Consider the following 60,040-nt stretch of genomic DNA (forward strand, 5'->3'; position numbering starts at 1 on the left):
GCATGTGTTGACACCATTTTTGGGCACGTGTCCAGGATGGCAGGATAGGGTGGCAGTACGATGCGGGTTGCTGATGAGGATGGTTGCCGATGAGGGAGAGGTTGAATGTGACTAAGTCCACAGGCAGTAATATGGTGCCGATGACTGGGTAAAAAGGTCTGCCGATGACTATGGCAAGGGGATTGCCGATGACGCGAAGGAGGAGTCCGGAGGCTGCCAGGTAAAAAGGTCTGCCGATGACTATGGCAAGGGGATTGCCGATGACGCGAAGGAGGAGTCCGGAGGCTGCCAGTTGTCATGTGGAGGAGTTTTGGTTTGTCACGAAGGATAGTTTTATTATTTCCTTAGTTATTTGCATCGTTTTGTATACGGATTCCGTGTAATTTGGAATTCGAATTCTAATCGTGTCTGGTCGTAGCTCTTTGAGCAGGGTATAAATATAAACCCTAGGACCTTGTAATCAAAGAATCAAGAAATCAATCAAACACACGTTTTTACTCATATTCCAGCATCTACTTTTCGACGACTTCGTCATACTTTTTTTCCTTTTATTACGAGTTCTTAGGAATTCGTCGACTTAAGCTCGGCGTGTTCTCGAGTTCCGCGTGAGTACCTCTTAGCCGTGACATCCGGGCGCATCGCTGTTGTCAGGACTAAAGTATTCGAGTTATCACCTTTGCCGATAGCAAGGTCAAATCGGCTGGCACGCCTTAACGTTTGAATCGGGTATTAGCCCTTTGTGTTTGCAGATCAGCTTTGCATCAACACACTAAGTCATAACAACAAAATGCAACTAAAGCTAACTACACTCCTATCTAAGAAGACTAAGCTACACAAGCTAAACAACAAGTAAGATGTACAAGTAAATAAAGGAGTGGAGAGTGATTGTTATACCAATGTTGTAGAGTGATATATCCAACCAATCACTCACGATCACAATAACAAAGAGAATCCTCAGCAAATGATGACACAGGATTTTTTTACTGAGGTTCACTTGCTTCCTGGCAAGCTAGTCCTCGTTGTGGCGATACAACCACTTGATGATAATGAGCTAATTGGCAATTCAAAGCCAAACCCTCAGCGGGTGCCGCACATCCACTCACAAGATGGGAATCCTCCAAGCCACGAGCAATCCACTAGAGTAGCCAATTGTGAACTCCCGCGGGGAAGGCTCAAGAACCCCTCACAAATCACTTGGTGAGGCTCGAAACAATCTCAATCACGAGCTCAACACCATCGCTGCTCCAAGTCATCTAGGGCATCGGGAAACACCCAAGAGTAATAATAAATCTACAGCAAACTCAAGAAACAAGTGCCACTAGATGCAATTTACTAAGCAATAAACTTGAATCTCACTCAATCTCACTAGGATTGGCAATCAAGCAAGGGGATGAGTGGAGGGAGTGTTCTCTAGCTCAAAGTATGTCTCAAGTATGCCAAAGTGCAAGAGAGAACCCTCCAAGGCCGGCCACCTTCTATTTATAAGCCCCCTCAACAAATAGAGTCGTTGGCTCTTTTACTGGGCAAGACTCGGGGTCACCAGACCCTCAACTGGGAGCCACCAGACGCTCGGACCCTGCATCCAGTGCCCTGATGATGGCCATATGTCGTCCTTTTGACTTTCACGTGTCGATCTCTAACGGTCACCTACAAACCACTAGACGCAGTCAATTGAGCACCGGACGCATCTGGTACTCACCAGACCGTACGTAGAGAGGGTTGCAAAATGCTCGATCATCGGACGCTCTCTGGTGTGTCCGATGCTCTCGTAGACTTGCTCGCTGACACCAACAACCACTAGACGCACGAACAGGAAACACCCTGTGCCCGGTGCAGTGTGTACGGTGCACTCGGATTACACGCGCCTGAGACTGACACCTCACCGGACGCGCAGGTGCAGCGTCCGTGCTACCAACACCTGTGTCCGGTGTGAGAAACACTCCCACAACTTCCCCAAGATTTCTACCAGCGCAATAGAAAATATGCATTTCATTTTCTCAAAAGCGCCGAATGTGGTCAGGGAGAGAGGAACCCAAACCCCTCTCTACCCTAGGAACTCCACCTCCTTTGCAAATGTGCTAACACCACCAAGTGTCCACCATCAATGTGCATGTGTGTTAGCATTTCACAAGCATTTTCCCAAAGGAGTTAGGTTAGCACTTTACTAGATCCTAATGCATATGCTCAAGATATAGACCTAGTAGCAATTGATTCGAGAGATGACCGTGATTTCCCCTCTTGATAGTCGGCTATCTATCCTAAATCCGGTCAATCATTTCTCTACTCAACTTAGATCGGCAAAAGTAAAACCCTATGTTTATACCTTTGCCTTGATCACTTTACTCCTTGTCTATCACCATGATCTCTACTCCATGCTTCATCTCTTTGTGATCACGTGGCCACCTTTCCATGCCACCTTGCACCTTCATCACATGTGTTGCTATGCCTAACTCAAATCACTTAAACACAAGACATTAGCAACTTGGTGTCATTAATTACCAAAACCAAACTTGGACTTTCACAAGGGCGAAGCTTGGTTAGAGAGGGCACATATGAGCCGATTCACCAAATGGATCAAACATCGACTTGCCAGTAAAACCTCTTGCCTAGATGAAAGGCTAAGCTAGCAAAGGGCCCTTTCTTCACATATCAAGGCTTTGACATAAATGACTACACATTTTTACACCATTGATCAAGACAAGAATGTACTAGAACTATGCTATTCGTGTAGATTCATTTGACAACAACATGTAGAAGGCATCATACTATGTTCAGATTGAAGAGATATGGGAACTCTTGTATCTAGGCTTCAAGGTGGCTGTTTTCTGGTGTCGATGGGTAGGTGGAAGTTAGGGTGTCATGAAAGACAAGTATGGCTATACTACGATTGACCTCAACTAAGTTGGGTACATGGAGGAGCCATTTGTGGTCGCAAGTCAGGTTTCTCAAGTCTTCTATGTGTGCGACACTAGAAACAGGAAATGATAAGTGGTACTCCCTAGCAAAAACAGGTTGTCGGTCTTGAAAATCTAGTGGATGAGGAAGAGTTCAATGCATCTAATGAAGTGCCTCCTTTGGATGCTTCAATCCTCCCTCGGCTTTTGGCAAGTGAGCTAACTCCATACCTAAGAGATGGTCGTAAAGAGGTTAGGCCTATGGCCAAAATACGCAAGAAATGGCAATCTTGTAAAAATATATAGATGCTCATGTGAGTTTGGAAACAATGTGCAACTCCTTGTAATGTGTATGCTACCTTGCATTATGGATGTATTGTTATCAAAACCATTTTAGATCATTCTCTCATGGTAGCTATATTGTCATGGCAACAACATCCAGTAGCTACTATATGGTCATCACACACACACACACACACACACTATATATATATATATATGCAACATCAATATTATTACTTAGTTCATTTCTAACTTATCCACGACATACAGCCTAAAAGTAAGTTAAGAAACTTAATTGTTCACATCACACCACAAGAAGCAAAGTTAAGTTCCATTACACACACATAACCCATGATAAAGACTTATATGTTCATCTTAAAGACATCTTTTATAGCATCCACCTCATCTTTTATAACATCCACCTTCAGAGTCACGGCTGCTAGCTGGCCTCTCATGGTGTTCACCATCTTCTTCTTAGGTCCCTCAGCATGCATCTTCTTCAATTGTTCTATGTCCAAACCTTGATTGTGCAGCAACTTCTTGACCTCTTGAAGCGTCCTGTCACCAGCCTCGACCTTCCCAAAGAGTGGTTTGAGTACCTCAGTCAGGGCCTCATGCACGGTGCCTAGAGGGACCCTAAAATGTAGAGCCTACTATATGCACAGATACATTGAGTACAATAAAATTAAAGTGAAGGTCTGCAATGAAAGTGAAAGTCTAAAACTGATAATGCTATTTTCTAAAGCGTGAACTAATATTTAATTGACTAAAACATACATTCATTGGATTAAAAACAACAACCCAAACATCTGCTCAACAATGTGTTAAAAAAACAGAGCAACTGTCACTTCCGAAGAAGTGAATCAATTTCAACTTTGATTCAAATTAAAAAAATTATCAAATTTAAAATTGATTGACTTCTTAGAAAATGAGAATTGCAGTACAGTAGGGGAGTAAATAGATAATTTAAAGTGGTAACAATGAACGACAACTTCACGAACCACTAATAGAACCATTGATACAACAACTTCATTTTGGCTAAAGATACTTATAGATTTCGAAGACTTTATTTTCCATGACCTATCTAAGGCCGATACTAGCTCATTGTTGCCCTCGAATAAAATGTGGATCATGACTATACACTGCCTTATAACAATTTTTGGCCGATATATGATGGAATATCGCTCTAAATAAAAGGAAAAACAATACAGCCGATGTGTTCATCACGGCTAAGTTTTTGGTGTTTATAATCAGGTTGTTAATTTAGTATCAAGAACTGTAGGTGAATGGTGTCCTTTAGCCGGTTCATAGTAGATAAGAGTATGGAAGTGCTTGTACTGGCTCACATTCTTTATTGTTGGACAAAACTTGAATACTCGGTCATTGATGTATTAACAATGATATATTGATTGAATTATTATGACCGAATATATGAAGAAATTTGATACTTATATATATATAGTGTTTTTGATAAATATGCAATTGTACCAAAAACAGGGGACGTGTGTTGACATCATAATTTGGCCATAGGATCTGGGTTTCTGGATTTCTGGCCACAGGGGACCTAATAAAAAGGGCTGTTCAGATCTGGGTTTCTGGATTCTAATCCGAACTGTTCCAAACTTGTAGAAAACTTGAAAAAGAATACTTGGAGAGGTTTCCTACTGGGATAAGACCACCCTCTCTAGATATATATGAGAGGATTATGGCTGATTGAGTTCTCATCTATCCAATCGACATACAAATCAATCTACAACTCTTTTTACCCCTTTTCTCTCTTCTCCAACCTCCATGTTGTTCATCCCTTGATCCGACGACCAAGGATAATGCCCAAGGCTTGCCGGCCGACCTAGGGCAATGCGTCGACGTCCTTGCCCTGACGGGATCCCTCCCGGGTGAGAGCTTCGATGGTTTCTTTGCTAGATTGCCTAAAAACTAGCCAGTTCTTCGTCACACAAGTACGTTGGTTATCCTTTGGTGGTTTGCTTGTAAACCTCTCTGTTCTTCACCATGAAAGAGTAAGATCCTCGCTACGTTCTTCGGTCCGCAGCGGCCCGGACGTCCAATGCCCTTTCTAGTGTGTGATTCGGACCACATCTAATGTCAAGACACTTTTTGGCGACTTTGCTGGGGAAGAATTTACTTCGGCTCTACTTTGTAGCCGATTCTTCTTGCCCTAGCCCTATTTCTCACTGATCTATCTTCTTATGTTTGTCATTAACGTTTCATCTGGCCCTAAAGGGCGATCGCATCTGGTTTTAACCCCTTATGATCTTGTTTGTTATTTTGCAACAAGTTGTGCTGCTTATAAGGCGGTCAAGCTCTAAATTATGGAGTACCAAGGGGATATATCACAGATGTGGTAGAACCACCCTATTTATATGGCCCACATGTACCTGTCATTGTCTTTAAGACCTCTGACTACTGCACTTATGTGAAATGTGCACAATCCATGATATGATTTCAATGAATACATTCTTTATTGCTTTTCCCATAGCTGCATCTTGATCGTATAACTAGTTTTAGGTTGCTTGCCATTGTGAGCTGCTAGAGGGTCAGTATTCTTTATTTGTTTCAAAAGTAGTGTCAAATGTCACGACATCATTAAATATGCGTAGTCAAGAGTCATTTTGGCATCAGTCCAAAATATGTTGGTTATATGCTCATCACAATCCACTTGCAAAGAATAATGGAATGGTGGATTTTCAAAGATCTTGTCATGAAAATATTTCAACATACAAAGCCTGTCCAAATGCAAACTCACTCTACCTCTTGCTCTGTAAATAATTTTTGCGGTCACGACAAGTGTAAGTAAGGTTAAATGGCCCTCTAACTTGACGGATAACTAACTCTTGGGCAGCTTTTGGCCTAATTCCAGAATCATCGGTGGTCTCGATTTCAAAAGCCTGTAGTTTTGAAATTTTTCTTTGTGTTGCCATCAAGTGTCGAGTTTCAAGCAAGTGAAGGAAGTGATTGTGTTGAAGGACAACATCAGTGACTTCGTAATTTTCTTCCCCTCGGTCCAATGTAATAGACTAATAGTCATTCATGCTTTGCAATCAGTTCTTGTTTCAGGTCTGAAACACTTCGCTACGGAAACTTTCCACTTTTCTTCGATGGCTCTCATTGGCACAAACTTATCTACATGATGTTGCCTTACGATCAAATTTGCTGTAATTTGTACTGTATATCTTTTCCTAACATCAAAGCCACTACGATCCCCATAGGCCACCCAAAACTGCCAAGCTTCATCTGAATTTTTAAATCTGAAACCAACTTGAGGTATTCCCTTGTCAAGTTCAGCCATTGCATTTCACATAAACCAGATTTGCCTTTCATAAAGCTCAATTTTTTCTTCTCAAATTCTGTCAAAAGGAAGAACTTTACTACACAATGGATAGCACATGATTGCAGATTTGCGTTTTCTGATCAAGCAAAGGATCAGCTGTAAACAATAAATGACACATAGATCAAACATATGAATTCTAAAGCAATAAATAAGTCAGCCTATCTGAACTCCATGTGCTGAACTACGGAACTATATGAACTATTGAACTATCTGAAACAATTGAACTACTAAACTACTCAGCCTATCGACGCATTTCTAGTACTAGTTGGATTTTAGGTTGAGATGAAAAATTGCTGTACGTGAAGTGAGCACTAAATATAAGAATGTGACAGACAGGAGGTCTGATACTTTTTTAAGTCCTCACGGAGCTCGTTGACGGTGTCCTGGGCCGGCCGCGATGCTGCTGAACGGCGTTCCTTCGGCGCATCACGGCCTAACGTACGGCCCTATATCCAAGAAGCGGCGTCAAAGGCACGTAAGCGGTAAGCAAAGCAGTCAAAGGCACGTCAGCGGTAAGCGCAAAGGGACTCAGATTGTCAATGGCGGAGGCTGTTGCCGCGGCTGCCGGGTGGCCGGCAGATGAAGAGGCGCGGCCGCTCAAGGTGGTCTTCGGCTCCCCGGCGAAGTACTTCACCGACGCGGCGCCGATCGGGAACGGCCGCCTCGGCGCCATGGTCTGGGGCGGCGTCGAATCTGAGAGGCTCCAGCTTAACCGTAAGCCACCGCTTCCCCTCCATCCATGTTCTTGGATCGTGCTTGGATGCTTTGCTCCACTATATATATCAGTTCAAGAAGGGGAAAAAGGGGGCAGCTGCCTCAGAAATTCCATTTTGTTGACCTTCTTGCTGGTTCCTGGTAGACTCATCCTGAACCAGTAGGGCATCTGCTTCACGAGCAGCTAGCATGATATGAGAAGCCTGGTAAAGCGTAAGTCATAAAGCGACAGAAATGTGGCATTAGTTAATCAATACTTCTTTTTGAAGGTCAACGGGGGGAGTCGTTCCCCACCTGAAATTTATTTATTTATGTTGGCCCCAAAATGGCCCATCAGATAATGATGAAAGTTTACAAGGGACTTACAACATCACCTAGGGGGTGATGTGTGTTACAGAAAAAACATAATTTCTTAGTACTAGGCTTGTCTTGCCAAATCAAGGATCTGACACCATTGATCAACAATGTGCTTCTTCCTGTTTGGAAACCTGTATCGCCATTGTTCTGCTGCCGCCTTGCAGGCTCCAAATACTTGCGAGATTGTGTGTGTTTCATTCCTGAAAATCCTTGTATTTCTTGCCTTCCACAGCTGCCAACATGACAGGGCAATGAACGCTGAAAACTCTTCAACGGTACACCATCTGGAGGGGTTAGTGTGTGCAAATCTGTAGTCTGACTGACATGGCTCATATTGATCTTTTCCCAAAACAGTTTGCCCAGCACGCAGCCACTGATTGCGTGTTCAGGAGACTCATCTTCGGCCTGGCAAATTTCACAGATAGCATCTTGTAGCACCTTTTTCCTCAGCAAGACCGTGTGGCATTGTATGCGGCGCTGTACCAGCAACCACATGAACAGCTGGACTCGTGGAGGCGCCAAGTCCCGCCAGATAAAGTTTGATCTCTCGTCACAGGGCTGGCCCCTTGCTTTGAGGAGGCGGTAGATGGCTCCACTGTCAAGACTGCCATCTCCTTTACTAGATGCTGAAAGTCGTCGGTCCGGAACATCTGATAGTTGTGTTGTGGCAATGATTTCGTCGACGTGCTGAAGTTGCTGTGCTGCACCTAAGGATAGTCTTGGCACTAAAACCCGCCTTAGGCCTGATTGGAGTATCTCTGAGACTGAAGCATCCTTCGCGGTGCAGTGACTGTAAAGTACTGGGAAGAGATCGGCTAGAGACTCATCACCGTGCCAAATGTCTAGCCAGAAGGAGCAAGACCTGCCATTGCCAAGCTGAACCGAAGTGAGTGCCTGGTAAAGAGGTAGTAGAGAGCGCAGTACCTCCTAGTGTTCTCCATGAACATCACCCTTCAATGTGCAGGTGGAGATCCTGCTTTGCACCCACTGAGCCCAAGCAGATGACTGAGGGAAGTGAAGTCTTTGGATGAGTTTAAGTAATAAACATATGTTTTGTGTCCCCATGTCCTTTATGCCCAAACAACCGAGCTCCTTGGGCATGCACACCCGGATCCAAGCAACAAGGCAGCTAGCCGGTGAAGATCTGCCTGTCTGATCACCTGACCGGAGGAAGGCACGAAGCCGCTTGTCAAGTTGGTGTATTACCAGGGGTTGTAGCTGAAGGGAACTCATGAAGTAGACTAGCTGAGAATCAAGCACCGAGTTCACTAGGACAGCCTTGCCCATCGGATTCAGAAGACCAGCCTGCCAGGAAGACAGATATCTGTCCGTTTTCTGAACGTAAGGGTTGAAAGCGGATAGCGACAGCTTGTTAACCGACAGTGGTAGTCCCAAGTATGGCTGTGGGAACCCCCCTTGCACAACTCATGATCTGTACGCAGCTTGCCACCACTTGCTCCTCCATGTGTATAGCACCAAGGTGCTCTTGTTGTAGTTGATGTGGAGCCCCGAAGTCGCTGCAAATTGGTCGAGAACGTCCTTGAGCATGGTGACTCTAGTGACCTCACCTCTAAGCACGATGAGAGTTTCGTCCAACAAGTGGGGATTGACTACAACAACGCGTTCGCTCTAGTGGCGCGCATAGTATTGATCCGTGTCCTCACGTTGGTGGCTCAGGAAGGGTGGCACGTCCACCACATGGACATCAAGTCCGCTTTCCTTAATAGCAACCTCAAGGAGGAAGTCTACGCGCATCAACCACCTAGCTACGCCGTCACCGGAGAAGAAGGAAAGGTGTACCTCCTAGGCAAGGCCCTCTACGACTTGCGTTAGGCCCTGCACGCTCGGAACACAAATCTGGACGCCACGCTCAAGGACATGGGTTTCCAGCAGAGTGCGCACCAGGCGGCGGTGTACCAGTGGGACAGCGGGCACTTTGTCTTGCTCGTCGGCATCTATGTCGACAACTTAATCATCACCGGCGCTGAAGAGAAGGAGGTACAGTCCTTGAAGGCACAAATGAAGGAGGTGTTTGACTTTGACATGCCATTGTGCCCCAGGCCGCCTGCTCTGGTGCCCGGTGGCGCTCACAGGTGTTGCCGTGCTGGTGGAGTGGAGGTGAGCTAAAATTCATCCCCTGCCAACGCTAAGCGATGAGAGACAACAGAAGGCACAACACACAAGCTAGGAAGAAGCAGGTGTGCATGGGACCCATGTTGTGGAACAGCGTGATTTTCACTCTTCTGCATATTGTGTTTCGCTTGATTCATTGGATGTGTTGGATGATTTGGATTTTAATGGAATGGATTGGATGGGATTGAATGGGAAGAGTTTTTTTTTAGGATTGGACTGGATGGTTGGTGATTTTGGTTGGATTCTCTATTCAATTTTGTTTGCTGGACATGGATGTGTGTCTATTGTTAGGTCTACGAAGAATCGGTCCAAAACAGTGTATTCTTCCCACTACCAATCTCGGTAGCCACTGCTATAGTGAAGAAACCTTTGGTTGATGCATGGAGGGGATGGTCGCCCATGGGTGATCAGGTTCCGCCGTCTGTAGCCAAAGCCATCTCATTCGAAGTGCCCATCCCAAGTTTTGAAGGTTGTTGATACCAAGTCAAAGTTGAATTGGTCTAGTAACTTTTGGCCAGGCCAACAAATAATGTCCACCATTTACCTCCTTTCCTCTTCAAAGAAAGTTCAAAATTGTAAAAACCTCTCACAAGTAGCATACTATGCTCCTTGACCCCGTCGACTAGGGGAATTTGTGGCTATGGTCTAGCTCTCTAGTGTGTAGTTCCTCTCCACAGCTTAACAAAGCAAATTGTCATAGAAATCTTGAACAGCCCCATGTTTATCTTGTGAGATCTGTTAAGTAACAAGATTGATCTGATCACCGACCTGAAGTTTGATAGTGGAATTATTCTTTTCTCGAAACCGGGCTTGCTGGTGAAAGAACGATGAATTTGCATCCAGGTAGAGAACTTGGGAACGAAAAAGAGCAATAGTGCGCTCAAGAGAGGCTAAGCCTAGACAGTGATGCTTGAGTTTTTTCCGTGGCCACTCTTCAGTCCTCACCATGGTATAAATCATGAGTATCCCTCATGTTTTCAGTTCCAGTTCGATGAAGTATCTCCTTGGTCATGCCCAATTGGACCTTAATATTGCTGACTTGCACTGGCTCCATTTTCGTAGCCCCCAACTAAGGCTGTGTTTGGTTTGGGGGTAGGACTGTTGTGGGACACGAGGGATGGGACGATCCTTGAAACTCTTCAGATGCTGTCGTGGTAGCCAAAACTTGTGTGCCTCCTGTTGAGCGTCAGGCCTGCGCTGCCCATAGTGGCTCCTTGTCGCCGCTGACGAGGCCAGCTCTGCCACGATGGCCACTTCTCCGACCTGGCTCACTTCAACGTGTTGGCACAGACAGCGGCCTCGGACCAATGCGCAACGGACAGTGGTGGGAGCTCCAGCCATAGTTCCGCTAGGCAGCGCCTAGGCGCGATTAGGTGCTGGGCGAGGGTTAACCGCCTCGCCTAGGGGGGGGGGGTAGGCGGCATCTAGGCGCTGGGCGGCGCCGAGGCGGTTGCAGAGCTGGGCGAGCCACGAAATTTTGCCCCAGCAGGCTGATGGCGCGGCGCGAAGGCGGATGACGTGGCCTTTCGCACGCGCGCGGATGGCTTCGGCTGTGGGAGATCACGCAAAATCCCCGCCGCCTCCTCCGTCCTCCTGCTCCGCCGCCGGCTGCCACCCTGCCCCAAGGTCAGTCCCCTCCCCTGCTCATTTTCTCTCCCCCCGCCGGCAACTCCTCCCCTGCTCATCTCCCCTCCGCCGCCGGCAGCTCCTCCTCCCCTGTTCCTCCCAGCGCCTAGGGAAACGCCTAGAACGCCTAGGCGCGATTACTCCTGCCTAGGCGCTAGGCGGAGGGTCACCGCCTAGAATCCGGCAATCCGCCTAGCGCCTAGCTGAACTTTGGCTCCAGCGGACTCCGGTGCAACCAACATGGGCGGGCAGCAGTGCGAGCTCTAGGAGAACAACGGTACAAGCTCCGGAAATGGCGGCCTAGATCCTCCTGTTGCCAACGGCCGCATTCGTCGGGCGCTCTTTCTGACTCCGATGGGCAAGGATGAGGAACTGGATCGACTCCTTTGCGTGAATGACTGAAGGTTGAGATAAGGCACCAGAAAAAAAACCATAGTTATAAAAAGTAGAGAAGATGACGTGTGGGTCCATGGACGATTGATTTAACGGTGACTAACGGTGTGAAAGAGTGGCTCTCATCCTATCTCTTCTGTCACTCCAACTAAATAGGAAACAGGGATGACCATAGCCCTCTAACCAAACATAATACTGGGACTGTCCCATACCAGATAACAGTGACAGGATTGTCCTGTCCCCAGTATCCCAAAACCAAACACACCGTTAGTCATTGCAGCTTGAGAAAAAGGTGCTCAGTGGTGCAATGGAGGAAAGGAGAATTTAAGCATCCAAGTTGGTAAATTTGAAATATTTGTTTCACATTTCTGTAAATGTCTTTGTAATTACCTTTATTTTTAGCTGATTGCTTTGTATTAAAAATGTCTGTGAACATCTCAAAGAAAAAATGTTGCTGCAGATGACACTCTATGGACAGGTGGGCCTGGTAATTATACAAATCCCAAAGCACCTGCTGTTCTTTCTAAAGTAAGGAGCTTTGTTGATAATGGAAAGTACCCTGAAGCCACAGCTGCTGCATATGATCTGTCTGGTGACCAAACACAGGTATGTGTTGTACTTTTAGATCGATAGAAGGATCATGTAACTACACAAAAAGAATTAGAGACATTACCAATTTGAAATATTACCTGTGTTTCTACTGAAGGTCTTTCAACCTCTTGGGGATATTGATCTGGTCTTTGGGAAGAACATCAAGTACACAAATTACAAACGAGAGCTAGATCTTCACACTGCAACAGTCACCGTCACATATACTGTTGGGGAGATAGTCTACTCAAGGGAACATTTCTCCTCAAATCCACATCAAGTCATTGCAACTAAAATCTCTGCAAACAAACCGGGAAATGTCTCTTTCACAGTGTCTTTAACTACTACACTAAACCACAAGATTCGTGTAACACATGCAAATGAAATAATCATGGAGGGTAGCTGTCCAGGCGAAAGACCTCAAGAGGGCAACACTGCTGCTGATCCTCCCATTGGAATTAAATTTTGTGCAATTCTTTATGTGCAGATAAATGGTGCCAATAGCACAGTGGAAGTATTGAATGATAACATGCTGAAACTTGATTGTGCCGACTCTGTTGTTTTACTTCTTGCAGCCACTACTTCATTTGAAAGTGCATTCATCAAACCCTCAGAATCTAAATTGGATCCAACAGTGTCTGCTCTTACAACATTAAGTATTGCTAGGAGCACGTCGTATTCACAGCTAAAAGCCTACCACATTGATGATTACCAGACTCTTTTCCACCGTGTTTCCTTGCAACTATCACAAGGCTCTAATGTAGTTCAGTCAGCAGAGACTAGTTCTCAGTGTGCTACTGTATCAGATTATGCTTTTCAAATATCTGACCACACCACATCGACAGCCCTTAAAGATTTTGTGAAGCCTACGGTAGAAAGAATTGTAACTTTCAAAGACAATGAAGACCCTTCTCTTGTGGAACTTCTATTTCAGTTTGGTCGTTATCTACTCATTTCGTGCTCAAGGCCTGGAACCCAAATTTCCAATCTGCAAGGGATATGGAGCAATGACCCTTCACCACCATGGGAGTATGGTTTTGCAATGACTTTGTTTTTCTTTATTTCTTTGCCTAATTAAATTATGTATTTCTTGGTTTATTAATTTTTTTATAGCTTTCGAAGGGAAATAGCTGGAGCAGAATATGGATTTCACCCTAAGTCGATCCTTTAATTACTAGTTTTTATTTTGGAAAAATTCTGTTAAACATCACCATTTAGTTTCCACATCTTTTAGTCATTGGTATTGTGATCATCTTTTTTGGTCTTCATTTAGATGTTTTGCTGTTTGGCTAACCCTTTTTTTCTAAGTTAAATTGCTATTGGAGATACTGTAATATTCCAAACACAAATAAATTAATGGCCATGTGAGAAGAATACACCATTTTTTTTTCTCGAATTCACAGGAAAGTTGCGTATCATTATATTATAAGAAGAAAAGAATGATACCATATAGTTTTAGTTTGTTTGCTAAATAAGCTTTAAATTTTCTTACCCACTTTTCCACAGCAGCTTTATGTAAGGACAACACTACAATGTTAAACTGGCCCTTGCTATTATATATTTTGATTGGGTCATGATGATTTGTCTCAGAGACACTATCCTGGTCTACTTGCGGATGGCAATAAATTTTTATAATTCCAAAAAGATGTACATAAATCTCTAGAGTACTTCTGCAAAGAAAAAAGCAGAAAAAATTTTAGTCTCGAACAATCATGTATAAATCCAAACTTGCACATCTTTCTAATGCTGGTTCTCCTGCATTACATTAAAATTGTTTTGTTTCCTCTTTTTCCTAGTAACTACTAATTAATAACTTTTCTGAAAATTTCTTATTTCTGTGCATTATCTTGTTCTCTTATAATTTATGTTTCCAGTATTTTCCACCATCCCATCATCCCATGTTTGAATTAACATGATGTATGATTCATTTCCCAGTGCAGCACCCCATCCAAATATAAATCTGCAAATGAATTACTGGCCTGCGCTTCCTTGTAACCTTAGCGAATGCCAAGAACCACTGTTTGACTTTATTGGCTCCCTCTCAGTCAATGGGGCTAAGACAGCAAAAGTAAGTCAATTGGCAGAAAAATCTAATGTTTATAGTTTTCTACCTTCTATACGTGAGAAAATTAGCATTTCTTTTTACTCTTTAATTTCTACTGAATGTACTGACATGTATATCAATGTGAATTTTTAGTGTTATTCTTGCTGAACCCTGTGTTGGATATTATCAGGATGATGGAGAATTTTTCTGTCATGTTGCTAATGACTTATAATATGACACTGTAAACCTGAATGCAGGATTTTAAGTTTTAGTTACAAGCATTTCTTTAATGAGGGAGTTACAAGAACTTGCGCGCAAATATGTAGGAATCATCAATACATGCGAACTAACTAGTAATGGCATGCACTGTAAGCCTGTAAGCAGTTAGTACTGTGATTTTTGGCTAGCAGATTCTCTTTCCAAACACCTTAATGTAGGTATTTGATGTTTGTAACAAATGGAATGTAGCATTTGCATTGCAGCAGGGGATAGGAATCTATGTTTCTTGCATCTTTGAAATCAAACAATTCCAATCTATTGAAGTATAAGTGAACTGCAGACCTTTTCCTATCAGCTTAAGCTTTTGGGTTGCATTGTATTAGAGTTTGAATCCTAGTGGGTGCAATTAAATAAAATAATTGCAGCTGACTCCTATTTCCATGTTTGAGGCATAAGGGAGCCTACACTTCAGAGGGAGTGTACCTTTCCCTATCAACTTTTTTTTTCTCGAACATGCAGGAGAGCTGCGTATCATTGTATTAAAAGAAGAAAGAGGAGTCATACATAGACCATCTCTACGCCAACCCTTGGATTGAATTGGTCGGTGTATGCATCTCAATACACTCGTTCCTATGAATAAAAATGATTGAGTGAAATGTACCATAGGTCTCTAAACTTTTCTCATGTTCTCATGTGGCTCTATTTGCTCTCAAAGTGGTAATCTAGGTTCTTTAACTTTCCAAGTGGTTCATTCGAAGTGTGAATTTAGGTCCATGATTGGACCTGAAGTGAACTTAGAATGAACCACATGAAAAGTTGGTCCTGTGTTCGTTGTATTTGGACATGTTGTACCCCCAGCCAATTGGGCTATATATATGAAAGGTCAACCCCCAGTGTGGTGTGAGGTGTTTCCCTATTCCTTTGTCTCTCTATCTTTGTCCACAAAAAAGTCAAAATAAGGCCCGTTTATTAAAACACCTAGATAAATTTTATACTAAAAAAGATATTCCTTGGGTGAATTTGATTTGGAATGCTCACTACCCTCTTGGTCAAGTCCTTCATGCTACTGCTGATAAGGGCTCTTTTTGGTGGAGGGATGTTTTGAAATTATGTGATCTTTTCAGAGGAATGGTTAAGTGCACTATTGGGGATGGCTCTACAGTGCTCTTCTGCTCTGATCTTTGGAATAACAACATTCTGGAGTCCAAGTTTCCAAGGCTTTTTTCCTTTTTCAGAAACAGGAATATTTCTGTAGCAAGTTTTCTGTCAAACAACACACTTGAAGCCCAATTTAATTTGCAACTATCAGAACAAGCCTTTCAAGAATTTCAAAGTTTACAAGACCTCATTCAAGCCTGCCGCCGCCGCCCAGGAGTGTGTCCGTGCTGCCGCCGCCGCCCTCGACCAGGAGCGCGCGCACGCCGACGCTCTGGAGCAGCAGGCCGCTGCCCTTCGCGAGCGCCTCCGTCCCGACCAGCTCCGGGACGACTCCACTGTGGACGACGACGACCTCTCCATCACCTCTGAAGCAGAGGCCATTGCCCGCCTGCACAGCCAGGCTACTGCAGTCCAAAACATCAAGAACTTGATTCCAATCATTCTCAACATGCAGTCCTCCAACTATTCCAAGTGGCGCGGCTATGTCCTCATCCTCGGCCGCTAAGGATCATATCCTCAGCGACACGCTTCGCCTTACTGATCCAGCCTGGTCGCGCATGGACGACGTGGTCGTGTCATGGCTCTTCAACACTATCTCCCCCGATCTCCTGGATGTCATCCACGAGCGCGACGGGGTCACGGCTTGGTCCTCCTGGCTTGGAATCGAGCAGCAGTTCCTGAACAACCGCGAATCCCGCGCCATGCTGCTCGACGCTGAGTTCCGCACCCTCGCCCAGGGTGCCCTCTCTGTCGACGACTTCTGCCGCAAGATGAAGGGAATGGCAGACGCTCTTGCCGACCTCGGCGAGCCCATCAATGATCGCACCTTGGTGCTGAACATCCTGCGTGGCCTCAATGAACGTTTTCAGTTCATGGCCCAGCTTGTCACCCGCCAACGGCCGTTTCCTTCCTTCGCCGACGTTCGTGCTGACCTGCGCCTTGCTGAGCTCAACATGGCGACTCCCCCGGCACCGCCATCAGCCCTTGTCACTTCCTCGACCAGCAAGCCGCCCACCTCTACTCTGCCTCCTGGACCTGCTCCCCCTCGCCATCCTCAGCCGGCCGGGGGGGCCTCATCGGGAGGCAACCGTGGTCGCCGCCGCCGTGGAGGACGCGGCCAGGGCAGCCAAGGCGGTCAGGGTGGCCACAGTGGCCCACCCGGAGGGTCCCAATGGCCCTCCATCTTCAACCCTTGGACTGGGTCTATTCATATGTGGCCTGGCTCCAACCCCGGCGGTTCTTGCGGCCCTCCACCACCCCAGCCTCCTCCACAGCAGGCTCTGATGGCCGGCCCTGGCCTGTTCCCAGCGCCCCAGCAGCTGCCTCCTCCGGCTGGGTTTCCAGCACCACAGGCGCCCCCTCCTATGTGGTCGCCATCAACCTGGGATACCCAATCCCTCGCCAGTGCCTTCAGCACCGTCTCCCTCAACCCTCCGCCGCGGACCTCGGACTGGGTTATCGACTCCGGTGCCACCTCGCACATCGCCTCCAACCCTGGTATGGTCACCATGTCACCATCCTCCTTTCCTTCTTCCATCATCGTGGGCAACGGTGCCACACTTCCTGTTGTTGGCACTGGCTGCTCCACTATTCCCGGTCCTTTTCGCCTGAATAATGTTCTTGTTGCGCCTGAAATTATTCAAAACCTCCTATCTGTTCGTCAGTTCACTACTGATAATCGTGTTTCATTCTGTGAAGGATCTTCATACCAGGAACGTCCTCCCTCGATGTGACAGCTCAGGCCCCTCTACACCCTCCAGCTACCGTCTTCTCCTACTGGTCCCTGCACCCTTGTGGCAACGCCCTCCTTGACTACCTGGCATCGACGGCTGGGTCACCCCGGCAAGGCTGCCCTTCAAAGCCTTGTCCAGTCCTCCTCTTTGCCATGCCTGTCAACTTGGGCATCATGTCCGCTTACCTTTTTCTAATTCCTTGTCGCGTGCATCCAAAAATTTTGATGTAATCCATTGTGATCTATGGACATCACCTATTATGAGCATTTCTGGTTTTAAGTATTACCTTGTTATACTGGATGACTGCTCTCATTTTCTTTGGACTTTTCCTCTCCGCCTAAAGTTCGACACTTTCCCTACCCTCTCCAATTTCTTCAATTATGTGCATACTCAGTTCAGCTGTACCATCAAATCCGTGCAATGTGACAATGGGCATGAGTTTGACAACTCCGCCTCTCGTGCTTTCTTTCTCGCTAAAGGAGTCACTCTTCGCATGTCCTGTCCCTACACCTCCCAACAGAACGGCAAAGCTGAACGCACCATCCGCACCACCAACAATGTCATCCGCACCTTGCTGTTCCAAGCCTCCATGCCCCCCCTATTGGGCTGATGCTCTTGCTACAGCCACCCACCCGCTGAACCGCCTCCCCACCAAAACCCTCAACATGATCACTCCCTTCTTTGCCATCTACGGCCCTCAGCCCTCCTATTATGATCTCCGGGCTTTCGGCTGCACGTGTTACCCCAATCTCACTGCTACCACCCCCCACAAACTCGCTCCCTGCTCTTCCCTGTGCGCCTTTCTTGGGTACTCCCCTGATTACAAAGGCTACAGATGCCTCGACATTGCCTCAAATTGGGTTATCATCTCCCGGCACGTTGTCTTCGACGAAACAACGTTTCCCTTCTCCACTCATCGAGCTCACCCTCCATCTACAGAACTCGACTTTCTAACTGATGAAGATCCTCTGCCACTTTCGTTTCCTTCTGCAGGTACCCTGGGGGCGGCTGGCACGCTGCCAGCACCCGTGCCCAGATCCACCGGGGCCTCGCTGGGTCCTCCACCTGGCTTCGCCACGGCCCAGGCCTCGACGCCCCCTGTGCTACCACTGCCAGCAGCTCCTTCGATTCAGGTGCCCCCTCCAACAGGGCCCTCGGTACAGCTGCTCCCACAGCCGCACGTACAGCCGCCTGCTGCTCCAACGTTCACCAGGCCACCCGTTGTTCACGTCTATACTCGGCGCGCCCCGGCTGCTGCCCCATCGCCGGCTGCCACCCCGGCAGCCACCCCGTCACCGGCCGCCACCTCCTCGCCGACCGCTGGTTCGCCACCAGCATCCCCCCCGCGGCCTCCTCGACGCTCCGGCATGATTCCCTCTCCACCGCGCTATGTCAAGCAGGATCCTCCTCTTCCCACGGGAGCGGTTCCTATCCCGCCGGTTGCCAACACTCATGGCATGGCAACCCGTGGGAAGATCAGCTATCGACAGCCCTGGCTCGCTCTCCACGCTGCGACCCTGTCCCCGCTCCCATGGTCTTGCTGGGATGCCCTTATTGATCCCCACTGGCGTCAGGCCATGGAGGATGAGTTTGCTGCCCTAAAGGACAACCACACTTGGGATCTCGTCCCTCGACGTGCTCAAGCAAATGTGGTTACTAGAAAATGGATATTCAAACATAAGTTCCATGCGGATGGTTCTCTGGACAGATACAAAGCTCGCTGGGTCCTTCGCGGGTTCACACAACGACCTGGTGTTGACTATGATGAGACATTCAGCCCCGTCCGCACTGTTCTCACCTTGGTTCACTCCCGAAACTGGCCTATTCATCAACTTGATGTGAAGAACGCCTTCCTCCACGGGATTCTGCTGAAACAGTGTACTGTTCTCAGCCCACTAGATTTGTTGACCCTGCCCTTCCTGGACATGTCTGTCGGCTCAACAAGTGCCTCTATGGTCTAAAGCAGGCGTCGCGTGCATGGCACACCCAGTTTGCCTCTCACCTCCTGTCCCTGGGTTTCACTGAAGCTAAGTCGGACACCTCCCTATTCATATATCACCGTGGCTCTGAGACAGCCTACCTGCTCCTCTATGTGGACGACATCGTGCTCACCGCCTCCTCTCCACAGCTCCACCGCGTTATTGCTGCTCTGAAGAATGAGTTTGCCATGAAAGACCTCGGTCCTCTGCATCACTTCCTTGGTGTGGCTGTTCAGCATCGCAGCGACTCACTCTTTCTCTCCCAGCAGCAGTACACCCTGGATATCATTGCCCGCCATGGCATGAGCGACTGCAAACCCTGTACAACACCGGTTGACACTTGCGCCAAGGTTGCTGCTGATGCTGGTCCCCCGTGGCTGATCCTACCTCCTACCGCAGCCTTGTAGGCGCTCTTTAGTACCTCACATTCACCCGGCCCGACATCGCCTACGCAGTTCAGCAAGTTTGCCTTCACATGCATGATCCCCGGGAGACACACCTCGTTGCTGCCAAGCGTATTCTCCGCTACCTACAAGGCACCATCAGCCATGGCTTTGTCATTCCCCGGTCTACTCCAACCCAGCTCACTGTTTACACCGATGCCGACTGGGGTGGCTGCCCCGACACCCGCCGTTCCACCTCTGGGTACGCCGTATTCCTTGGCAGCAGCCTCATCTCTTGGTCCTCCAAGCGCCAACCCACCGTCTCTCGGTCCAGCGCTGAGGCTGAGTACCGGGCCATTGCCAATGGCGTTGCAGAGGCAACTTGGCTGCGCCAACTCCTGCAGGAACTACACCTGCCGCTGCAGTTCGCCTGCCTCGTCTACTGCGACAACGTCAGCGCCGTCTACCTCTCCACCAACCCCATCCAGCACCAGCGCACCAAGCACGTGGAAATTGATCTCGACTTCGTCCGGAAACGGGTCGCCATTGGGGCTGTCCGTGTTCTCCACGTCCCCACCACGTCGCAGTTTGCTGATGTCTTCACCAAGGGACTCCCTTCGTCTGCCTTCATGGAGTTTCCCTCCAGTCTGAACGTTCGTGCTAACGACGCTCCGACTGCGGGGGGGGGGGGGGGGGGGGGTGTTAGAATATTTACTTCCTCTGTTCTTGTGCCATCATTTGCTGGTTGTCTTTGCCCTTTGGGCTCTCCTATGTATGCATTAATCTCCTCTAGATATGTGCCACCTCCTCCAGGCTGGCTGGCCCCTTGGGTTCTACTCTCCTCTCTATATATGTAAACCTCCTCTGTTATCCAATTCAATCAACACAGCCTGTTAGGCTTTGTTCCATCAGATACAACCCCCATCATCCTTTCTCTGGATTTGTAACTCCAAATGTTGTAACAAACTTCGGGTCTTCACTTGGCTTCTCCTTATGGACAGATTGAACACGAGGAATATCCTAAGAAGGAAGAAACAAAAGCTCTAAGGAAATAATTACAACTGTGTTCTCTGCAACAACAACATTGAGGAGTCTGCGCTTCATCTGTTCTTCAGTTGCCCTTTCAGTCAAGCATGTTGGCAGTATCCTGGAATTAGTTGGGAACTTGGGATCTCACACAAGAGTTCCTCCAAATGATGCATCTTGCTAAGATCCTATACCAAAGCCCCTGAGAGTGAATAGGTCTCAGGACTGATTGATGTATTGCATTGGGCCTCATAGGCTGATTATATAGGATATATAGGACTAACACCCCATGTGGGTAGACAATGTGGTACTATTCCTATTTACTATAACATTGAGCAGCCAAGCCAAATAGGCTTGGGTGCCAGGCCCATGGCCAGCCCATAGGGCGCCTATTCTAACACCAGTGTGGCGCAGCCAGGTAGCCTATGCGACTCCATTGGCCACTGCGCGATACTCGGCTTCAGCATTGGATCTTGATATCGTGTTCTGGTGCTTGGAGGATCAGGAGACAAGATTGTCGCCAAGGAACACAGCATAGCCCGAGGTGGACTTGCGAGTGTTCGGACAATCAGCCCAATCAGCGTCGGTGTAGACAACAAGATCAGTCAAAGTAGACGGTTGCAGCAGGAGACCAAGGTGAAGAGTGCCTCGAACATAGCGAAGAATCCGCTTCAAGGCAGCAAGGTGAAGCTCTCGGGGGTCGTGCATATGGAGGCAGACCTGCTGAATAGCATACGCAATGTCTGGGCAGGTGAAGGTCAAGTACTGAAGAGCTCTAGCAAGACTGCGGAAGTCTGTAGCATCATACACAAGGGCCCCCTCTGTTGCAGCAACCTTAGGATTGGTGTCAACTGGAGTAGAGCATGGCTTGCACTCAGCCGTTCCAGAATATTTGTCGCTGTGAGAGTAGAAGTCCATCACCACTTCGCTAAACATGCATGCCGAGGAAGTGATGTAGCTCACCAAGGTCTTTCATGGCAAATTCTTGCTGTAGTGCTGAGATGATCCACCGGAGAAGATCGGTCGATGAAGTTGTGAGGACAATGCCATCAACATATAGCAACAGATAGGTTGTGTCTGATCCACGCTGGTAGACGAAGAGCGAGGTGTCTGACTTGGCTTCAACAAACCCAATAGACAACATGTAACTGGCCATCCGACTGTACCAAGCACGAGGAGCCTGCTTCGGGCCATAGAGCGATTTCTTCAAGAGGCAGATGAAATCTGGTTGAGCTGGATCTTCGAACCCGGATGGCTGCTGGCAATACACCATCTCACTGAGATTGCCATGAAGAAAGGCATTCTTCATGTCAAGTTGATGAATAGGCCAGCGGTGAGAGAGCGCCAAGGAGAGCACCGTGCGGATAGTAGCGGGCTTCACCACCGGACTGAAGGTCTCATCAAAGTCCAGACCAGGTTGTTGGGTGAAACCATGGAGGACCCAATGTGCCTTGTACCGCTCAAGGGAGCCATCTGACTGAAGTTTGTGCTTGAAGATCCACTTCGCAGTGATAACATTGGCCCGGGGTGGACGGGGCACAAGATCCCAGGTGTGGTTCTGGAGGAGAGCATTGTGTTCTTCCATAGCTGCTCGCCAATTGGGGTTAGCAAGAGCGCTTCGGAAGGTCTTTGGCACCGGAGAGAGAGGCACAACATGGTAAGCGGCGGGCATTCGGAAGCCGCTCTTCGAACGGGTGCCCATGGAGTGTTGGTTGGCCACCGGTGGAACAGGAACCACTCCCTTGGGCAGCGGGGCGGCTTCCGTAGGAGCCGGTGAAGGAGCAGCGGGGCGGCTGGTGCAGGAGTAGTCAGGGCGGCCGGTGCAGGAGCAGTCGGTGGTGGTCGCGGTCGACGCGAGTAGTGGTACGTGAAGTTGCGAGCCGGGCGAAGAGGTGGAAACCCCGGTGGAGGCCCGCGGGGTGCCTGAGGAGGCGCGGGGGAGCCCGTGGATGCCGCAGAGGATGTAGAGTCGGCGTGCAACACGGGCGGGAAGGCGTGGAGAGGCGTCGCTGTGTGCACCAGTCAGCTCCGTGGTCACGCGTGGCGTGGAAGTGGGGCTCCTGAGAGCCGAGCGTGGCGCGGTGGGAGTTCCCGATGCTCGTAGCGCAGGGGGATGTAGAGCGCGGGCGTCGGAGGATCATCAACATCTTCTGGAAGCTCCAGGGGCGCCCCAAGCACGGGCGCAGAGGGACCGGCAGGGGCGCTGGTGGTGTTGGAGGCACTGGGTGGAGTTCCTGCAGGCAAAAACTTGTGCAACGGTCCAATAGGAGCGGGCACAACTTCAGTAATGTCATCAACAAGGAACTCGAGGTCTGCAGGAGTACTAGGACCATGGTGCTCAGCGAAAGGGAAGGTCGTTTCTTCAAAGATGACGTGCTGGATCTCTATTAGATGATAGGTCAAGGCAGCGGTACCCTTTATGGTGAGCGAAATAGCCTAGAAAAACACATTGGACAGACCTGGGGGCAAGTTTATGAGGAGCAGTGGCGGACGTGTTGGGATAACATGCATCCGAAGACTCGTAGATGATCATATGTGGGTGGCTTGTCGAACAGGGCAAGGTGAGGCGTGGAGAACTCTAGAGTCTTGGTGGGTAATATGTTGAGAAGAACAGTCCCCGTGGAAAGGGCCTCCACCCAGTAGGAGGGAGGCATGGATGCCTGAAAGAGCAGGGAGCGAACAACATTATTGATAGAGCGAATAATGCGTTCAGCTTTACCGTTTTGAGGTGAGGTGTAAGGGCAGGACATGCGAAGGTGAGTGCCCTGGGTTAGGAAGAATTGCCGGGTGCTGGAGTTGTCAAACTCTCTCCCATTGTCACACTGGACAGCTTTGACGCGGGCACCAAATTGAGTGGAGGCGTGGGCGATGAAGTGAGCAAGCTTGCTGAAAGTGTTAGATTTAAGTAGTAATGGAAAGGTCCACAAATAATGAGTGCAATCATCAAGTATGACCAAATAGTATTTATAACCTGAAATGCTAACAACCGGAGATGTCCATAAATCACAATGAATGAGATCAAACTTGCTAGATGCACAAAAGGTGGACATAAGAAAGGGCAAACGAACATGGCGCCCTAGTTGACAAGCATGACATAAATCTGAACAGTCCTGAATAGGAAATGAAACACTAGATGCGAGCTTTGACACGGTCTCATGACCAGGGTGCCCAAGACGGCGATGCCACAGTGGAGAGGAGCCCTGAGCGGCAAAGGAGAGAGCTATTACACCTGACAATCTCTTTCCGAGTTGGAAGAACCTTCATAGAACAACTAGCGGGGTCAAACTCAACAGAGTAATTATTATCGGTAGTAAATTGGCGAATAGAGATAAGATTCTTAATTTGTGGTGACACAAGGACATTATTAAGACGTGAAGTAGGCGATAACTCTGTGGAGCAAGTGGCAGTAACAGGAATAAGTGAGCCATTATCGACAATAATAGATGAAGGGTTAGGGTACAGCGGGAATAGAACATTTGAAAGTGAAGAAGATTGAGATGTCATATGTGAAGTAGCACCTGTGTCGATGTACCACTCGTTGCTCGAAGGAGGGGTCAGTGAGGTCATGTTGAATGCCGCGGCGAGCTCCGTCGGGTCCCAGGAGGGGAGGCCGGTCATAGGGTTGTAAAACCCTGGAGCGACCCATGGTGCAGCACCAGTGGGAGCAGCCCGCTGGTGGGCAGCAAGCGCCTGCTGCTGCTGCGCTTGCTGCTGCGCCTGGAGGCGAGGGGGCACCGGGATGGGCACCAAAGGTGGACGAGGGCCCTCTGGCCACATCTGGATGGTGCCAGACCAAGGATTGTAGAAGCTGGGCCAAGAGCGCCCTCCGGCAGTCTGCTGCTGCTGCGTCGTGCCACCAGGAGGTCTAGAGCCCTGTCCTGAAGAGCTGCTATTGCCGTGGCCTTTGCCGCCACCGCCGCGCTTGCTGCGACGGTTGTTGGGAGCCTTGGAGCTTCCACCAGCGCCCCCGGAGCCCAGACCAGAGGACGCAGGGGCCAGGTGGTGGTGGTGGAGGCGGCGAGTGCAGCGGCTGGAGCTTCCTTGCGGTTCTCCATGGTGAGTTCCTTGAGGACGAGATCCTCACGTGCCTCCAGGAAGGTGGGGAAGGGTTTGGCCCGATGAAGGAGCATCTTGACGTGGCTGAAGCGCTTGTCGAGGCCGCAGATGACGTTGAGGACGAGGGTGCGGTCGGAGATGACCTTGCCGAGGGCCGTGAGATCATCTGCCATCTTCTTCATCTTGCGGCAGTACTCGGTGATGTAGAGGTCGCCCTAGACGAAGTTGCGAAACCGCGTCTCCAGCTGAATGGAGCGGGCCTCCCGATTGCCGAGGAACTGCGACTTGACGGCGAGCCAAGCGTGCCGGGCAGTGGAGCCCCGGGCGGAGATGATCTCACCTAGATCATCGGTGAGCGTGGCGATGATCCAAGACTTGACGACGCAGTCCATCCGAGCCCAATCAGGAGAGATCGGGTCCGGGGGATCCTCACGGACATGGTCCTGAAGCGAAAACTTGCTGAGGATGAGCAGAAATTGATCGCACCAACGGCTGAAATTACCGGAATCGACGTCGAGGATGGTGGTGACGTGGTTCTGGATGTTGCTGACCGCAACGGCCTTAGAGTGGAGTTGGAGGAGAGCCATAGCTTCGTGGTGAAGCATGGCTGCATGCAGATCAGGCATCGGCGCACCTCCAGGTGGCGCACCAGAAGACTTCGGCGTGATGGCGACAGCAGCAGCCGCGCGCTCTTTGGCAGCCCGTGCCAGGGCATCGCTGGCGCGCTGTGCAGCGGCGTCACGCTCCGCGGCTGCGGCCTTGGCTTCGTCTTCGGCCTGGACGACGCGTGCCAGAGCAGCATCGCGAGCCTCTTGGCGTGCTCGCTCGGCACGCTGAGCAGCGGCGGCTGCCGCGTTGGCCTTCTCCTGGGCGAGGCGCTGGGCAACTGCATCAGCCCGGACGGCAGCCCCAGCAGAGGAGGCATCGGTGGCATCCGACTGAGAGGTTGGTGGAGGAGTGGATGCCATGGCTGGGCTGGCGGTGCTGCACGGGGAGGGCCGGCGCGCGAGAGGGTGGAGGGCGCGCTTGGGAAGGCTGCGCACGGGAGTGCGTCGCCAGGGCCTGGCTTGCACGCGGGTAGCGCAGCGGAGAAAAGGATCAAAAGGCGGCTGATACCATGAGAGCGAATAGGTCTCGGATTGATTGATGTATTGCATTGGTCCTTATAGGCTGATTATATAGGATACATACGACTAACACCCCATGTGGGTAGACAATATGGTACTATTCCTATTTACTATAACATTGAGCAGCCAAGCCAAATAGGCTTTGGTGCTAGGCCCATGGCTAGCCCATATGGTGCCTATTCTGACAGCCCCTTCTTTATGGAGATATTCATCGTAACTGCTTGGCAATTTGGAAGCAAAGAAATAATTTTGTCTTTGACAGAGGTCGTCCGTCTTTTGATTCCTGGAAAGTTCTTTATGGGGAACTGCATTTAGAGGTGGTGGATCGGGCTTTGTTGAGGTGTTAGTGGAGGCTGAGGTGCCTAGGTGCTTCTAGTTAGTAGTTGGGGAAGGTGGCGGATGCCGATGACCTGGCAGAATTGGTGAATATTGACTATTGAGGCCATGGTCAAGATGTTATATGATTAGGGTTGATTTGTGGTCTTGGCAGTAGATCCACTGCATGTATTTATGGTAATTTTGCTGGTTGTGGATGCACTGGCAGTGGTTGTGGTGGTACTAGTGTAGGTAATGGTGTTGGTGGTGTTCAGAAAATCCTAGACCAACCTAGGAGAAACTAGGTGGCTTTTGTATTAAGAAAATAAGCACCACATTCTCCTTGACCAGGACATGAATCTGGGTGGTTTGGGCGTATGTTCACACCCTCAAACAAGTGGGCTAGGCTTAGCTTCATTGCATTTGCAGTACATTGGTCGTTGTGTAATATATGATGACTCTGGTATTTGTTCGCCAATCTTTTCTTTAAACGAAAAGAAAATATATAAGGGTGTGTGGGCTATCCCACTTGACTGCCCCTGCCCAAGCTGTTAGTTGATTTGTTGTAGGTGCAGGGTCGCTTTTTCTTTCTTTACTGGAACAAATGTATCTTATGACAGAAAGATTACTAAGGGTTCTTTACCCCTTATTTATTCTTAATAGAATGAAGCGCAGCTTTGCTGCGTTTTCGAGAAAAAAGAGAGATGAAGGGGGAGTGGCGGGGGGGGGGGGGGGGGGGGGGTCCAACAGGTTCGTCACTCATACGGTGACCACATATGAGTGAGGCACCTAGCCCAAAGTGACCTAGGCTGCAAGTGCCAATTCTTTTCATCGTCTTGCGCCACCAGTTACCAAAACTCAGTTCGTTTGTCGGGGGACTGAATCTGTTAGGTCAGGGGATTGAATAATCTGAACCATACTTGTCTTGCCACAACGCATGTTGTTAATGATGCTATATCGTCTCATCTTCTTTGATCGCATAGTGGGCATTTATCCGGATGAGAGAGGCCCCTCTTAGCAAGCCATCTTGAGAGACATTGACAGTGATTAGTGTTAGAAGCTAACAGAAGGCTGAGTAGGTATTATTGTACAAGTCCATACTAGTATGCAGTTATAATCGAAGCTGTGTAAATAAAATGATGCATCGGTCTTATTGACAGACAACAATTACTCAAATTCTAACACAACAGTCTAAAGCTAGATATTTCATGTTTTGCTACATCTGATTTTTTATATTTTTTCTGACAGGTGAATTATGACGCTAGCGGTTGGGTCTGTCATCAAGTCACAGACTTATGGGCAAAAACATCACCAGATGCTGGTGATCCTGTATGGGCTCTATGGCCAATGGGTGGGCCTTGGCTTGCAACTCACCTCTGGGAGCACTACTGTTTTACTTTGGACAAAGTGAGCCGCACAGGAACACAGTATACCTTACTTTCGTGTATCACACTAAAAAGAAAACTGTTAGTGTTTCCATAGTCACACTAAAAAGAGAATTGTTAGTGTTTCCATAGTTAGATAGATATTAGAAGAGACAAAGAGTAGTGTCATGGTCATTTTTATTTAGTGACGTCTTGATGGTACTTCCATTCTTCTGCACAATATCTTGTGTTACTATGAGTTGAATCTCATCTGCTGTCATCAGAGGGCACGCTCTCTAATTGGTCATGACACTTGTCTATGAATAGTAAAAGCACAACACAATCAACACTAGGAAATGTGTTAGGAATTGATGGTCATGTGAACTACACGTGTTACATGTAGCATACTAGCACCAGAAAGAACGAAAGATGTGTGCCAACTTATTATGTCAATAGTGTGCTGAAGATGCTCAATGATTCTTGATTCACATGCTGCACTTCAGTGCTATTCTAAAAACTGCACTAGAGTGTCCTTTACTGGTACACAAGCTTTATCTACGTCAATTATTTCTGCACATTGTAATATATGGATAGTTTATTTTGATTACATGTGATGATTTGGTGAACTCTGAACTGACTGTTTTCTTTTAACTAATTGCATGCTCACATTCCCTGAATATTTTAAAAGTTGCATAAAATTAAACAAGATCAAATGTGAGTAATTCCACTTTCCTAGCAGGAATTTTTAGAGAAAACAGCGTATCCAATATTGCAAGGATCAGCTACCTTTTTGTTGGATTGGTTAACTGAAGGACACAGGGGATATTTGGAGACCAACCCTTCTACTTCTCCAGAACATTATTTTATTGCTCCAGATGGTAAGAAGGCCTGTGTGAGCTACTCAACAACTATGGACATGTCAATTATAAGGGAAGTTTTCTCAGCTGTTATATTGTCTGCTGATGTAAGTCTTTTGTCCTTTTTGTCCCTACTGCATACTTTCTATTTCTTCCTGAATCATCTATTTGTTTCAGTAATAACATTGTGAACATTTATCAGATTTTAGGTAAATATGACACTAATGTCGTTCAGAGAATAAAAAAAGCACTGCCACAACTCCCACCAATGAAAGTTGCTAGAGATGGTACAATCATGGAGTGGGTAAGTGGATGCTGCTCTTTCTTTTGCTATCATTCCATCTCATTTTCTTCTACAATATTGTCTTAACACTTGTGCTCTATCTTCTATGTGCAGGCACAAGATTTTGAGGATCCTGAGATTCATCACAGACATGTGTCTCACTTGTTTGGTCTTTATCCTGGACATACTATGTCACTTGAGGAAACACCTGACCTCTGCAAAGCTGTTGCCAACAGTCTTTATAAAAGAGGTACCTTTTTTTCTTAAAGTTTTTTTTTCTCAAACTACGCAGGAGAGCTGCGCGTCCTTTCATTAAGGTAGAAGAAAATAGTACACGAGTCCAGGAGGACCCAAACCTGAGTACAAAGAACAAACACACACACCACACCTCATGTACTAATCTAGATACTCGCCACAAAGAACAAGAAAAACGACCAGCGACCAAAGGGCCTACGCACCAAGGGCCAGCAACCTGGGCATGAGCTCTTGGAGCTTTGAAGCCCCTGCTGAACACCAGAGACCACCCTCCAAGCTCAGAGCCTTCATGTAGAAAGGTATTGTAGGGCAAATACACCGCACACCCAAAGGGGGGGGGTGGCCTCTCATTATATAGCCTGGACGGCTTGGGGTTACAAGTCGTGTACAACACGTACTCTATGAGTTAGCTATACATATCTAATATATATCTATGTATATCTCTAATACCCGCCCTTAGTCATAGCGGGAGAATCTCGGACGCAAAGACTAGACCTAAAATCAGTAAACAACTGTACAGGCAAGCCTTTGGTCATGATGTCCGCAAACTGGTGCGACGAGAGAACATGGAGCACTCGGACCTGACCCAGAGCAACCTTGTCACGGACAAAATGGATGTCAATCTCAATATGCTTCGTGCGCCGATGATGAGCAGGATTCCCAGCTGCACTGACATTGTCACGGTAAACAATCGTCGCCGAAGGTAGCGGAGTGTGTAGCTCCTGGAGTAACTGACGAAGCCAACATGTTTCTGCAACAGCGTGTGCTACAGCCCTGTATTCTGCCTCAGCGCTGGAGCGAGAGACGGTGGTCTGCCGCTTAGAGGACCAAGACACCAAGTTATCACCAAGATAGACACAGTATCCAGAAGTCGAACGGCGAGAATCCGGACAACCAGCCTAGTCAGCATCCGAATAAGCAGTGAGACTATCAATCGGTCCAGCACTGATAGAAAGACCAGCAGACTGTGTCCCCTTGACATAACGAAGAATCCTCTTAAGGAATGCAAGATGAGGTTCCCGTGGATCATGCATAAATAGACAGACTTGCTGAACAACATATGCAAGGTCAGGACGAGTCAGTGTCAAGTACTAGAGAGCACCAGCGAGGCTGCGATATTGTGTCGGATCAGCAACAGGAGAGCCGTCTGTGGCAGAAAGCTTCATACGGGTATCAACAGGAGTAGCTGTGGGATGGCATTCAGACATTCCAGCACGCTGCAGAAGATCAGCTGCATACTATCTTTGAGACAGAAAAAGACCGCTGGCAGATCTAGTAACAGAAATCCCAAGAAAATGATGAAGTTCTCCTAAATCCGTCATAGCAAACTCAGAATGAAGTCGCTCCATGATACGACGAAGAAGAGCTGGCAATGAGGCAGTCAGGACGATGTCATCAACATACAGTAACAAGTAAGCAGTGTTGGAGCCATCTTTGTACACAAACAGCGATGAATCAGATACTGAAGTGACAAAACCCAGAGTCTGAATGAAGGATGCAAAACGCTGGTGCCAGGCTCGAGGTGCTTGCTTGAGGCCATATAGAGATTTCTGAAGGAGACAAACATGATCTGGGGCAGTAGGATCAACAAAACCAGGGGGCTGCTGACAGTAAACAGTTTCATTGAGATGACCATGAAGAAACGCGTTCTTAACATCCGGTTGATGAATAGGCCAAGAACGAGAAGCTGCAATACTGAGAACAACCCGAATCGTGGCAGGTTTCACAACTGGACTGAAAGTTTCGTCGTAGTCAATGCCATATCTCTGAGAAAAACCACGGACAACCCAACGAGCTTTGTGTCGAGCAAGAGATCCATCTGAGTGGTGCTTATGCTTGAAAATCCACTTGCCTGAGACAATGTTGGCACCGGGTGGTCGAGGAACTAGACGCCAAGTGCCATTATCAATCAGAGCTTTGTATTCGTCAACCATCGCTGCACGCCAGTTCGGATCAGCAAGAGCACTGCGATAATTTGCAGGAAGTGGTGAAGCGATCGTGGCCGAGAAACCCAAGCGCTGAACTGGCGGAGGAAGAGTCCCAGTCTGCTGGCGAGTGACTGGGCGCGAGATGACATCTTCTGGAGGTGAGACTGGTGCAGAAACCTCAGCAGAGGAAGACCTGGTCGGCTCCGGAGCTGCATCCGAAGCATTAGAGGGCAATGGAGCAGGACGGCGCCGGCTGTAAATCTGCGTGATCGGCGGTCGAGCGCCGAGAACTCCAGCTGGTCCTCCAGCTGGGCGCAGTAGATGTCCGGCAGCAGCAGGGGGCTGCCGCTGAGCAGCAGCAGCCGTGGAAGCACCGGGGGTCGGGAGCACTGGACCGAGCCAAAGAATAGCCGGATCCTGCTCCAGGTTGTCATCGTGCACCACGCGTGGAGAAGAATGGCTGGCGGGCACCAGGGGTGTTGGTGGAGGCGCCGGTAGTCGATCCTGCAACAGAAAATCAAGCGACTCCGTAGGCGGTTTTGCAGCCGCAAACGGAAAATAAGACTCATCAAAGACTACATGCCGAGAAACGATCACTTTGCGAGTGGAGAGATCGAGGCATCAGTAACCCTTCCGGGAAGAGTGATAGCCGATGAAGACATGCAGAGGAGCGAGGGGCGAGCTTATGAGGTGTCGTGGCACTGAGATTAGGGTAGCAAAGACAGCCAAAAACTCGAAGAGAGGAGAAATCTGGCATCTTGTGATAAAGTAGATGATGAGGAATATCATTAAGGACGGAGGAGGATGGGCGCCGGTTTAGCAGATAAACTACAGTGGCCAGAGCCTCAGCCCAATATTGTGGTGGCATAGCAGCGTGCAGCAAAAGGGCGCGAGCAATATTGTTAAGAGTGCGCAACATCCGTTCAGCTTTGCCGTTTTGGGCTGACGTGTAGGGGCAAGAGGTTCGAAGTAGGATACCGCGACTACTAAGGAAGGTAGAGGTGGTGTTATTAATGAACTCTGTGCCGTTATCTGCCTGAAAGCACTTGACTGACAAATTGAACTGGGGTTGAGCATAGGAAACAAAATTGACAAGCTGAGTATGCACGTATGATTTATGCCGAAGAGGAAACGACCAACAATAATGACTGTAATCATCCACAAGCACAAGATAGTATTTGAAACCAGACACACTAAGAACTGGAGAAGTCCACACATCACAGTGAACAAGAGCAAAGGGAACAGACGAACGTGAGAAAGAACTAGTAAACGGCAACCGAGCATGTTTACCAAGTTGACAGGCATGGCAAACAGCACGATCTAAGTTATTACATGAAATAGCTGAAATTTTATTGAGACGAGCTAGGGCAGCGGGTGCAGGATGACCGAGACGGGAGTGCCACAAGGATGATGGAACAACAACATGACAGGTGGCAGCTGGTGGACTGGACGATGAAAGGGTGTAGAGGTCCCCTCCATTATTGCAGTGTAGAATCACGTTCCCGGTCTGGAGATCCTTGACACAAAAACCATAGGCATCAAACTCAATAGAGCAGTTATTGTCACGAGTAAATTGACGAACTGAAAGGAGGTTGCGAACAAGATGTGGAGCAACAAGAACATTATTGAACATTATTGAGTTTGAAGAGATGATCCGCGATAGGAATAATAGAAGTGCCACGACTACAGACTGGAATAGATGCCCCATTGCCGATTGTTATGAAGGACGGCAAATGAGGGAGACGGGAAAGAAGTATACCGTCGCTGGCGGCCATGTGAGAGGTCGCGCCAGTGTCGAGGACCCAGGGACTTGGTCCTGCGCCGCCTTGGAGTGCCATCTGGTTCAGCGAAGCGATGAGGGCACCCTGATCCCAGCCGCCTGTCATGGAAGGGGGGGCGAACGCCGTGTGCGCCTGTGGCAGAGGCGCAAGGGGGGGACGCCACTGTGGCTGATGATGCCACTGCGGTTGCTGCGGGGGCATACCAGCCCATGGGTTCATGCAGAACCAAGGACCGGCTGGAGGGACGCCGGGACGCTCGCCTGACGAAGTCTGTGACGGGGCGGACTGCTGCTGGAAGCGGCCACCACCGCCGTTACCCTTGCCTTTGCCCTTGCCCTTACCCTTGCCACCACCACCGTTACTGCCACCACGGTTGGGCTGGGCAAGGGTGGAGCGACAGGAAGGGGATGAACAGGGGCTGGGCACAGGGACGGAGGTGTCAACTGCAGTAAGGGCAGTGTCGGAGGAGACCTTGGCGTCGGAGGCGAGGCGAATTTCCTTGAGCCGGAGGGTATTGTGCGCTGAGGTGAAGGACGGAAGCACCGCCGAGTTGGGGATGATGTCCGCAGAATTTGCGAATCGCGGGTTGAGACCACGAAGCAAATTCAGCACAAGCTGAGGCTCGGAGACGGCTTGGCCAACGTCGCGGAGGGCGTCGGCTGTCTGCTTCATCTTCTGGGCGTAAGCGTCGATGGTGAGATCTCCCTGCACCATGGTGTGGAACTCCTGGCCCAGGACAACTGCGCGGGTGGCCTAGTTTGTCTGGAACAGAGCCGTAATGGCGACGTAGAGAGCGCGTGCCGTCTGATCTGGCTCCATGGCGAGGTCGAGAACGCTATCGTCGACGCAGCCATATATCCAGCTCCGGACGCAGGCGTCGGGTTGCGACCAATTGCGATCAGTGGGCCGGGGTGGGATGGAGCCGTCGATGTGACCTAGCAGGCCAAACTTGCCGCACATGGCAGTGAAGAAGGCGGACCACTTGGTGAAGTTTGGCAGCTTGAGGTCGAGGACGAGCGGGACGTGAGACTTCACGTTGATGGTGGCGTAGGAGAAGATCGCTGGTGCAGGAGCACCCCCCAGGGCCGGCATGGAAGGGGAGCCAGCCATACTGGAGGTGGAGGACGCACTGGATGAATCAGTGCTCATGGCGACGGATGGTGCGGTGGCGAACAGGTGCAGATTGCAGCCTGAACGGGCAGGGAGGGCGCGCCGGGCTAGGTCGGCGGCACCGTGGAGAGGGCAGCGGAAGACAGGAACCCTAACCCTAAACTGTCCCGGACGCAGATACCATGTAGAAAGGTATTGTAGGGCAAATACACCGCACACCCAAAGGGGGGGGGGTGGCCTCTCATTATATAGCCTGGACGGCTTGGGGTACAAGCCTGACGGCTGGTTACAAGCCTGGACGGCTTGGGGTTACAAGTCGTGTACAACACGTACTCTATGAGTTAGCTATACATATCTAATATATATCTATGTATATCTCTAATACTTCAGCACCACCTGAAGACTTGGCCTCGAATTCTCGAATACGCAATCATTGCGGTGCTTCCAGATCTCCCATGCCACCAAGATTAGTAAGGAGTTGAGGCCCTTACGCGCTTCTTTTGGAACAGCTCTGACAACTTTCCTCCACCATCCAGAGAAACTACCCACTGAAAGATTAGGTGCTAAATGTACTATGCCCAAGAGCTGAAAGATTGAAACCCAGACTTGGCGAGCAAACACACAGCCAACCAAAAGGTGACTGATTGTTTTCTCAGCCTGATCACAAAGGGGGCAGACCTCCAGGTGTGGCAGACCCCGTTTTGCTAAATGGTCAGCCGTCCAACACCGGTTATGAACCACCAACCAAATGAAGAATTTGCAACGCAGGGGGGGTCCAACTCTTCCAAATTCTTCTCCAAGGACTGAACTTGATTGTTCCGATGAAGAAGGCGGAATAAGCGGACTTGCTGCTTTACGAGCCTGACTGGGATTCATTGCCGCTACTCGAAGGCAAAAGAATAGGATCTTTAGGTTCACCATCCAAATCCTGATTCAGCAGGGAAGAAACCATGCCACGATCACCATAGCCCGAGCGCCGGCCGCGAGACCTCCGCCACCTACAATGCCCTTGAGGGCTACTGTCTCGGCACTAGGCCGCCCAGAACAAGCCTGGACAGAAACCAACGGTGGAGAGGCCGAACCCAGCGGCGGAGGGGCTGGCTCGAGCAGCGGCGACTCAGCAACTGCGCCAAACCATCATGCGCTGAGGAGGGCTCGACGAATGTCCTAGAGGACTCCGGCGTGCCGGGCAAGTAGAGAGACGATGACCCCACGCCCGGCAGGAGAAGCAGCAGGGTGTAGACCGGCAATTCGTCGCGCGGTGATGCCAAGAGAAACAATTGAAGCACCTCCACACCAGGTCTGGTGGAACCGGCCGCCGCGACGGACGTGCCTGCCGGCCCTGGGCACCTCTAGAGCGCCGGCCCTCCTTGGTTGACCAACCATCAGTTTCCGGCTTCCTACCGGCCTTCAACCGCGCCAGATCCTCCAGGCGAAGAACAATTCTAGCTGGCCCCGCACTGGAGGCCACTGGTTGGGAGGTCAACGACGAAGCGCACGACCGTCGGGGCCAAGAGGAGGTGCTGCAACAGAGCCGCCCAGCAGCACTTCCTTGATAGACTGCAGGGCGCGGGGAGAAGAGCCCCCCGAGGAACTAGCAGAGGAAGGGGACGCGTCGCTCCACCGCTGGGCCTTCGAGCGACCTGCCGTCGCAATAAGCAGGACCCGATTGGGAGCGCGACAAGGAACCCGGCGCGAGGGAAGAGGAGCAGGCCAGGCGGGAGGCTGCTGCGGCAGTGTTGGTGGCCACTGGGTATGGAGTAGGCTCCGGCGTGGGGCTGGGAATGCAAAGCGCCAGGGAAGGGAGAGGGGGAGGCGAAACGCGAGCCATCCTTATGTTTTATTTTTTTTAAAGTGAATGTGCATAAGAAATGTATTAGGTTTTTGTTGTTTTCAATTCGAGTAAACTACTTAAAACATATTCCTCTAAGAGTGATCAACCTCAAAGCAGGTACTTATGTTCATATAGAAATATTGGATGTCAAAGTTGTTTTCTTTGGATTGTGTACGTTCATTTGGCAAATCAAAATCATTTTCTTCTTCGTTATGCTTGGTCGGAACTTGCAAAGGCTTATCCATGTATTTGCTGATAGATTAGACGTTAAACATCTTCAGCTCAATATAAAGTTAATCTGTAAATATTAAAATTTTTAACAGTTTCATGACACTGCCAGAAATGTTCACTTTGTTTAGTGACAAATCCATTGCTCAGGTGATGAAGGCCCAGGCTGGTCTACTTCATGGAAAATGGCCCTATGGGCCCATCTTCACAACAGTGACCATGCATACAAAATGATACTGCAGCTAATCACTTTGGTGAATCCAGAACACGAGGTTTCAAGGGAAGGAGGCCTATACAGCAATCTGTTCACTGCACATCCACCTTTCCAAATTGATGCAAATTTCGGGTAAACATGATCATTTAGCTTGGATCTAGTTTATACAGCATATCATATAGGCCTGTTTGGCATAGCTGTAGTCTGTTGTCATAGGGCACAGGAAGAAGCCAGCAGCAGCAGTGCTAGGATCACTGAATTAGCCAAATCAGTGGCTGCAGTCACTGAATTAGACATAGGAAAAGACAGAGTGATTTTAGGAAATCACAGAGTGAGATTTCAGGAATAAACTCAGGCCTCATGGCTATGTAAAGGAGTCGTTGGGAGGAAAAAAGCAAGAAAGATTTTGCCTAATCCCTCTCTTCTTCCTCTAAACACAATAGGAGCCGACGGGCACAACTCAGACCTATTTCTCATGGAGCTTGGTGATTGTTGCCCAATTCATAAACTTGGATCTGGAAAAAGCCCAGAGGGCAGCTTGGCCCTTGGCCGCTTGGATTGAATCAAAACTGGGATTACAGAGTTGTGATAGAGGGAGGGGGGTATGCCACTTATATAGCAATGTGGTCAGCCACCCACTCCAGAATATGCTAAAGCAAAAGTAAAGATGCCTGCTCCAAACTTGGATGCCAAGGCACTGCTACTACTAATGCAGAAATTAAGATACATAGCAATTAGGCTTAACAAATATTCTCCCCCTAAGCCTAATGCTGTTTGATCTGCTCCAGCCCAATCCTCCAGCTCATCTCCTGAAATTTGGCCTTCCCCAGAGACTTGGTGAGTATGTCTGCAAGCTGATCAGTAGTAGGGATGTGGCTGGCCTTGATACTTCCATCTTCCAGGCAGTCTCTGATGAAGTCATACTTGATTCTTATGTGCTTGCTCCTGTCATGGAAGACTGGGTTCTTGGCCAGAGCTAAAGCAGACTTGCTGTCCACCTTCAACTCCACCACATCAACTTCTTTGCCTAGCAGCTCCCCGAGCAGTCTGGACAACCACAGTGCTTGAGTTGCAGCAGAGGCAGTAGCAATGCATTCTGCCTCGCAGCTTGACAAGGCCACCACTCTCTGCTTGATTGACTGCCAGCTGACCAGACAATCGCCCAAGAAGAACATAGTCCCACTGGTGCTCTTGCTTGTATTGATGTCACCGGCGAGGTCGCTGTCACAGTAGCCGATGAAGCGCGCTGTTCCGGGAGCCCTCTTGTAGTGAAGACCATACTCCAGAGTCCCAGCAACATAGCGGAGGATGCGCTTCACCGCCTGCAGATGCTCCACCGTGGGCCGCTCCATGAACCGGCTCACGTACCCGACGGCGAATGCCAAGTCCGGCCGGGTATGCACGAGATACCGGAGGCTGCCGACAAGCCGCCGGTAGTGCGTGGAGTCCACCTCCTCAGCCTTGCTTTCCCTGCTCAGGCGAAGCTTCTCTTCCATAGGCGTGTGCGCCGGATTGCAGCCAATCATTTCGTCGAGCTCGAGGATCCGCTTGGCATAGTGAGTCTGGCGGAGGGTGATGCCACTGGCATCCTGACGCACTTCGACGCCGAGGTAGAAGCAGAGTAAGCCAAGATCGCTCATGTCGAACCTTTCCTTCATCTGCGCCTTGAAGCTCTCAACTCTCTCCTCAGCGCCAGTGATGATGAGATCGTCGACGTACACACCGACGAGCAGGACAGAGCGTCCGCTGCCCCGCCGATACACGGCCGCCTCGTGCACGCTCTGGGTGAAGCCCATCGCCTTCAGGGTGGCGTCCAGCTTCGCGTTCCAGGCGCGCGGTGCCTGCCGCAAGCCGTATAGGGCCTTGCGCAGGCGGTACACCTTGCCTTCTTCTTCGGCGACGGTGAAGCCCGGTGGCTGGCGCACGTATACCTCCTCCTTGAGGTCGCCGTTCAGGAAGGCGGACTTCACGTCTATGTGATGCACCGACCACCCTTCCTCAGCCGCCAGCGCAAGGAGGACGCGCACTGACTCCATGCGCGCCACGGGGGCGAACGCGTCATCGTAGTCGACGCCCTCCTGCTAGACGAAGCCCCGCGCCACCAGTCGAGCCTTATGCTTGATCACCGAGCTCTTCTCATCCTTCTTGAGCTTGAAGACCCATTTCAGAGTGATCGGGCGGTGACCAGCAGGCAATTCGACAAGCTCCTAGGTCTTGTTCTTCTCCACAGACTCGATCTCTTGCTTCATGGCGGCCTCCCACGCCGGATCACCTCGTGCCTCCGCGTGGTTGGTGGGCTCGCCGGCGTGCGTGAGATGGAGCTGGGCGAAGAGACGCGGCGCCAGGTCTGGAGGAGACACATCTCCCAGGATGTTGGTCATCTTGCGGTACCGGAGGGGCTCGTCGTCGTAGAAGGCGTCCAAGCGATCCTTGTCATCCTCCAGCGGCGTCGCGAGCTCGATTTGGGGCTGATCGGTGGACGGAGTAGTGGTCGGAGATGGTGTCGCAGCAGCTCCAACACCGCTCCCGTTCTCCCCCGGAGCTGGTGAGCTTGATGGCGTGGTCGGAGTGGTCGGAGTCGCTGAAGTGGTCGGTGTGGTCGGAGATGGTTCAGGCGAGGCTGGAGCAACTGCGGTGGTCGGAGTGGTCGAAGCAGAGGAGGTTGTTGAAGACTCTTCCCCGTGCTCCTTCCTTCTCGCTGAACACCGCGTACTCGATGACGAACTCCGTGTTCACTAGAGCTGCGTCTTCTCCAGCCTTCACCCGATCCCAGCCGCGGCTCTCGTCGAAGATGACGTCCCGCGACACGCGCACTCGCTGCGTCGCCGGGTCGAGCACGCGATACGCCTTGGCACCGTCGGCGTAGCCGATGAAGATGCCGGGGCGACTCCGATCATCCAACTTCTTCAGCTGGGTTAGGTCCTTGGTGTAGGCCACACACCAGAACATGCGCAGGTGACCCACCGCCGGCGTCTTGCCGTGCCATGCCTCGTAAGGCGTCTTGCCCTGCAAGCACTTGGTAGGCGCTCGGTTCAGGAGATGGACAGCAGTCACCACTGCCTCCCCCCAATACCGAGCCGGAAGACACCTCTGCTTCAGCAGCGCACGAGCCATGGCCACCACCGTCTGGTTCCGACGCTCCACGACTCCGTTCTGCTGCGGCGAGTAGGGGGCGGTGTAGTGGCGCTCGATTCCTTCGTCGGCGCAGTAGGCCGCAAACTCCATGGCGGTGAATTCGCGACCGTTGTCTGTGCGCAACACCTAGAGCTTGCGTCCGCTCCCCTTCTCAGCTATAACTTGGAGATGCTTGATGGCGTCCGCGGCGGCGTCCTTGGTGGTCAGCAATGCCACCCACATGTACCGCGTGGCGTCGTCGACGAGCAGCAGGAAGTAGCGTCTGCCGCCCGGAGTTGCCGGCGAGATTGGGCCACAGAGATCGCCGTGGACGAGCTTGAGCGGCTCCTGCGCGCGGTACTCAGCTTCCGCCGGGAACGGGGCTCGACGGTGCTTGGCGAGGACGCACGTGTCGCAGAACTGTCCGACATGGGTGATCCCAGGCAGCCCGCGCACCATGTCGTTCTTGGGCAGCTGCCGGAGAGCGTCGAAGTGGAGGTGGCCGTAGCGCTCATGCCAGCGCCATGCCGCATCATCCTTGCATGCGGCGAGGCAGAGCGGCTTGGCCTGATTCAGGTGCAGAACGTAGAGGCGGTTGGCACCGCGGCGCACCTTGACGAGTAGCCGCTGGTGTCGATCCCAAATCCTCAGGACACCGTGCTCGATCTCCACCTTTGATCCACCCTCGTTTAGTTGGCCGAGACTCATGATCGAGTTCCTGAGCGTCGGGATGAAGTAGACGCCGTGCAGCACCCGGTGCTCCCCGTTCTTCGCTTCGAAGATGATGGACCCAACGCCATGGATCTCCACCTTTGACTCGTCGCCGAACCTCACCGATCCTCTGGCAGATGTGTCCAGGTCGGTGAAGAGCTCGCGTCGGCCGGTCATGTGGTGGGTTGCACCATTGTCCAGGTACCATCCGTCCATCTTCTCTCCATTGCCGGTGTCGAGGTAGGCGCGCGCACGGGGCTCCTCAAGCTCGAGGCAGCCACTGTTGGCGCAGAAGATTGAGGCTTGAGGCTTGCTGCAGCTCCCTTCTACGTCGAGCTCCAGGAAGCCATGCGCGAGGAAGGCAGCAGCGTCCGCATCCACTTGGGCGACGTTGGCGGCACCACCGCGCTCCCGATTACGTCGGGGATGAGGACAGTCTCGGGCCCAGTGGCCTCCTTGATGGCAGTTGAGGCAGAGGTCGTCGCGATTCGCCTTGCGCTCGCCGTCCACACCTCCTGCCTTGTCCGCCTGCACCCCTCCGCCACCGGCTCCTCCTCCGCCGCGATCGCCGCGCGGCTTGTTCTTCTTGCCACCGCGAGGACGCCGTCTCCTGTCCTTGGACGGCCCGGCTGCTTCCTCCTTCTTCTTGTCGAAGGCCCGCCACTGTTCGGCGGTGTACATAAGCTTGCCGCCGGCGTTGGCGGATTCGAGGTCATCCGCCAACTCTCGGTCCTGGACCGACTTGAGCCGGCCGGCGACGTCCTCGATGGTGAGCGCGTCGAAGTCGAGCAGGGTCTCGATCGAGTTCACGATCTGCCTGTACCTCTTCGGCATGCACCGAAGAAGCTTCTCGACGGCGCGCTCTTCGGTGAGGTCGGTGTCGCCGTTCAGCTTCATCTGCTCCATCAGACTGCTGAGGCGCACGGCGAAGTCCTCGACATGTTCGCCGGGCTGAAAGGCGAGGCCTTCCCACTCCCCGCGAAGGCGCTGCAGCGTCGCGCGGCGTACCCGGTCACCGCCGACTCTGCGCAGCGCGATGGCGTCCCACGCCAGCTTCGCCGTCCTCTTGTTGGCGATGGAGGCCGCGATGTCGAGTGGGACAGCGGCGCACCGAGCCTCCAAGGCCCGGCAATCCTCCTCATACGTGACGCCACCGAGGTGAACTGCATCCCAAAGATGTCGAGCTTGGAGCTTTACCTTCATCAGGAGACTCCACTCGTGGTAGTTGCTCTTGGTGAGCATCGGCCACGGTGTCCCGGCCCCGGAGTCGCGGTAGACCATCTGCGGCACCGGCGAACGCCCGCGACGACCACAGCGCCGCTCAGGAGACGGCGACTGGCGGCGGCACTCGGGGGTGCGCGATCGTGATCCCGCGGAGACCGCATCCTCCTGCTCCAGCTCCTGGCGCAGAGCGGCCGCGGCCTGCGCCGCTGCCTCTGCGGCAGCAAGGCGCGTCCTGCAGTCATCTCCCCCTGCGCCGAAGGCTCCAGCGCCCCGCTGCTCCACCGTGGATGCTGCAGCTGCTGCTGCGGCGGCGGCAGCGGCTGCCCGAACGCGAGCACTCCCGGTGGACATGGCTCTCTCTGGGTAAACCCTAAAGCTCTAGATACCAATTGTTGCCCAATTCATAAACTTGGATCTGGAAAAAGCCCAGAGGGCAGCTTGGCCCTTGGCCGCTTGGATTGAATCAAAACTGGGATTACAGAGTTGTGATAGAGGGAGGGGGTATGCCACTTATATAGCAATGTGGTCAGCCACCCACTCCAAAATATGCTAAAGCAAAAGTAAAGATGTCTGCTCCAAACTTGGATGCCAAGGCACTGCTACTACTAATGCAGAACAGAAATTAAGATACATAGCAATTAGGCTTAACTAACAGTGATGAGTAGTACGACGAAGCAGAGGCCTCCGGGGAGCCCAAGGGGGACGACGACCCACTCTCCCACCACGCGATTGCGGGGGTGCGCACCAGTTGCTGCTGCATTTTCTTGCTCCGAAGAAACATCGGCTGCTGCTGCATCTCCTTGCACCGAATAAACATGAACGCCATCGGTCGCTACTGCATCTGAAGAAACGTGAATACCATCTGTTACTGTGGCCTAAGAAACATGAACTCCATAGGCTGCACCATCACCTTGCACTCCATCTGCTTCATCTTCATCATCTATGGCATGAAACAAAAACGGAAGAATGAAACCATTACCAAAAGGAAGATTTGGCAAAACTGAAAACTGAGTAAAGGAGCACCTTGAATTCCATCATCGCACACCATGTCATAATCAAGTTCATGAGCAAGGCCATCAAACTCTGCAACGCCATCCCAATATATGGGATAGATTTGGCCTGATTCGGGTGGCTGTAGGTTTAAATCTGTACCTAATCCAGGCATTGCTTTGGTTCTCCAGCATGCATCAGAGGTAGAGAAAGAGAGGAAGCGAGGGGGATAGTTTGCTGGAAGTACCTGGGCATAGCCATCCTCCATGGTGATTTATATAGGCCATGGCAAAAACGAACTTGAGTGGCTGGCAATGATATTTTGATGCATTGGTGGCTAAGTTTTGTGCTGTGGTGCAGCCAAATTTTAGTCTAGGCAACATCTAATGGAAGATCAAATGAAAAAAGAACTGGTTGTAGGCTGAGTGCGCGATTATGAGGGGCTAATGACATTTTTAGCAGCGTCAGCGCACGATTACTTGGGGAAACGAATGTACACCAGGGCATTAAGAGGACCACGGCGATTAAATGGAAATCTGTGATGCTTTGCTGCTCCTTGGTCACCGTGCCGAAGGCTAAAATGATTTAAACTGTTGGATGGATGAAGTATTGCTGGACATTCAAAATGAAGCAGACTTCAATTCCAGGGAAAAAACTAGCAATAGAATCACTTTTATTTATAGAGGGCCATCATATGCTTGTCCTAGCGAGGGAGAGCAGAGACTCCAGCCCCCTCCCCATGCTCCTCCAGCGAGCTCACCGGCGACGGGGAGGTGGGAAGCCCCCGCCCACCCTTCCTCCTAGCTTGCCCAAGTTTTAGGCTACCCAGTTGTGAAGTAGTTGCCTGGATGGGTGCAGCATCGAGGACAACAGTGGCTCAGCTCTTCTAGGTGTGGCATTGTGAAGAAGTTTCTCCTCCTTTCTTCACATGGTGCTCAGCTCCTCCGATGCCTTAGCAGCGATGTCGGCTCTTGGTTGCCACAGCCTAGGGAGGCTCTGGTCGCAAGATCTTCGTACCCTTCGCCTACTGCACAACTGCCACTGCTGCTAGGGCCTTCTTCCCCGGTTGTGCTGTCATCCTCGTCTCTAATGGCAGCGACTCCCCATCCCAGAGGTTGGCTTCATCCGCCATCGCCACCTCCTAGAGATCGGCTCCACCACCACGTCCACCTATGGAGGTGCCGGGGCCATGAGAGCCTCAAGCCACGCCAAATTCGACTCCATCCCCATCTGGGCCTCTAGATCCTCCTGCGCAATGGCTGGTTTCGATGTTTTCTTTGCCCTTAGAGCACACTCGGTCCCTATCGGCTCTACCACCAAGGGAAGTGGGTGTCCTGCTAGTCGTCTAGTCTACCAATAGCAGCAACCTTGTCGGGTAGATGTCATCGTTGCATCTAAATCGTGGGGTGTTGGGGTCGTGTTCATCAGCGGGGCCGCGGTCACCGTGCCTTTTCCTCGATCGTGTTGTTGTAGTGAGGGCACGACGGGGTGGCGAGTCTTTGCAAGGAGGTTGCTATGGGCGACACCGTCCATGGGTTGGATGGGCCAGCCATGGCAGCTTGGAGTGGGAGAACCTGGCTTTCAGGCTAGTGAGGACATCAACGACTCACCTTGATGCAGCAGTTGGCGCGGCACAGTGATGACGACATCGACAAGGAGGGAGCCGTCAAGAAGCTTCTCCACGTCATCCCCAAGTAGTACTTGCAAGTCGCCATTGCGATCGAGATGTTGCTGGACTTCTCCGAGCTATCCATCGAGGAGGTGATGGGTCGCCACAAGGCCGTTGACAACCGCGAGCAGCTACCTCCCTCAGACCAGGTCACCTTCGGTGGCAAACTTCTCTTCACCAAGGAGTAGTGGCTCACCCGCCAGCGGGAGCTGAAGAAGGGGGAGGCTTCGGGTTCAACGAGTAGCCGCAAGTGTCGTCCGCGGAAGTGGGACAAGGCTCCCTAGGCACATCGTGGCGCTCCTGACGGCACCAACGGCGAGCGCAAGGCTACCCGTGACAACACCTGCAAGAACTGCGGTAGGACCAGCCACTAGGCCAAGGATTGCCAGTAGGCGAAGCGCGGCGGTCAGGCACATGTCGTGCAAGGTGACGACCTGGCTCTGTTCTTCGTACATAGGAGCATCAAGATGCACTCCTCTCCCTCACCAGTTGCTGCAGCGCTGCTCGACCTCGACGAGTTGCAGGACCACGTCTTCCTCGGCAATAGGTCTAACGGCGACAAGATCGACAGGTGGTACCTCGACACTGGCGCCACCCACCACGTGACCGGGCTGCAAGAGTTCTCCGAGCTCAACTCTAGCGTTTGAGGCTCCGTCAAGTTCAGGGATGCCTCCGCTGTGGAGATCAAGGGCATTGGCTCTGTCGTCTTCACCGCTAAGGCCAGCGAGCACCGGCTGCTCACCGGTGTCTACTACATCCTCGCATTGAGGAACTCCATCATCAGCTTGGGACAGCTGGATGAGACGGCTCGCATGTGGAGATCGAGTATGAGGTCCTGCGCATCTGGGATCGCCATTGTTGCCTACTCGCCAAGGTGAACAAAGGCACGAACTGCCTCTACGTCCACGTGCAAGTGGCGCATCTCGTGTGTATTGTAGTCCGCCATGACGATGACGCATGGCGGTGGCACAAAGCTCATAGGCACCTCAATTTCAGGGCCGAAAGCAACTCGGCAACAAGGAGGTGGTGCAGGGTATGCAGCGAGTCAAACACGTGGAGTAGTTTTGCGAAACCTGCGTCCTCACCAAGCAGTGGTGGCTTCCCTTCCCCCGCTAGGCGAGTTTTCGTGCCAAGGAGAAGCTAGAGCTCATGCAGTTTCTCGTGCCAAGGAGAAGCTAGAGCTCGTGCACGGTGACCCCTACGGCCCCGTGACACCGGCCACACCTAGAGGCTGGCGCTTCTTCCTGCTCCTCGTCGATGATGTGTCCCACTACATGTGAGCAGTCCTACTCGTCTCCAAGGTGGCAACTGCAAACACAATCAAGCTGTTGCGGAGGAGTGCGGCCACAAGCTTCGGGTGCTATGCACCGACAACGGCTGGTGAGTTCGCGGCGGACTATGCTGACGAGGGGATCTAGGGCCACTTCTCTGTGCCAGAGACCCTATAGTAGAATGACATCATTGAGCGCCACAACCAGACGGTGGTGGCCATCGCCCACGCCCTCGAACAGAGAGGGATGCTGGCAATCTACTAGGGTGAGGTGGTGATGATCGTTGTTCACCTGCTCAAACGCTCGCCCACCAAGGCCTTCGATGATAAGACACTGAACCGCTTGCCCACCAAGGCCCTCGATGATAAGACACCATATGAGGCTTGGCATGGGTGCAGACACAGTGGTGAGCCACCTTCGCATCTTTGATTGTCTCGCCATCGCCAAGGAGCTCAACCACGTCGGCAAGTTCGATGACCAGAGCATGTCGGGATCTTCATCGGCTACGCGGAGGGTGTCAAGGCCTACCGCATCCTCGACCCTGCGACACAGCGCGTCCGCATCTCCTATGACCCAACGAAGGGCGAGGCTGGGTCTGGGACAAGGCGGTGGATGATAGCTCGACTTTGACTCGTAGAGATTTCGTCGTCGACTACGTCCACTTCGAGGGAGCTGGGGGAGCTAGCAGCTCATCTTCACTTCGTCTACCTCAGCCCCTGGCTCGCCATTAGCTTCGACGAGTCCACCGCCTACACCACCATTGAGTCCTCCACTAGCTGCACCACCGGCTCGCCCCCTCTCTTGCATCGGCTACGCCCTGCTCTCCTGCACTGGCGCCCACACCTCTGAGATCGACACGAGCAGCTTCGGTCCGTTACGGGCAGCGCATGGTGGACTTCGCCGCTTCGCTATCCAACGATGAGGACCACGTCGATGCCTACCATGACGACAAGCCTTTGCGCTACCACATCATGGACAACATCTTCAGCGATCAACCCATCCCTAGACTGGCAACACACCTCGAGGAGAGCTGCACCTGGCGCACGAAGACGGCTAGCCCCTTTCCTTCGAGGAGGCGGAGGGAGACGCGGCATGGTGCGCCATGATGCAGCAGGAGATGGATGCGATCGAGTGGAACCGGATGTGGGAGCTGGCGGGTGTTCCTGCCGCTTTCGGCCACCGCACGATCACCCTTAAGTGGGTCTACAAGCTCAAGAAGGATGAGGCCAAGACGGTGATCAAGCACAAGGGGCGTCTGGTGGCGCGTGGGTTTGTTCAGTATGAGGGAGTTGACTTCCATGACGCTTTCACTCCCGTTGCGCGGATGGAGTCCATCCATCTCCTCACGCTGGCGGCCTAGGAGAGCTGGTGTGTGCACCACATGGATGTCAAGTCTGCCTTCCTCAACAGTGACCTGAAGGAGGATGTTTACGTCCACCAGTCGTCGAGATATGTAATCCCTGGCAAGGAGAACAATGTTCTCCACCTACGCAAGGCCTTCTACGTCTTGTGGTAGGTGCCACAAGGTAATTATCGACACCAAGGAGGCCGAGGTAGAGGTGTTCAAGGAGATGAAGGCAACCTTTCAGATGAGTGACTTAGGCCTTCTCTCCTACCAGGGGATCGATGTCCACCAGGACAGCTCCAGCATATCCCTTTGCCAGACCACCTGTGCCAAGCGCATCGTCGAGTTGGGTAGGCTCACTGGTGCAACCCAGCCCACACTCCCATGGAGGAGAGGCTGAAGCTGAGCCGCGACAGCACGAAAGAGGAGGTCGAGGCCATGCAGTACCGACACATTGTAGGCAGCCTTAGCTACCTCGTCCATACACGGCTGGACTTGGCGTTCACCATTGGCTACGTCAGTCGGTTGATGCAGCGACTGGTGACAGAGCATCAGCAAGCCGTCCAGAGGATCCTCAGGTACGCCGCGCGCTCCTCCGACAACAGCTTGCACTATCCGAGGTGCTCTAGCACTGAGCACTTCATCAGGTACAGAGACAGTGACCTCGCTGGTGACATCGACACAAGCAAGAGCACCAGCAGGAAGCTGTTCTTCCTTGGCAAGTGTCGGGTCAGCTGGCAGTCAGTCAAGCAGCAGGTGGTGGCACCATCCAGTTGCGAGGCGGAGTACATTGCTACCACTGTCGTTTCAACTGAGGAACTGTGGTTGGCTCGACTGCTGGACGATCTCCCTTGGCAGAGACGCAGAAATAGTAGAGCTCAGGTGGACAGCAAGTCTGCCTTGGCCTTTGCGAAGAACCCTGTCTTCCATGAGCGCAGCAAGCATATCCGCATAAAATACCTCTTCATCAGGAGCTGCTTGGATGAGGAGAGCATCAAGGCCGGCTACATCAACACCTAGGACCAGCTCGCCGACCTTCTCACCAAGTCCCTTTGGGCAGGTCAAGTTCCAGGAGCTTTGCGCCTAGATTGAGATGGCTCAAATCCCCAGAAGGCGCCACACAAGACTTAGAGGGAGAATGAAAGCATAAGTCTTGCGCTTATCTACTTAGGATACTTATCTAGAGTAGTTGGTGGCTGTGTCAGCACTTACCTTACCTTATCTTGCTTTAGCATCATGTCTAGAATATGCTGTAATCTTAAGGACCAAACAAGCTACCCTATATGTATCGTCAACCTGCCATAGTTTTGGTAAGCCTAATGAAATCTGAATCTAGCCCCAAACCTGTGCTTTGGTTTCAACAACAACAAGCAAGGCTTCTATCTGTGGGGTTTGATGGCTGACCAGCAAGCAAGATGACTGCACACATTTTTACCTCAGCAAGGCAACAAGTAATTATTTTACCTCAGCTAGGCAACAAGTAATTAAGCATCTGCAGCCTGCAGCCCTGCTCGGAGTGACAGTCAAAACTTGGGAGTCCGTTGGAAGCCGCAACACCGACGCGGATGGGAACAGGAGGGGGGCATGGCTTCTGGTGTCTGGTGACAGGCTGATTTAGAGGAGCTGTGAGTTGGGCCGCATGGATCTGCTCCCTAGACATGGGGGGCTGCAGCCCCTGTGCTTCCGCCCATGATGGCAGCTAGTCATTGCGTTAGTCAAATATGGCTTGCCTGACGTCATGTTTCTAGCTGCCCTGATTTGGGCCGTCGTCGTTGTCGTGGTCTAGCGGCGGCGCGGGGCACCGTGCTGCTGCTCTCTGGCTGCCGAGCTTCCCTGGGAACCAGCACTGTTGTGCCTGCTATGCTCCTCGATGCTGCTGCTGTTGGGGCCCTCCATGTCAGCCTTTCTTGGCTTTTGGTCAAAGGCGGTGGCACATGTTCATACAGGTGCAGAAAGTTTTGCCTGCTGCGCCGCCATCTTGCCATGCTGTGTGGCGTAAAGTTCCTCCAGCAGGAGGGAGTGGACGGAGAGGAAGTTGTGGGCAGATTGCTTGGAGGTGAGGCTGAGGTTGCCCTGGTGCAGACTTCGGTACTCGGCCTCCAGGTACACGGTGCGGTGGAGCTGATGGCCGCGGAACTGGACGACGATAGCACACCAGATCGCGAAGGCAGAGGCGCCGGGAACGCAAACGATGCACATGACATCGCGGGACATAGTGTTGAAGAGCCAGTTCACGAGGCACTGGTCCTTCATCATCCACTCTGGACCAGCGAGGTGCGCGGCGGTAGGGGCGGCTTGAAAAATACGAGGAAGAAGGCCGAACTTCCCAATGACAGAATCGAGGAAGCAGCGCCACTCTTGATAGTTGGGGTTGACGATGTCAAGGACCACCGGCACATGGGACTTGATGTTCACCATCATGAGGGCAGCGGCTGTGGGAGGCTGAGGTTGCTTGGAGGTGAGGCTGAGGTCGTATGGGGCGGTGAAGGAAGCAGACGAGGCAGACGAGGAGATGGAAGAACCATGGACGGAGGACCCAAACGCGAACAGCGGGTTGTCGTCCATGGCTAGCAGCGGAGAGAGGGTTTGAGCTTGTTGACAGGGGATCAAACTGAGCTAATAGATACCATAAAGAAGATTAGACTCAAGACACAATTGCATTGATTCACTGGCTTGTACATTTATACAAGGGAGGCTCAGCTCGTGGTCTCTCAGATCCTACATACATGGAAGACTAGGCCGGCTCTACCTCTCGTCGTGGGCATGCACATCGTGTGCACGCTCTGCGCGCATGCAGGCAGTGACTGCGTCTTCGCGTTCTGCTGGCCGTTCGCTTGCTCCTGGAGACCCGACTGCAGGCCTCCGTTATCATGCAGGAAGGTTGGCCTGTTACGGCATGAGTTCTTACATGTCCAACTTACTTGGCCTGACGTGTTCTTGTGTGTCCAGCTTGCTTAGTAGTTCCTTTTGGAGCAGGAAGTTTCAGTCCAAAGCTACTTTCTCGAGAGGTTAGGTAATTGATATGGAAGTGGTATAATTTTTCAAGCGTTCGGGTTGACCGCTGACTGTTGCTGGTCCTCAGACCTCAGATTTAATGATTGGAGAGATGAAGCTAATTTCTTGTGTTCTAAGACACACCTGATCAGATAGCTAAGGGGAGCGCTGGTTGTACTATTGGAGTACGATAATGAGGATCCTTGGTGTCTTGGTCGTGGCCAGTTTTTGACCCTGTGCCCTCGACGAAGACATCCCCTATGTCGTTTACAGCGGAAGTGCATGTTTACATTTTTTGGACTGCTTTGGTCCTTTGTTTGGACTGCCAAGTTCTGTTCAAGTCACTGTGATGACTCCTTGGTCATAGTCTTAGAGCTACATGTGTCTTTTGGGATTGGTTATCCCAAACCTTTGTAATCTGGTTTCTTTGTTTTAATTAATATATTTGGAGATCTTGTAAAAACAAATGGTTCTCTTACAGGTTCCCAGCTGCAGTGTCGGAAATGCTGGTGCAGAGCACTGGGACCGATTTGTACCTTCTCCCAGCTTTACCCCGCAACAAGTGGCCCCAAGGCTATGTTAAAGGTCTGAAGGCCCGAGGTGGTGTGACTGTAAACATCAGCTGGAAGGAAGGGAGCCTCCATGAAGCTCTGCTATGGTCTAGTGGCGGGCAGAATTCCCTTGCAAGGGTGCACTATGGGGACCAGACAACCACTGTCAACCTATCGTTGGGTCAAGTTTACAGGCTTGGCAGGGATTTGAAGTGCTTGGAGACTTTGCCACTGTGATTGCACACATTTGCTGAAATGGAAGGTACAATTGACACTGGAAAAAATCATGAAAAATGTTCTTCGTGGCCAGAAAATAATCGATTTCATACATCATCACACGAATCAGACATTTGATTTGCTGTGTATGTTTTTTCACGTAGTGTGTGTTTGTTTACATTTGTTTGCTGAAATGGAAGGTACAATTGACACTGGAAAAATTCATGAAAATGTTCTTCGTGGCCAGAAAATAATCGATTTCATACATCATCACACGTATTGGACATTTGGTTTGCTGTGTATGTTTTTTCACGTAGTGTGTTTATTTACATTTGAGTGTGTACATGTTTAGACGTCGCCCGTGCTATACTGTGAATGTGCATTCTGTCGCTTTTTATTAGATGGCTACATCTGTAGAACGGGTAAGAGATCAAACTTGCTAAAGTTGAACTCCATGCTCCTTTATTTTGGTGAAAGATCATCTAGCCGTTCTGCTGTTGCCCTCGCGCCTCCAACACCAATGTTAGTTTTCTTCACTCAGCACGCTATAGCCTTTCTGCTGTTGCTCCATTTTTCAGTTCGAGAGAAGACATTCTACTCACAAATTCCTGCCGCATCTTACATACATTAATGCCCTGCCTCGCTTTGCAGGAAGCTTGGTGGCACGTGTTAGGTATAATAGACAAGGGTACTAGCGCAATTTCCTGTGTCTAGGGTTTCTTTCCTATGTCTCCTATGTACTCTATATATATCTTTGTTTCATTTTTCTTCGTGTCCAATCGTCATACAACAGCCGGCGCCGCAATCCGTTCAAGCCAGCAACTCTATTTCGCTAGATGCAGGTCGGCAAATTATTTGGCCAATTTGTGTCTTGCTTTTGAGAGGATTGTTGACGATATCTACTATAAGAATAAACCATCAATATTATCTGCATTAGTCCTTAAAACTAAACATCAAAACATAGGTGTAGAGGTTTAAACTAACAAATTTCACAAGCAAGTCTTGGTGAATATTTGTGTAACGACCCGAGTTTGTTACAATGTAGGCTCTCATTTTAGGTCACCGGAGATGCAACCTCTTGGGCTCCGGTGGATGTCTCTACTGCTTTGAACCGAAGAGTTTGCCACTATTCCAAGCAACTACATGATCTAATTTCCTGCAAGTACCCTGGTCAATGTAAGTCATCCTCTTGTCAACTAAAGTCAATCGAGAGGTTATCACAAGAAATCCTCTTATTAGTTTAGAGGTTTAAACTAACAAACTTCACAAGTCTTGGTGAATATATGTGTAACAACCCAAGTTCGTTACAATGTAGGCTCTCATTTTAGGTCATCATAGATGCAACCTATCATGCTCTTGCGGATGTCTTAAGTGGTTTGAACCGAAGGGTATGCCACTATTCCAACCAACAGCGTGATCTATTTTCTGGCAACCACCCATGTCAATGCAAGTCAACCTATCGTCAACCAAAGTCAATCGAGAGGTTACCACAAGAAATCCTCTTGAGAAAAGTAAACAAGGATCCCTTATCTTCTCTGGAGCTAAGCAAATCATATGGACTATAAGATTGGCCCCAATGCCAAGTACCCTAGTCCATACCCCAATTATGCAAAAGATAGAGATTTACCGAACAATTCGCTAGTGTCATCAAACCATTCGATAAAAGTGTAGAAACAACATATTGAGTGGAGGATGAGCTATTGTCCATTATGTGGTGTGGCCCACATGTCAGCATGAAATGGAGATATTTCTCAGTAGCTGAACCTTAGCTCTACTCACTCATCTCCCACTCCCTTCACTCCTATTAACACTTCTTAGTGTCGCTACTAAGAATAGAGTAGTCAACGACGCTAGAAATGCTTCTTACTATTTGTTAGCGTCACTTAGCGGGGTTGTCAATCCCAATGCTAGAAATACATGACGATGGTTCTGTAGGATGTGAGGGATTCCACAAGCACACAGAACTATCGTGTAGTACTTCGCTTGAGAGTACCAGGTGTCAAATTTATTTGATCCCAAAGGAAGGTAGGTGATTTGTTAGGATGAGTGGGCGAATTAGTGAGCAATGGATATAGATAGCTTTAGCATGGGCGATAGATGGAGAAACGACAACTATGGATAACTATGATAACTAAGGCTAACTAAAGATAACTAGAGGTAGGTTGATCTCTACACAACTCTAGAGGGAGAGAAGAGTGTAATCTAGGTAACCAAGATAACTAAGTGAAAAAGAATGACCTTTATCTAGTAAAGAGGTGTATGTGCTCTCGATTAAACTGGACATAACACACAACGAGCCTTATGATTTAATAACTAGCCCTAACATGGTATTCAGAGGGCTAGCCATATCTGAAGGTAAGATATAGCCTAAGCACCGCGCTTAATCTATAAACTTACAGTCTCTACTTGAGCTCAAAGAAGAGACACCCTAACCAGGCGACATAGCAATTACTAGATATGATAAAGCTATCACTAAGGTAGCTAGCTAACCTATGCTGGTAGATAAGCACCTAGACTTACTACTAATAAATAGAAGTAAGAGTAAAACTAGAACTTAAAGGCATAAAGTAAATACTTAAATAGTAAAGTACTATATTAAGTAAAAATTGTATGATTACAAAGGAGCTATACCGGACCCGAATATCCAGAACACTCTTCCAAACTCAGAAGCAGAGGCTCCACTCAACTCTTCTCCTCTTTCTAGCTAGCTGCTACTTCTAAGCTAGAAGAGCTAAGCTAAGCTAGAGCTAGTGCTAGCGCTAAAGCAAGAGAACTACGCTCTACTACTAAAAGCGAATGTGGAGCTTGAAGTTGAGATTGCTTGTTAATTCAAGAGCCAGGGCCTCCTTTTATAGCACCAGAGAGCAGGGGGTACTTTTAGGCGTGTTGGAGGTCGGTGATGAAAGTATGGTGGCGTGCGCTGGCAAGGGCGACCACCCTTGGATCCTCCACCTTGCCATCCAACGACCTTGGATGCACCCCTCAGATGGTTGCGAAGTCGATGGATGCCAAAATACCAGTTGGAATAGCGATTTGCATGGCCTTGGAGTATGACGGTGGGCCCATGGATCCATGACACATCCATCGTCTACCCTTGGATCAAACAAACATGGATGGATGGTGTAGAAGCCGTGGGGAGGTGATCCAATGGATTTACTGATGTGGCATGGCCACCTAGGGGTGTGGGCGCCGCCTAGGTGGCAGTGGCCACCGGGCCACTTGGTCTAGTTGCTCCCCTGTCATGTCCATGTGTCACTATGTCCTCATATTTGACCATTTTTGCTATTTTTCCTGCATGCAAATAAACTTTCAAGGACATGTGGAACTAGATAAATTATAAACAAGAATTTCATCATTTCATGTTGATATACCTTATAATTGGGTGAATTATTGATGGTGGAAGAGGTGTTAATGACCATCAACAAGCTCCCACAAGCTAACCTTTGGCTTGTCCCCAAGCAAAATGCGGTTTTAACATGGTGATGTCAGATCAAGAGTTGCTTCAATGTAACACCCTACAAAAACTCATATACAAACCACTACTATCTTTGAGTTAAGCATAGTTACAATTACATCATTAGTCTCAATCATATGGGGCTTATAGCTTTTCACCTTCTAAAATGCAAAAGTAAGATAGTGTAGTAGGTAGAAACTTTGTACCTTGCTTTGATAAAGCCAAGACTCTTTCTGGAGATTTTCAAAATTTTGAAAAGAAAACTTGCTTAAGTTTCTCAAATGGTACATCGCTAGATAGTAGCCTTAACATACCTATGCTAAAGCTTATGTGGAGCTATAGGTAGGGAAAACTTAAGGAAACTTGTGTTGAATATATTGCTGAGTTAGACTCTTAGATCAAAAGGAGCAAGAAGTCATACAAAGTGATCAAGATGTGCAAGTGCATGTTGAAATATAAGGCATTTTCATATTTATTTTAATCCATAAAAATGACGCAATAAAAGGGATAATTACGACATGAATTATCTGAGAAAAACAATTCATGACAAATATTAAAAAGGATGACTATCAATTTGCAGAAGCAAATTAAGAAGACAGAACATACAACTAATATTATTTTATTTATGTGAATCATCATAGATGTGCGCAAGGTATCCTCAATAACCGAAACAAAGATGAGTACAGAAATATATGGTACCAGTAAAAGATTATTCACATGATCATCCAAGCAAAACATGTAGGATAATAGCAAAATGCTACCCAGGAACATCATGACATTAACAGTGAAATTAATAATAGGATGAAGGAGATTATACCCTGCGGCAGAACCGCTCGCACCGGGAAAAGTCATGGTGGTGCTTTGTCGTTGTAGTTGTCCCGCTCGATGCAGTGCAGAAAAGGTTGTCGTGTAGTCGCCGCAGAATCACCAGCGAGTAGTCGTGTCGCCAACGACACTCCCAAAAATGTAATCGCCCGTCCTCACCCGAGCAGATGAAGCGCACGACGGAGACGCGTTCCGGAGGCCTACTCTTCCATCTCTGGTGCTCGCCGGAGATGGAACAGAAAGGACTTGCGCAACTGGATGTGGTTTTTCCTTCTTGTGAGAACCGAGAGAGTGCGGGTCCTTTTATATGCAAGCAGAAGGAGGAAGGCCAGGCGCGGAACAGAAAGGTCGCGACTCTTTGCGATGGAGGAGACAGAAACGGACAGGAGTTACAGGAGTTACCAGAAACTCCTCTCAATCAAAACCATGAAGGCAGGAGTTATGGGAGTTACCAGAAACTCCTCTCAATCAAAACTATGAATGCAGGAGTTACGGGAGTTACCAGAAACTCCTCTCAATCAAAACTATGAATGTAGGAGTTACGGGAGTTACCAGAAACTCCTCTCAATCAAGACCATGAAGAAATGAGATGAAAAGTTAAAGGCCACGCCATGCCACGCCGTCTCTCGTCCGCTCGTTCGCTGCCTGCCCTGTGGCAGCCACGCCACGCCACGCCGTCTCTCAATTAAATTCCCATACGGTACAAAACAAATTAATGCACACGTAAGGACCATAGAGTTTAATAGATATTATTAAATTAATGGGCTAGGCCCATAATATCCAACAATCCCCACCAAACTCTAGTGTACACAATTTGAAGTTCTCAAATACCACATTTCTTTTATATACCAGTGTTTCGATGGAGACTGTTAAGTTGAACATCCATCTAGAAGACTAGCTACACTCAGCCACAACTAAACAATGGACAGAACCTTGAATTGACAGTTTTGTGTGAGATCAGTTTCGCAAAGCCTCTTAACTGATACTAGGCTGCCAAGTACCTTCCCTCTGTTTGAAGCATATAAGTCACACTTCGGGGCCTTTTCATGAGCATCTAGAGATTACCCACATCTCATAGACTGTGACTAGCAATCGAGCTCATATAGGTGTGTTCCTTATAGGATGTTCTGTAGGACAACATCCCCGCTATACAAAGCCGCTCGGATCACATTAAGAACTTAATCAACCTGCCTTACAGTACTGGAGAGACGGTGCATCTCCAATGAGCTGAGTTATAGTCTAAGGGGTCTCTCCCTCAGTCAGTCAACAGCTTGTTTCACCATCCTAATTCATGGGATCTCCAATCACATAGGACAGGTTACTACTGTTGCTGGCTCTACGTGGGTCTCAAACCCAGCTCCCTCGACGCGCCTTCTATCACATTTCGTGACAGACCCTTAGTGAATTGATCTGCCAGATTGTTTGATGTATGGACATAGTCCAAGCTAATTACTCCAGAGTTTCTCAATTTTCTGACAGTCTTCAAACGCCATTTCACATGCTTTGTGGACTTCATGTTATCCTTAGAACTGTTTACCTTTGTAATCACAGTTTGGTTATCACAGTTCACAGAAATTGCTGGGATTGGTTTCTCAACAATCGGCAAGTCCATCAGGAGATCTCGAAGCCACTCAACCTCAGCACTAGCAGTATCCAATGCGGTCAGTTCTGCTTCCATTGTAGACTTCGTTAAGATAGTCTACTTGCAAGACTTCCAAGAAATAGCACCACCTCCAAATAGGAACACATATCCACTCGTGGCATAAAGCTGATCCATCAGAAATCCAATTAGCATCACAGTAACCCTCTAGTACCCTTGGGTACCCGGAAAAGTAAATGCCATAACTCATTGTCCCTTTCAAGTAGCGCAACACTCTTTCAAGAGTGTTCCAGTGAGTATCTCCCGGATTTGACACAAACCGGCTCAATTTGCTCACAGTAAATGAGATATCAGGCCTGGTTGCGCTAGCTAGGTACATGAGAGAGCCAATTATCTGTGAATATCTCAATTGGTCTCTTGCGATTCTGCGATTCTTTCTCAAATGAACGCTTGGATCATACAGGGTAGGAGTAGGCGTACACTCACTGTACCCAAATCGGTTCAAGACCTTTTCCACATAGTGGGACTGCATAAGAGTTACCCCACCATTTCCTTCCTCCCATGAAAGCTTAATGTTAAGAATGACATCAGCCTCACCCAAGTCTTTCATCTCAAAATTGTTTGACAAAAATTCTTTTACTTCTTTGATCAAATTTAAATTGTTGCCAAATATTAATATATCATCCACATATAAGCACAGTATCACACCATCACCACCACCAAACCAATAGTATACACATTTATCAGCTTCATTCACAGCAAAGCCGGCTGATGTTAAAGTTTTGTCAAACTTCTCATGCCACTGCTTTGGGGCTTACTTTAGGCCGTACAAGGACTTCAATAACTTACAAACCTTACCCTCCTGACCATTTGCAATGAACCCATCAGGCTGATCCATGTAGATCTCTTCCTTAAGCTCTCCATTTAGGAAAGCTGTCTTAACATCCATCTGATGAATGAGAAAACCATGTGAGGCAGCTAGGGATAGCAACACACGAATGGTCGTTAGTCGGGCAACAGGTGAGTAAGTGTCAAAATAATCTTCACCTTCCTTTTGGGTATAGCCCTTAGCAACAAGCCTTGTCTTGGGCCTCAGTTTCTTTTTAAACACCCATTTGCAGCCCACAGGCTTGCAACCAAATAGACGGTCAATCACTTCCCACGTCCCATTGGACATAATAGAGTCCATCTCACTTTGCACTGCCTCTTTCCACATATCAGAATCAGGAGAGGAATATGCCTCAGAAATGGTTGTGGGAGTGTCATCCACGAGGTATATAATAAAGTCTTCTCTAAAGGATTTAGCAACTCTTTGCCTCTTACTTCTTCGAGTGATAGTATTATCAGCCTCTTCAGAATTTTGCTCAAGCTCATGGGTGTTGTCATCAGTGTGTATATTTGAATCATGAGATTCAGGAACAGAGTCATGACTAGACACGCTAGGTGCACCTATTTTCATAGGAAATTCATTCTCAAAGAACGTGGCATCTCTAGACTCCATGATCGTCCCAACAGCCATATCAGGAGCATTAGAGTTTATTATTAAAAATGATAGCCCACACTATGAATGGCATAGCCGAGGAAAACACAATGTACAGTTTTCGGTCCAAGCTTTCGCTTTTTGTTTATTGGCACGTTCACTTTGGCCAAACAACCCCAAACGCGAAGATAAGAAATATTTAATCTCTTTTTCTCCCATTCCTCAAATGGAGTAATTTCTTTGTTCTTCGTGGGCACTCTATTTAGGACATGATTCGCAGTTAGAATTGCCTCACCCCATCATTCCTTAGATAAACCAGCAGTCTCCAACATGGCATTCACTAAATCAGTTAGAGTACAGTTCTTTCTCTTAGCAATCCCATTGGATTGAGGTGAATATGGAGGTGTCCTCTCATGGATTATACCGTGCACCGCGCAGAACTCAGAAAAATCAGTAGAGAAATATTCTCCCCCGCGATCGGACCTCAACCGTTTGATTTTCTTCTCAAGTTGATTCTCAACCTCAGCTTTAAAAGTTTTAAAATATTGCAACGCCTCATCTTTTGTTTTAATTAGGTACACATAACAGTGTCGAGTGCAATCATCTATGAACGTTATGAAGTATCTCTTACCACCTTTTGTTAAAATTCCGTTCATTTCACAAATATCAGAATGGATGAGTTCAAGTGGTGCCAACTCTCTCGCCACAGCAGCCTTGTGAGGCTTGCGAGGTTGTTTTGCCTCAACACATGTATGGCACTTTGAATTTTTGGCAACATCAAATTTAGGAATTAAATTTAAATTAGCTAAGCGAGACATGCAGCCAAAATTAATATGACATAATCGAGAATGTCAAACATTCATCTCAACATTAACGTTATTAACCACATTGTTCACGGCAAGAGGTAAAGTGTCAACTAGCGACAAGCGGAACAAGCCTCCGCTTTCATAGCCTTTTCCAACAAAGGTTCCATACTTTGACATTACACATTTATTAGACTCAAACACAAGTTTAAAGCCATCACGGCATAGCAAAGAGCCACTAATCAGATTTTTCCTTATGGAGGGGACATGATGCACGTTGTTGAGTTGCACGGTCTTCCCCGAAGTAAGCTTCAGATCCACCGTACCAACACCATGAACACCAGCACGCGCACCATTCCCCATCAGCAAGGCTCCACTCCTCCCGACCAGGTAACAGGAAAACAATGACTTATCAGCACACACATGTATATTTGCACCTGTATCAACCCACCAATTTGGTGAGGAACAAAGTGAAAATGCGAATAAATTGCCATACCTAGAAGTACCTGCATCAGTCTCAATGGTGTTAGCTGTCTTCGCCTTTGGTGGGGGCTTCCATTTAGCCTCAGGACACTCTCTGGAGAAGTGCCCATTGTTCCCACAGGTGAAGCAAGTCATCTTCGCCTTGTCAAATCCCATCTTCTTGTTATTACCTTTCTTGATGGAAGTAGTGGATTTCTGCTTAAGCTCCTGCTGGGGCTTCTTCCTCTGTGGTTTAGGACGAAACTTTTGCACCACATGTGCACTAGTAGTCGCCTCACCGTTCCCGCCCTTTCCCTTCCCCTTGACATCCTTTGCTCTAGCCTTGTGCTCGACATCAAGACTGCTAACAAGTTCAGCAATACTAAACTGCTGCCTCTTGTGCTTCAAGGTACTAGCAAAATCAGTCCAGGAATGTGACAGCTTAGCAATAATGCAGCCTGCCACAAACCTATCAGGGAGAGGACATCCCTACAACTCTAATTCTTTCACCAGTCCCTGTACCTCATGAGCCTGTTCGACTACAGAACAGTTATCAACCATCTTGTAGTCATGGAACTGCTCCATGATATACAGCTCAGAACCAGCGTCAGAAAGACCGTACCGGGCCTCAAGAGCCTCCCACACAGCTCTGCCCGATGGGAGTGGTATGTAGGCATCAACCAGCGAATCATGGATGATGCTCAACAGTGCAGCCTTGCACATAGTCTCAGCATGTCCCCATGCCTCCTCATCCTGCTCGGATCTCACACCGGCAGGCTGCTCCTGGAGCACATGACCACAGCGCATGGCTCACAACCACAGAAGGGCTTTCTCACGCCACCTCTTGTAGTGAGTGCCCTCAAATGGCGTAGGCTTTAGCATGCCCGCAAAGCCAACAGATGAAAATGGCCTGAAATTACGTTTTTGGATTGTTGAAATATAAGGCATTTTCATATTTATTTTAATCCATAAAAATGACACAATAAAAGGGATAATTACGACATGAATTATTTGAGAAAAACAATTCATGACAAATATTAAAAGGATGACTATCAATTTGCAGAAGCAAATTAAGAAGACAAACATACAACTAATATCATT

At 49.6% G+C, this 60,040-nt stretch overlaps 1 protein-coding gene across 2 annotated transcripts; it reads left to right on the forward strand.

The window, feature by feature from the left end:
• Nucleotides 6,984-50,601, forward strand: LOC8060393 (alpha-L-fucosidase 2). 2 transcript variants are annotated; one of them, XM_021460025.1, is made up of 10 exons: nucleotides 6,986-7,239; nucleotides 12,209-12,354; nucleotides 12,455-13,365; nucleotides 14,272-14,404; nucleotides 27,625-27,783; nucleotides 28,480-28,704; nucleotides 28,800-28,901; nucleotides 28,995-29,130; nucleotides 36,167-36,362; nucleotides 50,030-50,601. In XM_021460025.1, exons 1-10 carry the CDS (start codon nucleotides 7,065-7,067, stop codon nucleotides 50,334-50,336), a joined length of 2,490 nt encoding a protein of 829 aa, XP_021315700.1. In that variant the 5' UTR covers nucleotides 6,986-7,064; the 3' UTR covers nucleotides 50,337-50,601. The 2 variants fall into 2 exon arrangements, with proteins under 2 accessions (XP_021315701.1, XP_021315700.1); XM_021460026.1 differs by lacking the exon at nucleotides 36,167-36,362 and having other exon boundaries at nucleotides 6,984-7,239.

This window comes from Sorghum bicolor, chromosome 4 (genome assembly GCF_000003195.3).
Source record: "Sorghum bicolor cultivar BTx623 chromosome 4, Sorghum_bicolor_NCBIv3, whole genome shotgun sequence".
NCBI lineage: Eukaryota > Viridiplantae > Streptophyta > Magnoliopsida > Poales > Poaceae > Sorghum > Sorghum bicolor.

Excerpts from the sequence above, each read along its gene's own strand:
- LOC8060393 (XM_021460025.1), top strand. The coding sequence starts at position 7,065 with ATGGCGGAGGCTGTTGCCGCGGCTGCCGGGTGGCCGGCAGATGAAGAG. Across the intron at positions 7,240-12,208 it reads TGAGAGGCTCCAGCTTAACC|ATGACACTCTATGGACAGGT; the intron begins GTAAGCCACCGC and ends ATGTTGCTGCAG. Across the intron at positions 12,355-12,454 it reads TGTCTGGTGACCAAACACAG|GTCTTTCAACCTCTTGGGGA; the intron begins GTATGTGTTGTA and ends TTTCTACTGAAG.